The sequence below is a fragment of the Symphalangus syndactylus genome, chromosome 16, assembly GCF_028878055.3.
Source record: "Symphalangus syndactylus isolate Jambi chromosome 16, NHGRI_mSymSyn1-v2.1_pri, whole genome shotgun sequence".
NCBI lineage: Eukaryota > Metazoa > Chordata > Mammalia > Primates > Hylobatidae > Symphalangus > Symphalangus syndactylus.
In genome coordinates this window covers 21,730,979-21,803,067 of record NC_072438.2, presented here as the reverse complement: position 1 = coordinate 21,803,067, position 72,089 = coordinate 21,730,979, and the positions used below count along the sequence as shown (strand labels likewise).

General features: G+C 41.5%; 1 pseudogene; it reads right to left on the bottom strand.

The window, feature by feature from the left end:
* Positions 1–14,532: 14,532 nt before the first annotated feature.
* Positions 14,533–55,726, bottom strand: LOC129464605 (splicing factor C9orf78-like; annotated as a pseudogene).
* Positions 55,727–72,089: the final 16,363 nt, after the last annotated feature.

Below are 72,089 nucleotides of genomic sequence, written 5' to 3'. Positions count from 1 at the left end.
GCTGGACAACCAGAGTTTGAAAATGGACAGGAACAAAAGATGGCAGACCTCATCATTGCCATCAGAAGTCTGGTAAGAGCCCTGCTGCCCAGGAATCCACATGAGCTTAGCAAGGTAGATTTAGAGATCAGCGAAGGTAGAATATTGAGTTTAGACCTGTTTCCAGCTTCATCTCCTTTGACTCAGGTTGGAACAAAAAATGAGAGCTACCACTGATATAAGCCCTTGTGTTCTCTAAAACCCAGAGGACAATGCTCTAGTAGTGGAGGCAGAAGTTCTGAGTTCTAGGAGCGTCTTGATCACTAATTAGTTGGCTTGGGAATCACTTAACCTCCTTCCAAGTTCTACATTTGCCAGTGGGAGGTAGTCATCCCCAACCTGTTCCTGCACAGGGCTGCTGTGAGAAGCAAGTAGAAAAGGATATAAGTGGTCTCAAAACTCTTATATCCCTGTGAAATGCTAAGAAGCCTTTTCATGACCATTAATTTTTAATTATTACTGGAAGGTGACATAGCACATGTAGAAAGCAGTGATATATGTCCAAAGATATATAACTCTAGAGTCAAACACTGGCTCCACCTCTTATCACCTTTGTGCCTTTGAAAAGCCTTGTTGACTGTCTCAGCCACAGTTTTTGCATTTTTTACATGGGAATAATGTTGTCTATCCCAAAAATTGGTGTAAAAATCAGAGGAGATATCATATGCAATGCAGAATTCCTGGAACTCAAAGAAATGGTAGCTAGGAATAATCACAATAAGCACTAGTAATAATAAGAGTCATGGATCACACCTCCTCTTCCCCCCACTAACCTTCTTATCATCTATAAAAATCATGTATGATTTGATAATCCCTCTTAAATTATTATTTGGAACTGATAATTAAAATTTTATTTACATTTGGTCACTGTTGTTGTTCAGCCATCTCTAGAAGTCTATTTAATTGAACTCATTTTAACCCCAGCCTAGAAAGCAAAAAGTCCTTTAAAAATCCCTGCCTTTCTATGTGTCATTTTCAGCAAGGAAGGGGTTAGTGGGGATTCTGAGCACTTGCTGAAGCACAAGGCATCCGACCTTGTCAGGAGCCCTCTGGTTTTGCCAGCACTCTGCTTTTTTTCTGCACACAGCCCTCAGTGGAAAAATACTGCCCAGACTCTGTGAATTATTAATCTCATCATGACATCAAATACCCACTAGATAAAAAGAACAAGTGGCCTACAATAAGGATCTTAGGGAAAACCAGAAGCTGAAGATAGTTGACCACAATCAGAATTTTTCCTGCTCCCCTCTGGGGTAGGAGACAATCGCATTCATTCTCAGCACCCCATACACAGAACTCTCAAGAGGCATCAGTTTAAAATGCTTCTGTTTGGAGAGGCTCAGGGAGCTGATAGAGAAGAAAAGCCTTTAAATTACTCTCAGCTTTCAGTTGATGATGCCACACTAACTTTAAATAAGTTTGTGTTCTGAGTTCATGAGAACTGGAGTACAAGAAGGAGTTCAAGGTCTTTCAGTTTTCTGTTTTCCCTCATGGACCAGGCAAGGAATCTGGCTAGATCAAAATCTACTGGAGGGTAGGAAATTATTGACACATGGAAAATTCCAGGAGTAAAAGATCCATAGAAAATACATCTGTCATATTCCACATTACTTGGCAAGACTTTGAACCAAATTTTTAGTAAGGCTAACCTCTGAAAGAATAGATTTATTTTTAAGTCAGAGAGAGAAAATGACAGGATAGGAAGATCATTGCTCAAGAGATTCGAGCTCTGGAGCTTTGAGCTTTCACTCAAAAAGCACTTACTGAACACAAGTGTGCTGGAGTACACACACATACCAATCGGTGAAAAACCATCTACCATTTCTGCAATACCCAGTATCTGTCAGGCACTCTGCCAGGTGGTTTATTCACCATATCTAATTTACCCTCACTACAACCAAAGGATATATAGTTTTATGCCCCTTTTGCTTTTTTTTTTTTTGATGTTGATGGACACTGATAAAGTATGCATTTATTAAGGCCACAAGAGTTGAAATTCAAACCAGATTTATCTGGATTTCAATCCCTTAAGAAACATGTAATTGGCAGCAGAGCACAATGAGCAAACAGCTAATGCCAATGCAACACACATGTGGTAAGACAAAATCTGTAATAGCCGGAGAGTATCTGTAGCCAAAGCATGCAGAAAAGTAACAGGGTGAAAACTGGCTTGTCCAGGACAGAAGGGTTTCTCAGGGTGCAAAAATGCTAATGCTAATACCAGGGCATTCCAGGACAAACTGGGACAGTTAGTCACCCCACAGGTAAATGAGGGGCAGCTCCTGAAAGAGAATTTGTGTGAAGGTGAGACATTTGACCTTCATCCTAGGAAGAAAAAGATGACTGATCTGGACAGATGATTGTTCTAGAAGGCAGAAGATATTAGGGAGAGAACACTGGAAGCTGAGTGAATAGTGGATTAGTGAGAAGAGTGGCTAGGAGGCTTGGAATAAAGGAGAAAGACTGAAAAAGTAGACTAATGAAGCAAAATAAATTATACATTTCCCAAGTGAAATCTAATCAAGACAGAAGTTTGTATTTTACACTGACTAAATAGACTAAAATATTTTAGCATATAATGTATATCTACCTCGTATAAGTTGAATTGTGTCAACAATAAAAATATGTTGAGGTCCTAGTCCCCAGTATCTCAGATGTGACCATTTTTGGAAATTGGGCTGTTGCAGATGTAATTAGTTAAGATGAGCTCATGCCTAGTGCCCTTATAAGAAGACGGCCATGTGAAGACAGAGACACATGGGGAGATCTCCGTGTGACAACAAGAGCAGAGACTGGAGTTAAGCAGCTACAAACCCAGGAATGCCAACGATTGCCAGCAAACCACCAGAAGCTAGAAAGAGGCAAGGAAAAACTCTCCTACACGTTTCAGAGTGAGCTTGGCCCTGCCAATGCCATGATTTAGGACCTCTGGCCTTGAGCACCGTGAGACATTTAATTTTTGTTGTCTTAAGATGCCCACTTTATGGTACTTTGTTACAGCTGCCCTAGGAAACTAACGCACTAGCCAAACTCTATCCAAACTTGGTTTTATCACAGAGACAGGATGGAGCTAGGGAATAATAGGAACACTCTGCTGAGAAACCTCTAGGAAGTAGGCATCAAGCCGAGTGCTTTCTTAGGAGTTTATGGGTGGGCTGTCTCAATGGTCCTCTAGTAACCCAGGTCATCAGTAAGAAACGGAGACTCAGAAAGAGGCTGCAGCTCACCCACTGCTACCCAGCTAGGAAGTGGCGACCCAGGGCTTAGACTCATGTCTCTCTGACTTCAGAAACAGATTATTCATTTCTCCACTCTTGGATTTCCTAAAAGGAGAGGCAAGGCAGCCAAGGCAGAAGGCCAGATAAAACTGAAAAGCCTGGCAGAGCTCTGAGCAATTCACAAACATGAGAAAACACAACCCTGAGGGCTCTGGGGTTGGAGTGGTGAGAGGACAGGTGGAAGAAAGGCTTCTTACCCCACAGCTCTGAGTCACGCAAATATGATCCGCATCCATATCAGCAGGACTTGCTTCTCATCTTCCCTTTGGGCTCTACAGCTCAGAGGGAGGCAAAGATCAAGCAATGCTCAGGGAGAATTGAGAGTAAGGAAATCTTTTCAGAAGCCTCTAGGGCCTTTACTTTCCTAAAGTTAATTACTTTCTGGATGAACATCTGATAAGAAATATCATTTGCAAGCCCCACCTGCCGCGGATGTCTCCTGTTTTCAAAGTGGATATTCAAAGGATGTTAAAATCCTAATATATATCTTCATCTCCCATGGAAAACAGAACAGTGATTATTTTGAGCCTCGGGAAGTTGGGATCCAGTCAAGGAATTCAGCATTACCCTTATGCAATCTAGGAGATGGGGAACAGATCGGGTGAGAAATCTCAAAGGAAAACATGCCGCCTGCAAAATTAGCCTGAGTCATTGCTTCAAGTGAGAGGCTGTGTTTAAATCAGGAATAATTCTTTAAATTTCAACCCGTGACCCTGACAATGAGGTTGTTGTCTTTGGAAATGAACCAGTATGTCTTTGTCTGTGTGTGGCAGATGCACTTGCTGAAATATTCATATACGGTGGAAAGGCATAGGGTCGGCAGCCAGAAAACAAAGTTCTGGTCTCTCCTGTGTGACTTATGTAAGTCACATTCCTTTCTCAGTCTCAGTTTCCTCATCAATGAAATAAACTTTTTTATTCTGATGTGATTACCTCTTCCTGGCTACTCTTTCTCTGTTCCTCCCTCCCTCATCCCATTTCTCTTCCTTCTAAACTTCCCACTTCCTATTGCCATGATAATGAAAGAGTATAAATCCAGTTGATGCATGGGTTTGGACAAGACACTGGAAGGGTCTTTGCAATGCTACACGGAGCTCTAGGTAAGTAAATGAAGGAAAAGACAAGGAGGTTAAAATTGTGTTATTGCAAAAGGTATTCATTCATTTATCCAGTCATTCATTTCACTAGAAACCCATTATGTATCTCAGTCAAGCACTAGACCTTAAGGCTAAGAGAGTAAGAGTAAAATATCATTCCTGGCCACTAGGAACACACAGTCCTAGTAAGAAGGGAGAGAAATAAGTGGTTAATAATAATTGGATGTTATATACAAGAAAACACTCAAGGTACAGTGGAAGCAGGTATTAGAGGAACTTATCCAGTCATTTTACGTGGTAGAAAGCTCCCCAGAGGAGGAAGAGAGTAGGACAGAGAATATTCTAGAAAGAAGGAACCCAGGACACAATTAGAAGTTCAGGTAGTTAATTACATCTGCAATTCAAAGCTCTAAGGCATGTGGCAGAAGCAGCAAACAGCGTCAAATGACAGAGAGACTCATGGGGGTTGTTTTTGTGTGTGTGTTTGTTTTCAGTTTTTTGAGACAGGGTCTCACTGTGTCACTCAGGCTGGAGTGCAGTGGCACAAACATCGCTCACTGCAGCCTCAACCTCCTGGGCTCAAGGGATTCCCCCAGCCTCAGCCTCCAAAGTAGCTGGGACCACAGGCACACGCCACCACACCTGACTAAATTTTTTTCTTTTTTTAGAGATGGGGTCTCACTATGCTGCCCAGGCTGGTCTAAAATTTCTGGGCTCAATGAATCCTCCCTTCTCAGCCTCCAAAAGAGATGAGAGGGATAAGCCACTGCACATGGCTCATAGACCTTGTTAAGGAAAACAATTGACTTATCAGTCACGGTCTGCGTGAAGACGGCCATAACCTCTTTCCTGGTGCTGGCATATCTAACAGTGAGCCCATCACTCTCATATCCCCATGCCTGAAAGGCATCACTTGTAATAGTAACAAGAGCCATTGTGTGAAGCTCCAGAGAACTTGAACCAAAGGTTAAAAACTACAGAAAAGCAGAAACTTTTAATAGCCAGTGCTATTCAACTGGAAGTAACAATAAATTCTCCATGAATGATTGTTCTGCCACTCTCTGGAAAGATAGAATAGTTAGGTAATCTAAGCTTAATTTGTATTCACGGTAAACCTTAATCTACATTCACTTTTCCTCCCAGTGGACATCAGTTGAGTCATCTATAAAAGAGCAAACAAGACTAAATTGGTGTTATTTCTGAGAGTTTTCACCAAAAAATTTTTTTTCTTCTCCACTTACCCCACCATGGGTCAAATCTTGTGAAGCTTTCTCTCTACTAGACAAATTATACTCATCAAATAATAATTGTTTAACTTTGTATTTGAGTTGTACAAACCAAACAGTGCTGTGATTTAACTAGATATTTCTGAATATTGAAAACAGCTGGAAGTCGACTATTTGGGGACTCAAGATTGGAAACATCCAGAGAAAATAATCTCCAAGGCCTCCTGCAGCAATGACAGTCTGTGATGTCAGAGATTAGAAAGACAAAAAAAAAAAAAAAAGCGTAATTGTATCCTTGAAAGATTTTGAAGACATGCTCTGAGTAGAGAAAGGAAAGGTGAATGGAAATCTCAGGGAGAAGAAAAGGCCTTTGGAAGGGAGGTAGTCGAGAACAGTCTGGAATTAAAGGGACGCACAGAATAAAGTGGGTGAAGCTTGGAATGCACGAATGTGCAGGTCTGCCTTAGAAATAGACTTTGATTACGGACATGTGCTTTAGCACTGTCAGACACCTTTCGTTTTCTGTACATTCGATGAATGACCCTCAGCTTTAAAGCACTGTTGCAATAATTAAGTGAAATATTTTATGTAAAGCCATTAACTATGCCTTGTACACATTAGCTTTCCAAAAAATAGTAGTAATCATAAGAATGACAATGATGCTTTAATCAAGATGTTCAGATACCAGGAGCACTTTAATTTGTTTACTGTGCAAAAAGATGCCAGCCTTTATTGCTCTAGTGACAGTTAGATGCCTTTAGAAGCAGCCTAGGGATAGTGTGTCATTGTCATTGTAGATAATAAAAGCAGAATTGAGAGGAGAATTAATGAGGAAAGCAGACAAATCCAAAATGCTAGGCCATCATCCGTCTGGACTGCATCAATGCAGGGAATAAAGGGATGACGTAAGTGTTTATTTCTAACTCTCCCTCTCTCTCTCTCTCTCTGAGCATGCTGAGTGTTTTCAGTCTGGCTTTTGCTTTTAGAGCTCCCAACACACCTGGACTCCAAACAGCATTTTTTAAAAACCTGTTGTTGGCCTGGATTCCTAAAGCAACTGTGTGTATGATAATGTTTTTGGTACATGGGTAGCAAGGTAATAGTGATATTCACCCCAAGAACTAAGAAATTGTACCACAAAGAGTTAAACTAGAAAATTAGTACAGTTAGAATGAGATATGCAAAGTCACCTCCCAGAAACAGAGTGGGCCCTAGGCCAGCAGGATGAAGGCTAACCTCAATGAAGACATTAACGTATCCAGAGAAAAAATACTTTGGCCACAAGGAAGCTGACCAGCATGGAAACATAAAAAAGGGAACCACACAACCGCTGGGTACAGTGTGATCCAAGCCCTCTCCAAGGTCGTGCTAATGATCAAATACTCTGGAATCCATAGCAGCTGCCTATTACCTTGAGGACAAACCCCACACTCCTCACATGACCCATGAAACCCTATGTGATTGAGCCCCAATACATTTCATCCCCCACCTCTCTCCAACTCATGCAATTCCACTCTGGTCCTGGCCTTCTTTCTGTTTTTACAATGACTAGTCTCTTGGCCTGGGATTCTCTTTTCCCAAATTTTGAATGACTCCTTCCCTCATGTAATTGCTTAAATTTAATTCAGTCTTCCCTAGCCATCTTATCTAAAATCCATCCAACAGAGAGTCAGAGCCAGGCAATGTGTTTGTAACTTGTGAAACAGCTGGAGTTTTTTTTGAGATCTATGAAAAAGTTACACACACACACACACACACACACAGGCAAAAGCCAACAAATACCATGCCAGAAAAAGCTGGTTTAAAAAGCTGAAAGAGAGGTACACACTGCACAACATAAAGCTGGTGAAATATTTGGTCTCAGCAGATTGCAATGCTGCAGTAATATTTCCTGAACAAGGAAGAAAGTAATCCAGGAGAAGCTTATTTATTGGAGCAGGGTTTCATAGCCATGAATCTGGCTTACAAAGCAAGTGAATACTTTTAGAATACCAATCCGTTCTATCTTTTAAGTGTATTTAGTAAAATATTTAAATTGTTTTTCCCGTAACCCCTTCTATTCTGAGAACTTGATCGTAGCAACTGAGGTTTATGAAATCATAGATCTTTAAGGAAGGAAAGCAATAACACTGTTTCATTCTCATTTGGCAAAAGCATCCCAAATGGAAGATGGAGATATCAGACTGTCCCATGATGTCACTATACTCCCAAATCCATTAAACAGCCTTTGCTCTGATTTTATTCCCACCAGGCAAAGTTCTGATTATAATTTGGCTTTTTATGTAGGTCTGCTAGGAAAAGAAAGAACTAGAAATGTGAACCTACACTTTCCGTCTCCCTGTGTCAATTGTATGTCCTGCTGTTCATCAATATATAGCACAAATGACTATTAACTTGTGCTTTCATGTATGTGTGTGGCTTTAGACTGCAGCAAGAGGCTTCCTTGAGGGACCTGATGGGACTGGGAGGGAACAGTCTCTAGGTCTTTTTTTAAACTTTTGTTTTACTTTCAGGAGTACAAGTGCAGGTTTGTTACATAGGCAAACTTGTGTCATGGGGCTTTGTTGTACAGATTATTTTATCACCCAGATATTAAGCCTAGTACCCATTAGTTATTTTTCCTGATCCTCTGTTTCCTCCCACCCCCCCATCATTCAATAGACCCCAGTTTCTGTTTTTCCCCTCTATGTGTCCACGTGTTCTCATCATTAGCTCCCACTGGTAAGTGAGAACATGCAGTATTTGGTGTTCTGTTCCTGTGTTAGTTTGCTAAGGATCATGGCCTCTAGCACCATCCACGTCCCTGCAGAAGACATGTTCTCATTTTGTTATGGCTGGCTGCATAGTATTCCATGGTGTCTATGTACCACCTTTTCTTTATTCAGTCTATCATTGACAGGCATTTAGGTTGATTCCATCCATGTCTTTGTTATTGTGAACAGTGCTGCATCTGTAAAGAACTTAAACAAATTTACAAAAAACAAAAACAACCCCATAAAAAAATGGGCAAAAGTCTCTAGGTCTTTACATCAGAGAAAAATGGAAGGAGAGAATAGGATAAGAGCTTTCTGGTGGAGAAACATGAAGCATGTAGTGTGCGTGTGTGTTGCTGCTCCAGAATTTTCTTTGTTGAGCCAGAAGTGAGGGAATAAATGTGGCAGGGTTTCTAGAGGATCTCTTGAGACCTGATGAAAGAAAAGATCAGTCCATGTGCCAGCATGGTATCTTTACCGGAGTGAGGTTTTGGAGAAGAATGGCCCTCTGAGAGCCAGAGGCTTAGGAGCCAAAGTCCAGGACACATGTGGTCAAACTTGGCACAGGGGAACAAAGCTATCCTCCTTTAAAGGACCATGAGAGTCTGAACAGGGAACTGGATAAGTAAAACCATTCAGAGGGAGAAGCTTGAGTCAATTCTAATAATTTAAAGATCAAAAATGGGTGGTGACATAAGCCTCACGAGAACGTAGAGACCTTTACACCTGCTACAAAAGAACTGAAATCTCATGTACCATTCTCTGACCTCAGTCAGCATGCAGACAAACCAGGATCTGATTCTACCTGGTGCAAGACCAACACCGAGAGGTCATTTTGCTAACTGCTGCCCAGCCTCTGGGAATAACACTCAACCACTCTGAAGTCTCTTCTTTGAAACTTCAAACGAACTGAAGACCAGAGCCAGTCTTAGAACTTAACACAAATAAATACAGTTTCTAGGAGTATCTTCCAAAATGTGCTCCCTATTTCCTCTGAAAATGTTTTTGCTAAGGAAAAAAAAATCTAATGCAGAAAAGCACAAAACAAACAAAACAACTGTGATGCAGGTGTTATTGATCTCACTTTATAAGTGAGCAAACTAAGGCTCAGAAAACTGGAGGAAAGCATCCACCACCACTCAGCCAGTGGATGACAGATCTGAAACACAAACCTGAGTCCCTAAGTCTAAAGCTGTTTCAACAAGACCCAGTCACTTTGCAGTCATAAAAGAACTTGAAAATTATACAAAGGCATACTCCACTGACCACTTCACAAATAGACACCTACTGTGTGCAAGAAATCATGTTAGGTCCTGGTGATTAAAGTTCCACTTCTGAAGAGTATAGTTGTTCCTAGGTGGGGGTGAGCACCTGCTCAGGACTTTCTCATGGAAAGTGCTTATAGGTTCTTCTAGGAGAATGAGAAAGGCAGGAGGTGGAGGAAGGCTTCATCAAGAGAAGAATGTTTCCGCATTTCAGGCACAGGCATTGAAAGCAGGGAGAGAGAAAAAAAAAGGATGTAGAAGTTTGAACAGGCTGTGGGCAAGGTCAAAGAAGAGCAAACTGCTTATTCTACTTCAAGAATAAAGTACAAGTTATGAGAGGAACAGGTAAAATAAAATTACATACAACTTTAGAAATAAAAACAGAATGTTGAGTTCTTGAGACTTCCAGGAACATCCAGAAAGAAGACAGAATCTAACGACCAATAACTAAACTCTAAGAACTCTAAAATTCTAGAACCCTGGTTGTTTCCTCACTGTTGCTACTTTCACTATTTTCGTAGCTTTAAAATTCTTAAATCTAAAAAGACCTTGCAGGCTCGTCCTCAGCAGCATAAACACAGGGATCTGAATAGACTTCTAACTCGTGCGCAAAGAAAGTAAACTGGTGTGTGGCAGCCATTTTCAGGATCAGGAAGAAACAGAATCTCTGTGGCTGGTGATAAGAAACCGCAATGAGTACAGGAAGCAGATTTGGCTTGAGAGGGAGCCCTGGGGAGGAACAGATGATAGGCCCAGGGACTCCTGGTTAATAAAAATGACTCCTGCCAAGTCCACCTCCTAGGGTTCAAAGGAGATGCACGAGTGGAATCACTACCTGGTGAGTTCTGATGATGATCTTTCCTAGGCTGTGGACGAGGAACTTGGGAATCCTGCCATTAAACTCTTACCTCTGAATGTTCCTGCTTTGTTTTTTAATCCAACATTCCTAAAGCCTTTCATCTGCATTTCTGGACTCAGCCTATTGCTGCAGCAGATCCTCGTTGGCTGTTTAATGATAGTCTAATGAGGTCTCAGAGTGTCCTGAAGGAACGCTTCTGGCCAGCAGCTTTCCCTTTAAGGAGGGGGCCTTTGAATCTAGGTCTGCATTAAGTATGAATCAAGCTTTCCGTCTGTGTCTGGTGCACACATGAGTGAAATCCACCTTCGTATCACTCGTTCCTGGAGGGGATTTTCTCTCTGTATTACACCTGCAGAACGCCATCCTCTTTTCTCTGGCAAGCCTGGATACATGATTAATATTTTAAGCCTCCCAGGTTCCGCTTTCCCTAGTTTCAAAAGTGCCTGAATGTTGGACTTTTAAAAAATGTATTTATCTCCCCATCCAGGCTGCTGAGGAGAAATTGCAAGTAGAAGGCACAGCCAGGGGGGCCTAAACAAATCCGGGCAAATCTTTAAATTGCTTCTGCAGTCATTGGGGTTTTCTTTCATTAGCATCTTGGATGCTACTTCTCTCTTGCTGACCTTCGTTTTGGTGCGGAAGGCAGAACAGTTTTAAGAGGGCATTATATCTTTTCCTTTGGAAACAGAGACTTGAACTGTATGGCCAGTGTTAGCTCAGTTCAGAGAGAAATGTGTCTGGCTTCCCTTCCTCTCCTGGGCACCACCATCTTCCCAGCTTGGGTCCAGGAAGACTCTTCTGATTTTTCTCTCCTGAGCTCCCTCCTTCTGTTCAGGAGGCACTGCAGAAACATCCTCCACAAGGCTTCTGGCATTCCCCTCACGAAGGGCTGCAGGCACCTTGTTATCTCCCCATCCGCAGTATCCTTACAGCAAGGCTCCTTTGCCCAAGAAGCAGAAAAAGCCTTAGATATGAGGGCAGGAAGGGCTGGCTACACACCCCCGAATCTACAATCTGACTGCTTATGTTCAAATTCAGTTCTGACACTAATTCTTAACTAATTCCAGTCCTAGGAGACTTGGGCAAGTCCCCTAATTACTTTAAGTTTCAATTTCTTTACCTGTAAAACCAGGGATGGTAATAATAGTCAATGAATAATAAAGAGTCAATAAATAATAAATGAAAGTAAAAATAGGACTCACATGTGCAAACATGTATAATATATTACAAAGATCTACTGTATGCATTTATTACACAGATGACTGGAGTTTAGGAACCCTGGTCTGCAAAGATCCTAAGTTCCCATCTACTTCGAAATCCCTAAGCATAATCCCTATAATAGATAAATATTGAACAATCATGTCTCTGTTGGGTAGTAAAGACACAAGAAAGAATGAGGAGCAGCACTTGCTTTTGTGGTATTCATGACTAGTGAGTCACACAGACCCACAACCACAAGAGAAGCCCTGATCACTGACTTTCACTTAGCCCAGTAGCCAGGACAATGAAAGGGCTTTCTTCATTGGGTAAAGCATACTGACGCCTCAGAAATGTTAAATGTTTGCAGCTGGTAGATTCCTCTCTATTATACCATGTGTTTCTGCCCCCAAAAGACTTTGGTTGAACATCGCTTGTCCTGATTAGATTGAATCAGAGATCTCTATGTACTGACAATGCATCATGACGTGTTGGAATGGTGAATGCAGGTGTAAAGTATGAGGGGTGCCTGCTTCAAAGAACAGTGCTGCAGAGCAGAACAATTACAGGCTTAAGAGTGGAGAGCCCAGTGCAAGGGATGGTCCTTCTTGGTTCTATGGATTTGGGCAATGCACTTGACTTATTTGAGTGCCTGTCTCCACTTGTAAAGATAGAGATAATTCTGTCTGCCTGTTGACAGTAATGTGGGAAATAAATTAGATGATGTACGTGAAAATATTTTTTGGATTATAAATTTTTTTCTGGCTGTTTTGTTTTTTTAATCTTGAAATGAGAAGAGGAGATGATGCTAATGTCTAGTTTTTTTAGGGGGGTGTGTTGGCTCATGCCTGTAATCCCAACACTTTTTTTTTTTATTATACTTTAAGTTCTAGGGTACAGGTGCACAACAAGCAGGTTTGTTACATATGTATACATGTGCCATGTTGGTGTGCTGCACCCATTAACTCGTCATTTACATTAGGTATATCTCCTAATGCTATCCCTCCCCTCTACCCCCACCCCACAACAGGCCCTGGTGTGTGATGTTCCCTACCCTGTGTCCAAGTGTTCTCATTGTTCAGTTCCCACCTATGAGTGAGTGAGAACATGTGGTGTTTGGTTTTCTGTCCTTGTGATAGTTTGCTCAGAATGATGGTTTCCAGCTTTATCCATGTCCCTACAAAGGACATGAACTCATCCTTTCTTATGGCTGCATAGTATTCCACGGTGTATATGTGCCACATTTTCTTAATCCAGTCTATCATTGATGGACATTTGGGTTGGTTCCAAGTCTTTGCTATTGTGAATAGTGCTGCAATAAACATACGGGTGCATGTGTCTTTATAGCAGCATGATTTATATTCCTTTGGGTACATGCCCAGTAATGGGATGGCTGGGTCAAATGGTATTTCCAGTTCTAGATCCTTGAGGAATCACCACACTGTCTTCCACAATGGTTGAGCTAGTTTACAGTCCCACCAACAGTGTAAAAGTGTTCCTATTTCTCTACATTCTCTCTAGCATCTGTTGTTTCCTGACTTTTTAATGATCGCCATTCTAACTGGTGTGATGGTATAAATCTTCTTATAATGTCAATTTCACAGTCTAGCATAAAGAAGAGGCTACATACTATTCACAATAGGAAAGTTGTGGAATCATCCTAAATGCCCATCAATGGTAGACTAAATAAAGAAAATGTGGTATGTATACACCATTGAATACTATGCAGCCATAAAAAAAGAATGAGATCACGTTCTTTGCAGCAACATGTATGCAGCTAAAGACCATTATCCTTAGCAAACTAATGCAAGATCAGAAAACCAAATCCTGCATGTTCTGACTTAAAAGTGAGAGATAAACAATAAGAATATTTGGACACAAAAATGAGAACAATAGACTCTTGGGCCTACTTGAGGGTGGACAGGGCAGGAGGGAGAGAATCAGAAAAAATACCTATAGGGCACTATGCTTAGCACCTGGATGATGAAATAATCAGCACAACAAAATTCCATGACATGAGTTTACCCATATAACAAACCTGCACATGTACCCCTAAAACTGAAATAGAAGTTAAAAGAAAAAAATAGAAGAGGCTACAGAAAATTCATGGAAGGCACAAGGAAAAGATATGAGAGAGGAAAAGAAGAAAGAAAGAGACAAGATACACAGGTGGTATTTCTTAAACTATAAAGTAGGAAAATATCTGTAAAGGGCTAAGAGGCTATAGGAATTCAGAGTAAGAAGAAATCATATAGAAGTAATACAACGAGGTTCGCATTTGATATTTTTCTTGTTTTTGCTTTGTTCTTTTTAATGAAAAGCAACAGGTAATTTTCTGAAAGTCAGAAAACACCAGTATCCTTGTGATCTCATCCTAGATTTTTCTGTCAACTGGATCCACTCTAATTAATAAAGAATGCATTTCTGACCCCATTCCAAATATGTGAAATTAGAAGACATGATTGCGTATATAATAATAAAAGCACAATCTAAAGGATATTATCACACTAGGAATACAGAGTTGTTTCTTCTTGACCTGGAGCAAATATTAAGAGAAAGTCAATGTATTTACAAACAAGATTTAATAATGTTCACAAAAATAGAGTTTGACCCCAAATGAGACATTATGCATTGCTTTATTTCAAAAAGTTACCAGTTCAGTGCTTAAAAAATCCAACAGGTAAGCAGCAGGCCTAATAGAGTCTGTTTCTGGAACTCTCTGCTAGCAACTGAACATTCTCAGTCCAGGAAGCTATTTTTCATGGGAGGAATGGAGAGAGGGAGAGGAAGGCAATAGTTACATCCCATTCTGCACAGCTCAGTACTGCCTGTTCATCTTCTTGACCTTTTTATAACGATAGTCATCAGCGGCCTTCTGCTTATCAGGATGCTTGTGGTTAGGAGGGGACATCTCAGCCTCTGCCTTCTCTGTGTCGCCTAGCTTCTCTGTGTCGCCTACCCTCAAGAGTCTGGTTTTGGGTTCTTCTGTGTTTCTCTGTATGGGAACATTGAGCTCCTCATGATAAAATCTGTTCTGCTGCACATAATTCACAGCCATGTTGGTAGGCATGAAGGATAGCTTACTGTCTTTTTTCTTATTCTGCTACTCTGCCAGCAGATGGACCTTGGCATCCTCTGAAGAAATGATAGTTTTTATCTAGCATTGATGCCAAGGTCCAACTCAGAAATGCCACTCAGCATCTGGTTGGCAAACATCTTCTTGTTCTTCTTTGCTGAGGAAATGTGGATGTTTTCTGGAAGTTCATAAAGACAATCCTCTGCATTCCTTGGCTTGACTTTCTGTTCCTCGTGTTCCACGATCCCTTTCCTCTTCTTTAGCTCTGTCTCAGTGTACTTCATCATGTCTGCATCCTCATCCCTTCAGTTTGTTTCTGCAGAAAATGATGTCCCCAAGTGAAAGTCTTCCTCTTTACTGATTTTATCTTTGCTCTTTTCCTTCAGTTTCTTCATATCCACATCACCTGTCTTCATCTGAAAGGGATTTGAGTGGTCTCTTCTTGTAACTTCTTTCCCAACAGCAGGGCCACAGCACCCGTTGAATCTCTTCCTTATATTATGTACTTCTCTGGTCTATTCCAGTTTTAATTGAACCTCCTCTGTGTCATCTTCATCTTCCTCTGACTCTCAGTCATCCCAGTGCCAACAGAAAGTCTTCCTGGTGACCAGCATGGTGGCACCAGCCCTGTGGTCCAGCCACAGTGCCACTGTGCCTTGAGGTTTGCATTTAAGTATGAATTTTTGATAAAACAACTTCTAGTAGCTCTAAGTGAGGTAGACTTGTGAGGCTGATAATAAAGATAAGAAAAACAGTTTAAAAACAGCTGCAATGATGAAAAATAATAAACAGGCAATGTCAACCAGAATGGACAAAATATAGTGGCGCAAGACTAAAGAAGAACACATTCCAAGATATGGGGAGGGAGGGAGGTGATACAATCTGTATATTTATCCCACCCAAATCTCATGTTGAATTGTAATCCCCAATGCTGGAGGTAGGGCCTGGTGGGAGTTGTTTGGATCATGGGGGCAGATCTCTCATGGCTTGGTGCTATCTTTTTGATAGTGAGTTCTTTCAAGATCTGGTCATTTAAAAGTGTGTGGCAACCCCTCCCACAACTTTGCTAGCTTCTTAATTTTGCCATGAGACATGCCTGCTCCTCCTTTGCCTTCCACCATGATTGCAAGCCTCCTGAGGCCTCCCCAGAAGCCAATCAAATGCCAGCATCATGCTTCCTGTACAGCCTACAGAATTGTGAGCCAATTAAATCTCTTTTCTTTATAAATTACCCAGTCTCAGACATTTCTTCATAGCAATGCAAGAACAGCCTAACACAGCTGGTTTTAGGGATAATTTTCAGGTTCCCCCTGGGGCAACTGGCTGGTTGAGGGCATCATTCGACTATGGCAGGGAATATTTGAGGGAACGAAGATTTGGAGAAAAAGGAGTAAATTCAGTTGTGAATATGTTGAGTTGAAGTTTAAATAGGGAAGCAGATAAAGACAGCTGCAGATAGCTGGATACAGAAATATGAAGCTGAAAAACATAAACATGGAATTTGATGCTGAAGAAATAACAGATCAACCCCCCTGTAAGTGTGTAAGGTAAGAATAATAAAAGTGGGCTCAAGATAGATCCATGAGGAGCACCAATATTTTTACATGTCTCTATGAAGCTGTCAGAAAAGGTAGACAATTCATGTGCAATTGCCAATGATAGTTTAAAGCACCAAATTCTGAGTCAGGCTCACTGGCCTCCCTTCCCAGATCCACCACTTAACACTCTGGGCAAGTCCATTCAATTCCCTGAGCCTCAGTTTTTCTGTGTGTAAAATGGGAATACAATAGGACACATTTGCTGTGAAAACTCAATGGAATAATGTGGGTAGAGTGTTGAGCCCAATGCCTAATACATGCACATATAAATATTTAATAAGTATTAGATACTTTAAGTGATTTGGGGAAAAAAGGGCTTAATATGCTTGCGTTTTCAGATTTCTTCAATTCTCCAAATGTGAGTTGTTCCCCAGGCCACCAGTGTAGGGAAAGATCTTTAACAGGTTCTTTTGCATTTTCTCTTAGATGGATTGCTGAGCAGCCTCCAGGAATCCTTCACCTTTTCCCCTCTCTTGACAGCTTCCTGCTCTACCTTAGGGATCATTCCACATTCTCCTCACTAGGCAACAGTATAGTAATCAACCAAACAAATAAATAAAACAGTAAGATAATTTCAAATAGTTCTATAGACTGTTTATGTGCCTCCGAAATTCATACGTTAAAACATAATCCCAAATGTGGGTGGACATAATATAGATGTGATAGTATTTGGAGGTAGGTTTTAGAGGTAGATTAGCATCTATACTCACAAATGGGATTAGTGCCATTATAAAATAAGCCCCAAAGAACTCCCTTCCCCTTTCGCCATGTGAGGTCACAGCAAGGAGATAGCCGTCTGTGAATCAGAAGGATGCCCTGATGGAAATGGACCATCCCAGGCACCGAATCTGCACTCACCTTGATCTTGGACTTCACAGCCTTCCAAACTGTAAGCAATAAATTTCTGTTTTTTATAAACCACCCATTCTATGGTAGTTTGTAATAGCAGCCCAAATGAAGTAAAACAAATAGTGATAAAATAATGAAAAATAAACAGAAAGCAGTGATAGAATAAGTCCAAGGTGGATCTTTCCATCAGTGACACTGAACACAAACTTAGACCCTAAATATGTGAGTGAATGTGTGGAGAGGTATGGATGGATACTAGAGTTTCTTATTTGAGCAATTATTAAAGCCAGGCATGAGGCTGGATGTCTTCCTAGATTTGCATTTCTCATTTGCAACTTTCTTTTTCCCTCTTGAATTAAGCAAACCCAACAAAAGAAGTGCTCTCCACTCCCTTTCCAGTGAGCTACAAAGAAAACGATGCTTTGAATTAGATGATAGATTTTTCTGTTTCTGCCACTCTAGGCACCTCCACAGTTTAAGGCGTTTGATGAATGAGAATATAAGGTTCAAAGATTCTACCATGTAGAGCATGAACTAGTAGAATTTCTTTCCACTAAACTAAAATCCACAGTAGCACTGCCTACTTAGAAATAACATAACAACCTCTCAAATCTGCACAGGGATTGACAGTTTGGAAACTGCTTTTGGAAACTCGATTATATTTAAGACCCACAGCCACCATATGAAACAGTATTTTCTCCAATTTGTAGATGAGGAAACTGAGGCTCAGAGGTTACGTGACTTTCCAAATATGCTACTTAGTGTTGAAACTAATATTTGAAGCCATTGCCCATCTGTCTGTGGGCACTTTCCACCACTGTTATCCCAGGGCCCCTGAAATAGCCTTGGGTCAATTTATAACATTGGGTCTGTCTGAAATTGCTAGCATTGACTCTCAGTCAGCCATAACATGCTGCGTATGTTTACTGTGGTTTCCCTGGCCTAGGGGTAAAAAAAGACATCACTGTTTTTCTGGCTCACTCATCATGCTGAAAGACAAGACTTGACTGAAAGTGTGTCCCCTACCCTCTGGACAGTCTCAAGAAGGTTTCTAATGTGGACTTGCTCAGGCTGCCCCTACGCAATGCCTCTGCTGTCCTTGAAGATCCCTTGGACACTTCATTCTCATCTCTCATGCCCACGGCTGGTTCCATCTGCCCCTTCCCCTGTTGGCTCAGAGAATGAAACTGCTGCTAAAGGCCCTGGTATTTGTATTTGTACTATTTCTGTTAAGCATTTTATTCCTTGCCCACCTCAGGCCCCATGGTGTCAATGCAAGTTACTCTGGAGTGGAATGCTTCTTACATCACTTCATTTAGGCCTCCCATAAGTGTCTTGACATGGTCTTAAGTCTGAACATCTCTGCGTTACATATGAAGAAGCAGATGTAATCACCCAACAGGTTCTTCTTGACGACTGCACAGAACAAATCAATTCACTGTGACCGTTGTATTGCAGTAAAGAGTTTAATTAATGTGAGTCCAGCCACACGAAGCAACTAGAGTTTTAACTCAAATCAGTCTCCCTGAAGGCTCAGAGGTTAGGGTTTTTCAAGGATAGTTTGGTGGGCAGGGGTGTGGGGGATGGATGCTGCTGATTGGTTGGGGGTGCAATCATACAGGCATGGAAAACAGTCCTCCTGCACTGAGTCTGCTTCTGGGTTGGGAAGCCACAAGATAAGTTGAATCATGAGTCACAAATCTAGGTGGGGTCAGCAGTTGATATAATGCAAATGTCTGAAAAATAGCTCAAAGATCAATCTTAGGTTCCCCAACAGTGATGCTATTTATAGTAACGATTGGAGAAGTCACAAATCTTGTGACCTCTGGCCACATGACCCCTGGTCAGTAAGGGATTATGGAAACTATCACTACATTTTAGCAGGATTCGGGCTCCTCCCATAATCCCAATCTAGTAGCCTTTTATTAGTCTTACAGAGGTGGTTTTAGCCCCCAGAGAAAGAGGGGATCAGTTTTAAGGAGGGGCTGCTATTATCCTTGCTTCAAAGTTACATTATAAACTAAATTTCTCCTGTAGTTAGCTTGACCTGTGTCCAGCAATAAGTGAAGACAGCCAGGCTGTGAGGCTAGAGGCAAAATGGAGTCAGCCATGCGAGATTTCCCCCACTGTCATGATCTTTGCAAAGACAGTTTCACAGAGACTCAATGAAGTTAAGCCATTTGTTCAAATCCAAATAGGTAGTAAATGGGGGATTTAAACCCAGGTCTGTCTGATCAGCAAGTCCATGTGCTTAACCTCAATACTCCATAGGATATTGTGATTTATAAAAAGGAGTATGTATTTGGTCTTCATCCAGTTCCTGGTACAGAGCTCCTAAAACCCTTGGAATTTCCTAAGTGAGCTGAGCAGTAAAGGTGAGAGTAGAGTCAACTGTTATTTATTACAAACTCCTTTCACACACACCTGAGCTTATGTGAATATGGTGATTATTGGAAACCCAGAGACAACTACAGGATGGGGTCTGGTTGCCAGGAGAACCAACCACATAATTACAGGGTTGGAACTTCCAGCCCCACCCTCTGACCTCTGGAGAGGGAAGATGGGTTGAAGGTTGAATTGATCACTAATAGCCAATGGTTTAATAAATTATGCCTGTGTAATGCATTCTCCAAAAAACCCACAAGAAAGAGACAAAAGAAAGAGGTTCACAGAACTTCCATTTAGTGACCACGTGGAGGTGCAGGAGGGTAGCCTTGCTCTGAGAGGGCACAGAAACTCCACACACCTTCCGTACCCCTTGCCCTACACATCCCCTCATCTGGCTGTTCCTGAGTTGTATTTTTTGGTAATAAACTGGTAATCCAATATGTTGTGTTTTCATGAGTTCTGTGAGCTGTTCTAGCAAATGACTGAACACAAGGAGGGCATCATGGGAACCTCTGATTGGGAGCTCTAGGGGTTAAGAGAAACCTTCCCCTTTGCTCTCTGAAGATTCACTAAAAGTCAATGGATTGTAAATTAAAAATAGAATCCTAAGCCCCCCACCAACTGAACAGACACCCTTTTGGCCAAGGGGACTCCAAAGAAATGTTAAAAAATTGAGTTACTGGCCATAAAGAGAAAGGAGGTTGGACATGTGTCATTGTACCTCTTCCTTTTTGGAGTTTAGACATAATAACTGACCAGCATTGATGTTAAAATAGAGATGATAAGGCTGACAAAAAGACTATTTGTAGCAATAAGATACCAAATTATAAACAAGACCTAAGGCCACACAAGGTAAGGGTTAAGTCACACCCACAGGCCATCACCCTTGCTACATAAATCCTTATCTTAAGACATTCCTTTCTGCTGATTCCAAGTTTTAGACAGAGCCTTATTCCTTTAACCAACTGCAAATCAAAGAATCTCTGAACCTATAAGGTGTAAGCCCCCACTTCAAGACATCCCATCTTCTTGGTTGAACCAATATATATCCTCCACATATTGATTTATATATTTTCCTATAACTCTTACCTTCCTAAAAGGTATAAAACCAAACTGTAATCCAACAGCCTTGGACACACTTTCTCAGTACTCCCTGAGCCTGAGGACCCTGCTTCCCAGGCCTGTGGTCATTCTTATTGTTTCAGAATTAACATTTAAAAAATATTTTTACAGAGTTTGTGTTTTCCATTAACATTACAAAGGCAGATTATTAGGATAAATGGCATACACATTTATTAACATGCAGGGAGAAGAATCACAGAATGATTACCCCAACCCCGCAATTGGTTACAGAGGCTTATCTACCATCTTGAGGTTACAGAAAGAATGGAGGCTTGAAGCATGGCCAAAAACAGGTTATGGTGGTAAATTGAGTAATAATAACAATACAGGTTATGGGAAGGAGAAAAGAGAGGCCTGGCTAGCAAAGGTGGTTTTGTTATGTAGGTGAAACCTCACAGGTAGCAGCCCTCAAAGAGAATAGTTGGTAAATGTGTCTTTGAGACCTTTAAAAGTGTCAGGCTCTCGGCTAATGTCTTCTGGACCTGGAAAAGGGAGGACCTCAAAGAAAGCCTGGCAGCATCAATGCAGATATTTTCTCCAGATGCTAATCCCCCCTACGAAAGACAGCTCTTTCAGAGATCCCTCTGGTTGCATATTCTCTGAACAGCCATCTCAAAATATGTCAAAGCAGTATATTTTGGGGTGCAATATTTTAGTTTCATTCATAGCCAAGTTAAACAGGAGCTGTGGATAACCTGGGGCTCCACTACTTGAGACTGGCATCTGAAATGGAGTGCAGTGTTGTGAAGCTTACCCCTTTTGGTGGAATCTGATGCTATCTAGAGATAGCATCAGAATTGAGTTAAATTAGGACACAATCAGTGCCCATTGAGAAGAAGAGAATTCCTTACTGTGGGTGAGAAAAAACCTACACATTTTGGTGACCAGAAGTAAAATGTAATGAGTAAAGAAAGAATGTTTGTTTTCTTTTTCACTCCCCTATTCCCCTAAGGGAAAGCACTCAGTTTCAGGGAAGGGACACAAGCACACAAGTTTTATCGAGCCACAGCAACTCTGCTGCCTAATACGATGCTGCACTCAGAATTGTCCCTTGATCATCCTCACAGACTCATGTCAAAATGCCTGAGATCAAGAGGTTGCAGGTAAACAGCTGAAGAAAAGAAGCAAACAGTGCTCAGTCATCAACACATGAGGGAGCTGTCTTACACACACACACACAATTACACACAAACACACGGTGTCTATGGGATATTTGGAGTGTAAGACAACGGCATTTTAGTAACCTGCCTCACTCTGCTCAACTGATCTGAGAGTGTGTCTAGAGGACCAGTGTACCTTCAGCCCGTAGCACAGCATGTGATACAGAGTAGGCACTCAAAATACTATTTTCAGTGAATAAATAGAAGACTGGAGTGTCTAGATATTACTGTCTTATTATTGAAGCTTTTGAACTAATTTTTTAATCACTCATTTTCTAAAAAGGAGCAGTGAGTTTTAAAGATGAGAGCCAAGTTGAATGTATGACTGAGTTCAAACAGGACCTTTCACAAGCTATTTGGTTTTCTGAATTTCAATTTACCAAACTGCAGTAAAGAGCTGGTCCCAGAACAGTGCTCACCCAGAACAGCGAGCACAGGATACATACTCATTCTTTCTCCTTCTTTATTGGTAACTTCGATCCTCAGTGACCTCTTTTTATCTGACCCTTTAAGGTGCAAACAACAGGAAATAATCTTAGGAGTCAGGACACGTGATCTTAGCACTAAATCTCTGGGCAGTCAGTTAAATCATTCAGGACAGCCACCTCTCACATACCTAATCAATAAAATAAGACAGGAATAGGCATCTTAGCAGGTATTTGTAAAAAGGAAATTAGACTCTACCTTCAGCAGAACACATAACAAATCCCACTTTTTTCAGTCTTGCTGTGGGGGTATCCTGTGCATTGTGGAATCTTTAGAACCATCCTGCGCCCCTCCTTTCTCTGTGTTAAACAAAAGATATTTTACATCCTCTATCCCTACCCTTCACTTACAAGCAAATGTATACCCTACTTAGAATAAGAATTAAAAACAAAACACACTCCTGGGTACAAATTTGAGTCCTCACCACATTTTCATCCCTTGCCATCTGAAGAGAGGCAGGAATCCTTCTCCCTCCTACTCTCATACCAGCCAAGGCCACAGGCTCTTTTCATAGCCTCTGGAGGCTACTCCTTAGTAAGGACCATACTGCCTCCCTAACCCTTCCTTACTGCTATTTAAAACCTTGTCACAGCCGGCATGGTGGTTCACGCCTGTAATTCCAGCACTTTGGGAGGCTGAGGTGGGTGGATCCTTTGAGCTCAGAGTTTGAGACCAGCCCGGCCAAAATGGCGAAACCCCATCTCTACTAAAAACACAAAAATTAGCTGAGCATGGTGGCATGCGCCTGTATTCCCAGCTACTTGGGAGGCTGAGGCACAAGAATCACTTGAACCCAGGAGGCAGAGGTTGCAGTGAGCTGAGATCATGTCACTGCTCTCCAGCCTGGGCAACAGAGTGAGACCTTGTCTCAAAAAAATAAATAAATAAAACCTGGTCGCTCATCCCCTGGGAAAGCAGAGCACATCCATTCTTACTCTGCAAATCTGTAGATTTCTGGTCTCCAAATTCTACTTAATCTTTTGAGAACATCAAGCTTTTTGTCAAAATTGTGGGGACTTGATCCAACAGTTCAATTTCTGGGTACATATCCAAGATAATTGGAAGTAGGATCTGAAGAGATATTTGTATACCTATGTTCCCATGTTTCTAACAGTGTTATTCACAATGGCCAAAAGGTGGAAGCAACCCACATGTCCACTGATGGATGAATGGATTAACCAAATGTGGCATATTCATGCAATGTGGTTTTATTCCACCTCAAATAAGAAGAAAATTCTGACACGCGCTAAAAAATGTATGAAACTTGAGGACATTACACTAAGTGAAATAAGTCAGTCACAAAAAAACAAATACTGTGTGATTACACTTATAAGAGGTACATAGAGTGGTCAAATTCATAGAGACCTGATGGTTACCAGGGCTAAGGAAAATGAGGAATGGGGAATTAGTGTTTAATAAATACAGAGTTTCACTTTTGCAAGATGAAAAAATTCTGGAGATTGGTTGCACAACAATGGAAATATACTTAATTCTAGTCAACTGTACACTAAAAAAGGGTCAAGATGGTACATTTTCTATTATATGTACTTTACCACAGGCAAGAATAAAGTTAAAATAAAAAACAAAAATGGAGGATCCTATATCCTCTCTCCATCTCTGCAGCATAGATTCCACAACCTACTCAATAGTTTTGTGTCTGCATTTTGTTTGCACTCACTCTTGTTTCTTAAAGTTATAGGAGAACCTTTCTTCCTCTCTGCATGATCCTTCCTTGGCCATTGCAATAGGAATGTTCATCCTCTCCTTGTCCTTTCCACTTCTCGCGAGGAGATGAGGCTTGTCTTACTGGGACAGGACAACACATCTCTTTCTTTCTTCTTTCCCTCTCCCTTTCTGGAGCCCAAACTCTGTGTCTTCTCTAATTCCCACCTTTTTCTTCATCAGGGTCACATGTGAGCTGTCTTCTGCATCCTGCCCCCATGGCATATGCTTTTTCCAGGTCCTGCATTGGGTAACATGGTCCATTTCAGCCATGGTGCCAAGCTCAACTGTCCAACTGCAGCTTTGCTGGCAATAAAACTGGCTTCCTTAGAATTATTATCTGGTTCCTGGGGCTATTTTTTACTTGGTTCAGAACCCATGGAGGATCAGTCATGATTAGTTATTGCCCTCTCTACCCAAAGGTCCAGAAACAAAGCACTCTTTTTGGTTTTGTATCAACCTTGAAAAACATGAGAAGCAATGGCCTAAATTAATACCCAAATAATATAGTGTGTTCCACCCATTATTCAACAATTATACTGGTAGTTGTTCACTCTCTTAATATGTTTTTTATTTTTTATCTTTTTTTTAAGACAGAATCTCACTCTGTCACTCAGGCTAGAATGCAGTGGTGTGATCTTGGCTCACTGTATCCTCCATCTCCCGGGTTCAAGCAATTCTCCTGCCTCAGCCTCCTGAACAGCTGTGATTACAGGCACCTGCCACCATGCCTGGCTAATTTTTGTATTTTTACTAGAGACAGAGTTTCACCTTGTTGGCCAGGCTGTTCTCAAACTCCTGGCCTCAAGTGATCCACCTGCCTTGGCCTCCCAAAGTGCTGGGATTACAGGCATGAGCCACCATGCCTGGTTTATCTTAGCATGACTTGAAGTTGTCACTTCACTGAGAAGATCTTAGGTTCCCCTTTACAGCTCCAAGCTCTGTGTCAGGTGCAGAGTAAAGCTCATGTCTGTTCATTGATTGATTGATGGTTATTAGAACACAAAAGAGAAAATAATTCTCTAAGGACTGCCCTTTTTGGTCACTTTTACATGGGCGTGGGCAGATGTCACCCTTAGTAGTTGGCAGCATGATAGAGCAAAAAGAATTGGAAACTGGGAATAAGAAATGTCTCATCTAACTGATTTAGATGAATCATTCATTTAAATTTGGTGAATTTAGGCATCAAGTTGTGCGGCAAATTGCTCACCCTTCTGAATCTCCATTTCCTTGTCTATAAAATTAGGGTCTTTGCATTGATGTCTAAACTCCCTTCTATTTTAAACATACTCTTAATTGTATGACTCAGTTGTACTTTCAGCTCTGTATTTAAGAGATTAAAGCAGAAAAAACCCTCCCTTCCCCTCCCAGTGCCTCTGGCCTTCAGAAGTGTCCAGCAAGCATTTTCCTTTTTGCAGGCATATGGAGGATCCAGCAGGCTGTTGAACCATGATATCAAATGCCAGTCAGATGATCCCCCACTGGGTTTTTAAATCAACATGGAATGGTTCTGACCCAGTGTGAGAGCAGCTGAAATTGACAATCCAAGGGTGTCTGTGGGAGGTAGCCCAAGGAGCACTCTTGATAATCAAAAGGAACAAAGATGTTCCTTTCATCAAACTATCAAAAACAAATCTAAGCCATGGGTTGTTTTTGGAGGAACACCATCCCTCCCTCCTTATTCATCCCCGCATTCCACAGTTCTTCCCTCCCTGGCTCAGCAGCTTGCCACAGGGGGAGTAAGCCGCCGTGGGTTATGAGCTGTCAGCCTCCGCATTTAAATATTACTCACCCAGCTCAGTTCAAGGTACAGGTCAGCCAATAGTATTAAGTTAACTACATTGGGAAATACATTATCTTTTGGGTCACAGGGGTACAATTCAGTGAACAGCAACAGGATTTCCTGGTTGATAAATGGTTCCACAAGAGGTTATAGCTTGCCTGCCCTAGAAATAATAGCAATAATCCCCTACATTCACATTCCACTCTGGAATCTATAGAGGATTTTCACATCCATTATCTCTTAGGACTTTCTCGAGGGAGTCAGCCCAGCTCAGGAGAGAGGCCAGAGCACAGACATCAGCTCTCATGCCTGCTTCCCAGTACACCATGCTATGACTGGGAAGTTCTGTTGCCTCTTGGTGCCTCAGTTCACAAACTATAATCAGGAAATGCCAATAACATCTGCCTTGCAGAGGAACCAAGGAGATCAAATGAGGTGATGTTTGTGCATATTAAAAAATGATGTCATGGAAAAGAATCTATTAGAAGTGCTCTATAGAAGCAAAATTAAAAATCATAAAAATAAGCTTTAATTTACCTGCTAAAACCTTATAAAACTACAAAACCAGTAGAGCTAAAAATCACTTAAAGATATTTCTCTTTATTTTTTATTTTGTTTGGCATTCATTTATTGGGTACCTTTGCACAATACCTGTTAAAGCTAATCTCTGCCATCTAGGAACTTGGGAAATTAAGATACATATAGATGTAACTGCAGCTATGATTTAAGATAGAGGCTAGAAATCAGCAAGCAAGGTCAGTCTAGTAAAAGTTACAATGACTGCAACTTATATTATGCCATTAAAGGAATCCTGAGGAATGAAATTATGCTGGACTGTGGCACTGACACAAAAGAGCTATCAATTATCAATGTCCCATTATATGGCAGCTACTAGAAGTACCTCTGTAATCCTGGCCATCACCCTGAAAGGTATTATTATTATTATCACCATCATCCCCATATTATAGAAGGGATAATTGAGACTAAGGAAAGTGAACTATCATGTCAGCATATAAAACATCTAAGCCTGGGCTCACAACGTTGTCTGTCTGAAGCCAGCGCCTTTGTCTCCTGTCCTGCACTATGCAATTTGCTTACTTAGAAATCAAAGAGGAAACCCCTGATATAAGTTTTTAAATTTTTTTGTTGGGCCCTGAAAGACCCAGAGAAAAAGATTATGAAGTAAGCCATTTCAGGAGGAGGTCACAGCATGAATAAATTATGAAAAAATATCTTTGGAGATATTGAGGTGTTCAGTCTGCCTAAAGAGGTGTTTGGTAATGGGCTATTTGTTACCAGAAATTCTAACCACCTGTTGAGTTCAGATCTCCTGAAGACCAACTGAACAGATGACTTCCAATGATTCCTTCCTCAAAAAATGCCCAGGCCCTTGCCTCTGTAACCCTCCCTGTAATCAATACAATCACTGTTGCTTCCACTTGTCCCCATCTGCTCCAGACCAATCCCCAGTGCAAGTTCCATATTTACAATAAGTACTTGATTGTTTACTAAATGGTGAATGACACTGTCCTATGCTACACTAGCCTGCTGGTTTGGTTTGATTTCCATCTCCACTTCTAGGGTAGAAATAGGAAGCTCAAATGCCAATATTGGCAGACCCCCCCCACACCATGACACCCCGCTGAAAATGTCAAATAGAGTATTGTGCTTCCAGGCTAACATATACTGGGGACAAGCTGATTTTTTCTTTTTTTTTTTTTTTGACATTGACATTTCTTTCCTTTTTTATGTCGACATTGATTCCCAAAAGATAACTTAGTATGTAACATCCATGTTTGATAGGGTGCAATCATGGAACATTCAACAGAGAAGGACAAATCAGGTAATGCATGACAAGGACAAGTGGGACAGAGGCTCCAACAAATAGTAGATACAGTTGGTCCTTGAACAACATGGAGGCTAGGGGCACTGACTCCAAAATCCTGCACAGTCCAGAATCCACATGCAAATTCTGTCTCCCCAAAGACTTAAATACTAATAGCCTTCTATTAACCAGGAGCCTTGTCAATAACATAAACAGTCCATTAACACATATTTTGTATGTTATATGTATTAATATACTGTATCCTTATAATAAAGTAAACTAGAGAAAGGAAAATGTTATTAACAAAATCATAAAGAAAAAATGTTTACTATTTACTAAGTGGAAGTGGATCATCATAAAGGTCTTCATCCTCATCGTCTCCATGTTGAGTAGTCTGAAGAGGAGGAAGAGGAGCGGTTGGTCTTTGCTGTCTCGGGGTGGCAGAGGCAGAAGAAAATCTGCCTGTACCTCGACCCACACAGCTCAAATCTGTGTTGCTCAAGGGTCAATTGTATAGGCAATACCTATACTTCCTTTCCTACTACTACAAAAAAAAAAAAAAAGCCCTATCAATAAGAGGAGTCAATGGCATCCATTTGTATCAGTTTAGAGTATCCTGGCTATAAAACAGGTGAAACAGACTCTGCCTAACTTAACGGAAACATTCCTGGAGTTCAGCAAATTAAAGAAAGATTTGGATAACCAGGCTTTGGACAATACATGAATCAGAGATACTCTGAGCATTGGTTCATTCATTTGCTTGTCCATTCCACAAGTATTTTTGAGTGCCTGCATTACCTGGAATTGCTCTAGGTACTAAAAATGTACCACATCCAGTGGTGATGAATGTGGTTGCAAAAACTAATGAGCACATAACTGCTGTATGCTCAAATTCCAGTGCCTGCCATCACTGTAAGGCTCTGCTCAAGTTTCCGTTCTCATGAAAGAGTCTGAACAAATTAACCTGGATTAGTGCCTACTTCCTTGGCTAGTGTTGGCAGGGCCTGGCGAAGTTCTTGCAGAGAACCTGGATGAACACTCCCGCCATGAACACATCCAGAAACAATGAGGAAAAGGTACTTAACGAGAGGAAAATTGTGATGCTTTTACCAAAAAAAAAAGCGGGGGAAAGGGATGCTGAGAAAATAAAAATAATTCTTGTCTACTCTTCTATCTGAGAAGATAGCATAAGATCAGACATGTGAAGATGTTGGCATAGTCCCTAGCACAAAGTAAGCACTTGATGAATAAATAACAAAAATGATTAAAAATTCATCTGCTATGTGATGAGACATCAGAGCATGTGAAGTAATTAATTAGGCTATTGACTATTGCTTTACCTACAAAAATAAATAGTCAACATGTCAGCACTAAGATGTCAGCTTTAAATTATTTATGAAATTTGGAAAAGCATTAATAAAAGTATCTGAAGTGAGGAAAGTGTTGGTCCTGCTTTTCCTGGTGCTGGTCAGACTTCAATTTAATTGAACATATAATTAAGCACATATTATATATCAAATCCTCGGAGCAGTGTACACAGATTTTAAGAGGACTCAGCAAACAGGAAACTATGATCACAGCCTGGGTGACAGAGAGAGAGACTCTATCTCAGAAAAAAAAGAGAGAGAGAAAATGGATAGTGGTAATAGTTGTACAACGCTGTGAATATTATTAATGCTACTGAATTGCACATTTAAAAATGATTAAAATGGTAAATATTACATATATTTTACAATAAAAAAAATCAAAGAAAAAAGTAAAAACAATCTGAAAACTATGACATATGTGAAATGGTTGAAAAGATGAGAGCATTTGGCCTGAGGTCACAGTACTTACTATGTATGTCTAATTATATGCAATTCTAGTTGAGGAACAGCCTTCCTCCTGGAAAGGAGAGAAAGTTTCAGGCCAATATCTTGTGACTTGTGAAAGCAAAGATTTGAAGCAAGGGCAGGAGAGTAACTTAGGTAGGGCAAGGACAAAGGTGTATGCATGCACACTCTGTTGCCTGGTGTACGTGTGAGAAAAACAAAATCTCTAGAATGCTTGCCATTGCTGCTTGCAATATCCAACACACCTTTGATTTATCCCAAAAGTACTGTAAATGAAGCTCAAATGAGTTCTAGTTTTAAATGGCTATTCAAAGAAGGAAACTTTTGAGAAGTGGGAAAAAAATCTGAAATAAATATCATAAAACGGAGGTTCAAACCCTCCTTCTGTCACTTGGCCAATTGTGTAACCTTGACAGTCAATGAATGTTATCCCTAGCATTCCACATCTTCCACTATTTCTGAGCTTCCAAATATGTTTCTATTTTTTATTGCTGTGAAACAAACCACCCCAATCTCCCGGATATAGAGTAATAATCTTTTATTATCATCTCCTTGTTAGAGGGTTTACTGGGCTCAGCTATGTGGTTCTCACTCAGGGTGTCTCAGGCAGCAGTGTCTGTGCCTGAAGTCATTAGGAAGGCTGGTTCACATGTCTCTTGGTTTATGCAGGCTATTGGCTAAGACCACGCTAGCAAGTGTAGCCAGAACACATACTGGATCCTTTCCATGCATCTTGGGCTTCCTCACAGCATGGCAGTTGGTTTCTAAGAGTGAGCATTGCAAGAGAGTGAGGCAGAGACTACATAGCCTTTTATGACCTAATGTTGAAAATCTTGATGGGTCACTGCCACAACATTCTATGTATTATGGAGTCACTAAGGTCAGCCCATATTCAAGGGGAGGAGAATTGGACTCCATCACTTGATGAGAGAAATGCCAATGAATTTGCAGACCTGTTTTAAAACCACTACAGTCCATCCTCTAGCTGCACACGTTTACATTCCTTCCACATAAAAATTATCTTCCTATGCTTTGAAGACATCTCCCACCACCAAGAAGTTTCATTTACTATTACTACAGGCTCAGGCTTTAAGTTCAAGATCTAATCACCACATTTTTATAAAATGGAAATGATGCTTTCCTCAACTACATCACACGACTATATCAAGGATCATGTTAAGTACAGGTGAGTATATATATATATACACACATATATATATATACACACAGATATACATATACATGAAAAAATTTATACACAAACATAAAATCATGAAGGCTTTTTAAAAATAGGAACTGTTAATTATACATAAAGCATCTCCATTTGTGCAATTTTTATGTCTTCTTCTAGGTAATTAATTTTATGGAAATATACAATCCTCCTCCTGACTGCACCTCTCCCACACACACACTACCTTCCTAGTACTCTCGGGAATATTGGGCAAACATTCTCACCACAAAATTATATTAAGAAGTTGAATAAACATTAAATATTGTATGATACATGCATCACACAGGGAACGTTGTTTATGGATGCTGAGATTTTCTAGGCAACCTCAGAATGCTAATATGTTTAACATCAACTATTGCCTCCTTGTTCTGAGATGGCATCTAAGATATGGAAATGTGTCTTTTTCTGAATTTACTCTCAAGTACTTCTGGGATTTCACTATTTTTCTGAGTTTGGGCAGTAGCTAGGAAAACATCTATGAGACAAAGATGGCTGGTTACTTCCCCAGTATCTCTTCTCCCAGATGATAAATATTTTTGCTAAGCATGGGGCCATTCAGCCAAAGAGTTGGTTTCTTAATTTCTCTTGAAACTAGGTGTAGACACGTGTCAATGTTCTGCTCAATCATATGGAGTAGAAGTGCTGAGTTGTAACTTCTGAGTCAGGCCCTTGGCATACAATAAGCCTAGCTTCCCTTTCTCTTCTTGACTTCCTATTGGCTGGAATGTGGACTTGATAGTGGAAGCTCCCACTCTCTGTGTTAGACCACTATGTATATTAAACCACTGTATTAGACCACAAGGTGAAAAATGCATGTTGACGTTGGCAGAGCAATAAGAACTTCCATATCAGCCTGACATGATATACTTGGCTGCTTACATACTCAGTTACCTAAGAGAGAAAAAGCTTTTATCTGGCGTGACTGTGTTGTAGTAGGCAAAGGGAATGTTAATTGGTGAACCCTTTCCGATTCTGGTCCACAGTCATCTCTCAGAGATGCCCAGCACTGGCCCAACCTCCATTCCTTCTGTCCTCCAGGAAGTCATGGGCTACCCAGGGACTGTTTCCTGTGTGCCTTGCATTCCACCTGACCCACATCTGTCACCAAACTGCTCAGATTCATCAGAGGGAAGGAGACTAAAAACTAGCTTGGTTGATTAACATGTTGCTTCTAGTGTTCTCATGTCTCAAACAGTTCTTCCAAGAACCTATTGACAGGAACAACACTGAAACTATTTACAATTGAAAATTTCCAGGCAATGAGCAATCGAAATGGGCCCCACCAAAAGCAACTACCTCTTCCACTGCCCTCAGTAGGAGCCCAGCCATCAGTGCACACCTGCTGATTGCTACAGAGAGTCCCTCCTGCCTCCTGCTTCCTGCTTAGCTCTCCAGCACGCATTCCCCTTCACAGAACAACACTGTAGTAGAAACTTTCTATCAACAGGAACAAAAAAGAGACATTACAATTAGATAATGGATTTTGTCCTTAATTTAAAATCATAGCACCTTAGGGAAGACTGCAAGACAGAATCTCTCTTCTGGGTTTTTGTATACACCTATGGAGTTCCTGGACTCATTTTAGCATTTGTGTATACTCAGATTTGTTGCAGACCACTGACGATAGGCCTTGCAGTCCTGGTTTTAAATTCTGGCTTGGTATACCACAAAACAACACACTGTGGCCACAGGCAATCATGCAATTAACAAAATACTTCAACACTCAAGTGGGGATATGGCATTTGCACAAATGAGGCACATTGATTTGCCAAGCAGTAACTGTAACAGCAAAGCAGAGAGACCAGCCTGGTAAGAAATAGCTATTTCAGCCTCAATGACATGATAGCTATTCTGAGCACCTCTATTTAATCAAACTAAAAATTCACTGAGTGCTTATCCCACACCAGACACAGACTCTACAGGTGAAAGGAAGACAAAGATTACTATGATAAAGTCCCAACTCTCAAGTGAACAGATTGATAAACAAAAGACTCCGCAATTCTGTAGAATTTTCAAATGTCTGGAAAGTGTTATAGGAACACGGATGAGGCAGCAATTCCCTCTGCCTGGCATCAGACAGCCTAGAAAGATTTAAAAAGGCAACACTTGAGTCAGGTCATAAAAAGTGAACCAGTACTCACCAGGTAGACAAAGAAGGAAGAGTGCAGCAGGTAGACAGGCATGAAGGCTATGTAGACAGGAAAAGGCACGGCGTCTGCGGGACGGCAGCAACCAGGGATGAAGCTGCAAGGTGTCGTTCTCAAACACCAGCGCATAAAGAACCCCTGAGGGGCTTATAAGAACTACTGTGCCAGCACCCACCAATATTACATCAAAATTTCTGGAGATGGAGATGAGCTTCAGGACTTTGTAAAAACTCCTCCAGGAGCACTAATATGCAGCCAAGGTTAAAACCAAGATGAGTCTGTGTGTGTGTGTGTGTGTGTGTGTGTGTGTGTAGTGAACACCTAGGTCTGCTCTCTTAACAAATGTCAACTACATGATACAGTATTATTAACTATAACCACCATGCTGTCCATTAGATCTCCAGAACTTTCTCATCTGATAACTGAAACTTTGTACCCTTTGACTGTCTCTCTATTCCCCCTTCTCACACACCCTGGCAAATACCATTCTACTCTTTGCTTTTAGGAGTTCAATGTTTTTAGATTCCCCATAGAAGAGAGTTTACATTTGTCTTTCTGTTTCTGGTTTATTTCACTTAGCATAATTTCATGTAGCTTCGTGCTTGTTGTCCCAGGAGGAAACGATGTGAGGCGATAGATATGTTAATTAGCTTGACTGTGGTATACATTTCACAATGTATACATATATCTTTGTACATTACACTGTACGTCTTAAATATCTATACTTTTATTTGTCAATTATATCTTCATAGAGCTGAGGAAATAATAAAAAATAAAAACCAAGATCAAGAAGGGCTCCAAATGTTGCCCTGAATAATGATGCGGTCTTCTGGGACACGGGAATCCTAGGCAGTCCTGGCCCCGTCATCTGCAGGTTTTAGGTGATAAATATCTATGTAAGGTTATGTAATGTCATGCTGTCTGGGGGCAGCAGATGGGTGACCAAGAAATTCATTTCTTGGAGAAAATCCAGGTATCAGAGTTATCGACAGAGCCAAGTTCCCCTCATCCCAGTCCCGTGAAACTGTCCTAATTCTAAAACAGTAAAGTTCATACACTTTAGACTGGCCTCAAATATAAAAGAAAGAAAAAGGAGGAGCGGGGAGGGAGCAGAAGAGAGGGACACCCTGTGATGACTGGTAACTTGACAGGAAACCCACTTCACTTTTTTTTTTTTATATATAGCATATGACACAGCAGAAAGTATCTCAGTATTTATGTGCTGGGACTGATTCTCAGGCAACGATGGTGGGCAGGTCTCTTGGGCTATATATCCTGCTACTGACAGAGCAAAGAAAGGAAGCTAGATATGCTGTCCACTGGGCTCAAGCTTCTTTTTATTTGGAAAGCCATTTTCACCCCACACCCACGCCCTGGTCACAACCTGCAGCCACTCGGTCTGGCCTCATCTCAGGTCATTTGTGTTGTTATTTATATAAGGGAATACCTGAGGCTGGATAATTTATAGGAAAGGAGGTTTATTTGGCTCACAGTTTTGCAACATATACAAAAAGTATGGTGCCAGCATCTGCTTCCAGCTGGGCCTCAGGCTGCTTCCACTCGTGGTGGCAGGTGAAGGGGAGCTGGTGTGTGCAGAGAGCATATGGCCAGAGAGGAAGCCAGAGACAGAGAAAGGGGAGGGAGGTGCCCGGCTCTTCCAAGCAACCGGTGCTCATGGGAACTAACAGAATAAGAACTCGCTCATTATCATTAGGATGGCACCAAGATGTTCATGAGGAATCTGTCTCTCGTGACCCAAACACTTCCTATTAGGCTCCACCTTTAGCTCTGGGGATTCAATTTCAACCTGAGATTTGGAGGAGTCAGATATCCAAGCCACACCCTTTGGTCTTTGAACAGTAAGCTGTCCCCCATCAGTCCTTCTTGCTGTCCCTCACATCAGGGTTGCAGAGAAAAACTACGGAAAGTTGGGAGTGCAGGAGGTCATCACTGTAATTTACTGGAAGGACTCACAGAACTCAGCAAAGCTGTGAGACTCGGTTATGGCTTATTATAGAGAAAAGATTACAGATTAAATTTAGCAACAGGAAAAGGTGCATACAGGAAGGTCTGGGAGAGTTCCAGGTGCAAGAATCTGGTTGTTGTCTCCTAGCAAAGTTATATGGACAACACACACTCCTTCCAGCAATGATACATGGCAACATGCACAGAGGATTGAAAACAAAGGGAGCTTGCTTGAACATTGGTGTCTAGGTCGATTCCATAGACCTGACTGCTTGCCCACATGGCTGACCTTAGCCTTCAGTCCCTCCAGAGATCCAGCCGATACAGTGTGGCCCAAGGTCTCCATGATAAATCACATTATTGGCATAGAAATGGGCCAGGCATGGTGGCTCACGCCTGTAATCTCAGCACTTGTGAGGCCGAGGCGGATGGATCACCTGAGGTCAGGAGTTCGAGAGCAGCCTGACCAACAGAGTGAAACCCCCTCTGTACTAAAAGTACAAAAATTAGCCGGGCATGGTGGCTCATGCCTGTAGTCCCAGCTACTTGGGAGGCTGAGGCAGGAGAATCACTTGAACCCAGGAGGGAAAAGTTGCAGTGAGCCGAGATCACACCACTGCACTCCAGCCTAAGCAACAGAGCAAGACTCCATCTCAAAAAAAAAAAAAAAAAAAAAAGATATTCCAGGTGCTTAGAGGTGATCTCCCAGGAAACAGTCAAGGCCCAAACCTTTCACTGCTCAAGGTTAGTCCTTTACTGTTCAGAACTGGTCGCATCTTGAAGTTCAGTAGAGCAGGGCTGACATCCTTCTGCTCCCGCTTCCTGGCTGAGTGGCCTTGGGAAGATTCTTCAGGCTCTCTGAGCCTACTTTGCTTTACTTGCAACATGGAGATAATATCTTAGCTGACTGTTCAGAGCAAGGATGAAGCAAGGATGTGATAAACTGCAAAAGCAGTGAAAATTAGTTACATCCTGACTCAACCCAAAATGAACCAGAGGTTATTCTCGGGGGAAGATCATAGATTTGCAATACCTGGGGCATGTGCATTTGCAGAGAAAAATATCATTTCTATAGGGACACATCATCATTTCACTCAGCAGGCATTTCTGGGGTGCCTACGTGAGCCATATCCTGAAGAGGCAGGAATGAGAAAGGTACATTTCTGAGCAAGTTGCTGTGATTTGGAAAGTGGTGGATGTAAGGATATTGGTTAGCCTGCAGATTAGCTCTGTCCCAGTGAGATGAGAAGCAATCTGCCTGTCCCAACTTCCCAAATGCCCAGAGTCAGCTTCTCTCACTAGGCACATCTCGTGGTTGGGCTCCGTGTGCTGGAACACTCTATAACTGCGGCCCCCAACATTTTTGGCACCAGGAACCAGTTTCATGGAAGACGATTTTCCCATGGACTGTGGAGAGGGGCAGTTCAGGATGAAACAGTTCCACTCAGAACATTAGGCACTAGATTCTCATAAGGAACTCACAACCAAGATCCCTCACATGCTCAGTTCAGAGTACTATTCATGCTCCTATGAGAATCTAATGCCACCACTGATCTGACAGGTGGCAGAGCACAGGCAGTAATGCTCACTCACCACCCCCCCGCTCACCTTCTGGTGTGTGGCCCTGGTTCCTAACAGGCCATTGACCAGTACTAGTCTGTGGACTGGGGGTTGGGGACAACTGCTCTATAAGATACAATTGCCGGCCGGGCACCGTGGCTCACGCCTGTAATCCTAGCACTTTGGGAGGCCGAGGAGGGCAGATCACGAGGTCAGGAGATTGAGACCATCCTGGCTAACACAGTGATACCCCATCTCTACTAAAAAAAAAAATACAAAAAAATTAGCTGGGCATGGTGGCACATGCCTGTAGTCCCAGCTACTTGAGAGGCTGAGGCAGAAGAATCGCTTGAATCTGGAAGGTGGAGGTTGCAGAGAGCCGAGTTCACACCACTGCACTCAGGCCTGGGAGACAGAGCAAGACTGTCTCAAAACAAACAAACAAACAAAAAATACAATTGCTAGATATAATTGCTTTTTCTCCCCTCAACTACAACTTTAAAAAAATACCCTTAACAATGTAACAGCACACACACACACATACACACACTTCTCATATTCTTAGAATATTGCTTTAATTTTATATACAACACCTGGCATCGGACAGCTTGGAGGAGGTGTTTTAAATATACTGTGCTCCCTTGCAGATGTTTTGAAAGCTAGTGGATTACAAAATATTAAATTGGAAAATTTTCCTTCTATGTTGTATTTTTTTTTTTGACTCAAAAATCTCTAGTCTCCAGGTCTTAAGTCCTGTGATATAGTTTGGATGTGTGTCCCTGCCCAAATCACATACTGAAATGGAATCCCTAATGTTGGAAGTGGGAAGTGATTGGGTCACGAGGGGAGGCGGTTTCTCATGAATGCTTTAGCACCGTCTGCCTTGGTACTGTCCTCATGATAGTGAGTTCTCATGAGATCTAGTCATTTAGAAGTGTTTAGCATCTCCCCACTCTCTCTCTTGCTCCTGCTTTCACTGTCACGTGCCTGCTCCCTCCTTGCCTTCCTTTACAACTGGAAACTTCCTGAGGCCTCCCAGACGCAGAAGCCACTATACCTTCTGTACAGCCTGCAGAACCATGAGCCAACTCAACTTCCTTTCTTATAAATTACCTAGTCTCAGGTATTTCTTTAAAGCAATGCAAGAACAGACTAGTACAGCCTGTATAGTTTGGTGTCACTCACTCATCAATTCAACAAAATTTTATTGAGTACCTACTGTGTGATATCAGTATTGTAAGCAATAGCAGGGGGAAAAAAATGTTTAAAATCCCTGCCTTTGTGTCAGTTACATTCTGGTGGACTCTGACAGAATATTGGCTTTGGAAAGTTATGAGCTAAGCACAAGTTACTTAACAACTGTGAGACCCTGAGAACCTGACCAAATCCATCTGAGCCTCTTTCATCATTTTGAAACAGACCTAAAAATACCAACCTCCTAGGGTTATTGTGAAAATAAACTAAGCAACCATAATAAAGCACCTAGAACAATTTTGGCTTATAGAAGCTGCTGAATGTCTATTAGGTTTCCTTTCCCTTCTACCATTTATTTCCAGGACCCCATGCTATCCTGGTTATAAAGCCAAGGGAAGAGAAGGCATTATTAGGTGCAGATTAATTAGAAGGAAGACATGCTTGTTACTGGACAAACTCAGGTAAAACTTAGGTCTGGTGTCTTGACCTGCTTACCTACTATTTCATCCTTACTCACTCAAACAAAGAAGACACAGAGGTAGAAGGAAAGACTCCAGGGCATGGTCAGGAGACCTGATTTTAATTCTAGCTCCTCAAACAATAGCTATATATCTTTGTGGAATTCACTTTACAGTCTCAATTCCCTGACCTGCAAGACGAGGGACAGTACTAGATCCATGTTCTCAAGCAAGGCTACCCACTAGAAGCCTCTGGGGAGTTCTCACAACCTACAGAGTCCTAGAAAATTACACCAGAATCCTTGGAGGAATTCTGTAAAAGCTGCCCTGCTATGAAGCCAGGACTGAGAACTTCTGGGCTGCCCTTCAGCTCTAATAACCAGGACTACTGGGCTGGCAAACTCATATTAGTTTTAAGACAATTACCAGGTTTCTAGATTCTACTCATGTATTATCTTATTGAATCCTCAAAACAACCTCAAAATATAGGTATCATGATCCTCAGGATACAGGTTAGAAAAAGAGAGATTCTTTAACTTGCTTCAAGTCACATCCAGTAAGTTCTAGAGCTGAGATCTAAACATGAGTGTCTAGGATAGATGCTCAAACTAAGGAAGTGTTACCCCTCCACACGTCTCCATTCTGTGTTGCTCTCAGGTCAGCTTCTGTAACATCGAAGTCTGTTAGACACACAAATAAGCAGGCACAGTATGTAGCCAGAAGCCTAGAAGTGGGAGGGAGCCCAGTACAGCCAGCCAGCAGCAGCAATCCCAGCCCGGAGGGCACGGTGTCACTGTGCTTCAGGATGCACTGTCCTCTGTGCATTCCATCTGTGAAGGACACTTACTGCCTCTCCTGCACCTCTCCTTAGTGACTCCAAATTCATCTGGCTTTTTGGTCTTAGTGCAGGATTTCTTAACATCAGCACCACTGAAATTTGGGACTGGGTTATTCTTTGTTGTGGTGCTGTCCTGTGCACTGTGAAGGGTGAGGAGCATCCCTAGCTTTTATCTACTGGAGAGATTCAAGTTGCACACCCATCCTCGTCCCTGTGTCTTAACCATCAACAATGTCTCCAATAGTTTCCAAAAGTCCCTTAGGAGGGGTAAAATCACCCAGGGTAAGAACAACTGCCCAGGGTTCCCACATCCCTGATGGGTGCTTCCCCTACTTCCTGACAAAATTTGATTTTACTCTGATGGTTCAGCCCTCCCTTCTCAGCATCCGCTGCCTCATATGATTTTCCGTCTCAGCATTGTCCTCAGGAGGCTGGCCTCTTGACCTCCAAGAAATAAGCTGTGCTCAGTCAAGGGAATAGTCACTCGGGGAGGAGTGTGTTCCTCTGCCTGGGGCCAGCCCTACATTTTAACTGGTGCCCTCTGTCTATTGCTGGTGGGTAGGAACTCCGGCCAGCCCCACTCTCAGAGAATCTCAGACATACCATGGGTCACTTTCCTTTAATACTTGGCATTCCTCAGCCAAACTCCCTACATTTTGGCTGCGAAGTTTCTCAGACTTTAACTTCTCATTTTTTATTTATTTATTTATTTATTTATTTATTATACTTTAGGTTTTAGGGTACATGTGCACAATGTGCAGGTTTGTTACATATGTATCCATGTGCCATGTTGATTTCCTGCACCCATTAACTCGTCATTTAGCATTAGGTATATCTCCTAATGCTGTCCCTCCCCTCTCCCCCCACCCCACAACAGTCCCCGGAATGTGATGTTCCCCTTCCTGTGTCCATGAGTTCTCATTGTTCAATTCCCACCTATGAGTGAGAACATGCGGTGTTTGGTTTTTTGTCCTTGCGATAGTTTACTGAGAATGATGTTTTCCAGTTTCATCCATGTCCCTACAAAGGACACTAACTCATCATTTTTTATGGCTGCATAGTATTCCATGGTGTATATGTGCCACATTTTCTTAATCCAGTCTATCGTTGTTGGACATTTGGGTTGGTTCCAACTCTTTGCTATTGTGAATAGTGCCGCAATAAACATACGTGTGCATGTGTCTTTACAGCAGCATGATTTATAGACCTTTGGGTATATACCCAGTAATGGGATGGCTGGGTCAAATGGTATTTCTAGTTCTAGATCCCTGAGGAATCGCCACACTGACTTCCACAATGGTTGAACTAGTTTGCAGTCCCATCAACAGTGTAAAAATGTTCCTATTTCTCCACATCCTCTCCAGCACCTGTTGTTTCCTGCTTTTTTAATGATGGCCATTCTAACTGGTGTGAGATGGTATCTCACTGTGGTTTTGATTTGCATTTCTCTGATGGCCAGTGATGATGAGCATTTCTTCATGTGTAACAGAGATATAGATCAATGGAACAGAACAGAGCCCTCAGAAATGATGCCGCATATCTACAACTATCTGATCTTTGACAAACCTGACAAAAACAAGAAATGGGGAAAGGATTCCCTATTTAATAAATGGTGCTGGGAAAACTGGCTAGCCATATGTAGAAAGCTGAAACTGGATGCCTTCCTTACACCTTATACAAAAATTAATTCAAGATGGATTAAAGACTTAAATGTTAGACCTAAAACCATTAAAATCCTACAAGAAAACCTAGGCAATACCATTCAGGCCATAGGCGTGGGCAAGGACTTCATGTCTAAAACACCAAAAGCAATGGCAACAAAAGCCAAAATTGACAAATGGGATCTAATTAAACTAAAGAGCTTCTGCACAGCAAAAGAAACTACCACCAGAGTGAACAGGCAACCTACAGAATGGGAGAAAATTTTTGCAACCTACTCATCTGACAAAGGGCTAATATCCAGAATCTACAATGAACTCAAACAAATTTACAAGAAAAAAACAAACAACCCCATCAAAAAGTGGGCAAAGGACATGAACAGACACTTCTCAAAAGAAGACATTTATGCAGCCAAAAAACACATGAAGAAATGCTCAACTTCTCATTTTTAAGAAGGCACCCAGCAGGTAGACACTTCACGTATTCCTATTGCATCTGTCAGGGCTTTTTAAAAATCAGCATAAGGGCCAAATAATGGGCTTAACTCTGTAAAGTATCATGCAAATGGCTCATTGACACATCTCCCAGACAAGTAGAGCTGGTAGCCAAACTCCAGCAGAGCGTGAAAAGGAAAGTCCCAGGACTCAGGTTCCAGGACTGCAGGCCACATTCACCCTTGGCAATCAAGCTACTCCCTAAGCCCATCCCCCTCCTTTCTACCCAGTTCCTTCATCTAGAAGATAAAGAAGGCAAAGTAACATTTCAGCCCTGACTCTCTCAGGATGTGACTGTTGGTAAGACCCTATGCTGGATGTAATGACGCAGGCCATCCATTTTTCGGTCGTTGGCACTCATGCATCTACGTTGGTCATGTGGCGTTTGGTGATAGGAAGACTCCACTTTGCAATCACACAGAACTTGATTTCACTTTTGCTGTGTGTCCCCAGCAAATGTCTTAACTTATCAAGACTTTCATTTCTCCTCTATATACTGAAATATTATTACATCTGAGGTGTTCTTAGGTGCCACTGAAAAGATTAAATAAGTTAATGCATGCAAGGTGTCTAGAAGTTTCTCATTGATTGATAGTTGCTAGGAGTGGAAGTGATGGTGCTGGGGTTAGAACAATATAGAAATAATGTGTGTGAGTTTCTTTACCCCTTGGACAGAGTCTACCCTAGATACCTGAATCTTTTTTGACCCTGGAGAAATAGGCCAGCCTAGAAGGAGATTTACCTATTAGGTCTCCTTGTTGCAATTAGAGTTTTCCTTTTGAGTGAGCCTTAAGCATTGGGCTTTTTGTTTCTTCTTGCCTGAGAAGACCTTACTAAATCACAGGAATTTCCCAAGAAGAAAGTACTTCAGACAGTACCCAGAGAGTCCATCCAAAAGGCCCCCACAATGATCCTACAACTGTCTTCGAAAATGTATCTCTTTCTCTCTCTCACACACACACATACATATATATGTGAGAATATATATATTCATAAATATGTGAGAATATATATGAATATATGTGTGTATATGTATATATGTGAACATATGTGTGTATATATGTGTTTATACATACACATGTACATATGTATGTGTACATATGTATACACATACATGTATATATACACACATGTGTGTATATGTATGTGTATACATATATGTATATATACGTATACATATATGTATATGTATATGTGTATACATATATGTATCTGTACACGTATATATGTGTATACACACACACAAACACACACACAGAGTCAAGTCAATCAATAAATATGTCTACTTCTTTCTGGCTCCTAGAAAGGATTTCTGCCTCTGCTTTGGGGTGGGGGTGGAGATAGTTGTTCTATTCTCTTTGAATACCATCAACAAATACCATCATTGTTTTGTCTAAAAGCAAGACATAAATCATTAATTGACAACCTACTACTGTCAGTGATTTAACTGCTCAGTGGGTTCACCTTGCCCGCTGCCTAGACGGAGTTGATTTATCAAGACAGGGGAATTGCAAAGGTGAAAGAGTAATTCACGCAGAGCCGGCTGTGCGGGAGATCAGAGTTTTATTATTACTCAAATCGTCTCCCCGAGCATTCAAGAATCATAGTTTTTAATGATAACTTGGCAGGTAGGGGCTCAGGAAGTGGGGAGTGCTGATTGGTCAGGTTGGAGATGGGATCACAGGGGGTCGAAGTTAGGTTTTCTTGCTGTCTTCTGTTTCTGGGTGGGATGGCAGAACTGGTTGAGCCAGATTACTAGTCTGGATGGTGTTAGCTGATCCATCAAGTGCAGGGTCTGCAAAATACCTCAAGAACTGATCTTGGGTTTTACAACAGTGATGTTATCCCGGAGAGCAATTTGGGGAGGTTCAGACTCTTGGAGCCAGAGGCTGCATGACCCGTAAATTGTAATTTCTAATCTTGTAGCTAATTTGTTAGTCTTGAAAAGGCAGATTGGACCCCAAGCAAGAAGGGGGGTCTTTTTGGGAAAGGGCTGTTACCAATTTTGTTTCAGAGTCAAACCATGAACTGAATTCCTTCCCAAAGTTAGTTCGGCCTACACGTAGGAATAAATAAGGACAACTTAAAGGTTAGAGGCAAGATAGAGTCAGTTAGGTCTGACTTCTTTCACTGTCATAATTTCCTCAGTCATAATTTTGCAAAGATGGTTTCAGTGCTGGTCAGTCTACATTATTTACAGTATATTGCATAATTCACATGAAAACCATGTGCAGTAAGGATTATCATTATTCTCATCCCTTTTCCATATTAAAGCAACTAAAGCTCAGGGCAACAAAGCAAATACTCCCAAGGGGGGGATGTCAAAATGTTTATTCCAATCTCAGGCCCTAATTTAAAATCCACTATTTTTTACATGGCATTGCATTGCTTCTCAGTCTTCTTTCTCTCAAATCTCTTTCACATTGTATTAACAGGGTTTGAAAGTGGAGAGCCCTGCATAGTGCCACAGGATGGACTTTGCTACATGTTAGATAGAGAGTTTGATACTAAGAATTGTGACACTTGCCCCAGAATAATTAGGGCTTTTATAAGACATTGCAGGCACAAAGTTCACAAAAGAAAAACTAGAATAGGTTAATTCATAAGCAGATGATTTCTATTTTCTTACCAAAATATTTCATTCCTTTGGTTGTACATCTCTCTTTTCCTCCCTTTTCAAGACTTGATTGGCATTAAGTTACAAGTGGTATCAGATACCTGACTCAGACTGGTTGAAGTGAAAAGAGAATTTTTTGGCTCATATGACTAGGAAGCTCAGGAATGGATAGGTCCTAGAATATGTCTTTCTCTTCATGTTTCAACCCTGCTTGGTTTCATCTACTCAAAGATTTCCCTCAGAAGCCTGCCTGCATATCTGAACCCACATCTTCCTAGTTCTTCAATGCCAATGGAAAAAGAATCCTACTGCCAAAGTTCATGTGTTAATTCCAAGAAAGACACTGGCTAAGCCTGCATAGGTTGTATATGAACACCTGTAAGCCAATCACTCTACCTAGATGGATGGGATGCTCTGCCCAGTTAAGGTCACATGCCCTCTGTTGAGCTAGGAGTAAGGACAGACAATTAAGTCTATACTCTACCAAGACTGCATGGATGCAGGGAGGGATTCCCCAAAGGAATCAGAAGAAAAAGTGTTGGAAAGCATGCTGGATACACACACACACACACACAAATGGAACTAACACTGTCTTCTATCATAATAAAATAGGACAACTTCAAGATCTTTACATCTTATCTAAGCCTCCTAAAACTCTCAAAGGTATTGCCACTGGTGAGACATAGAAATGCTTTCTATGCAGTTCAGAGTTGTCCTGATGGCTTTCTGAAACCACTGTGCCCCTTTGCTACTTTCCCTGCCTCTACCAATCCTCCCAGCATTTGAAAACCTGGGAACACACAGTCTCATCCCTAATTCCCACAGTCCATAAGCAAGATGCCGCCAGGTATTTAATCCCTTACTATGTCTGCCCCATCCTGTGGCCCAGTGTCGTCTATAGGATATGGATTTTATGAGATTCTGCTGCTTACTCATGAAGATTCTATGGAAGGCTTTCTTGACAGTGAGACATCATAAAGCCTGAATCCTTTGTTCAAAATAAGTTGAGCTGATTCTGAATGATAAACTGCAAATATTGGAGAAACATTGCTGTATAAATCTCATTCCTTTAGAGTTGGTTCTGGTGGAGATATACTAGTGAAAGTCATTTTAGTATGCATCCTGATGAACGGGACACGGGAATTGAAGTGAGGTGACGAAGAAGAAAGTCCAATGATTATGGAGACCACTAAGGAGAGTTGGTCACCCTGCTTCAAGTAAGAAATGATGATTGTTAAAATTGTACGAAAGAACCATACAGCTCATTTCTATGAACCCAGAAAGAGCAGTATTTAAACTCAAGCTTTCCCGGTACTTTAAATCTGCCATTATGGAATATGATACCCAAGTAACATGAAAGGTGACGTGAAGGAGAGGTTTAGTTATATAGTTACACTTGATTTGCTCAACTTTTTTTTTCAAAACACATATTGGAAGTGCCACTGCTGCATATAGAGTCCCAGCAACTGAAGAGAGTCTCAGAACCAGTTACAGAACATTGAATAGTACACTGTCCTCTTTTTTGCTTTGACTACCAGGAGGCCAAATTTTGTCCTCAATTCTTAAACTTTACATACAATTGTTTTTACATTTATTATCCCAATCTTCACCACAAACATAAGTTAAGTGCTACTACACAGAATTTACAGATGCAGAACTGAGACTCAGAGGGATGAAGGTCAGATAGGGGCAGACCCACAGCTGGAATCTTGTCTGGTAGGCTCCAATTTCACTCCTATATCAGTGCCTCTCTTCTGAAATTTCCATTCTGAACCCCACTTGAATGTGATCTCTTCCCTAAACTCCCCAGATCGCAGGCTTGTTGTATTAGGCTACCACAGTGATGAATATCAATGGGCTACCACATTGTGCCAAGGCTTTTAAGAGTTTTTGAGCATCACTAACGTACTGACCTTTTCAAGCACTAAGCAACTATTCAAATGTTATAAGATCTCCTTCAAGACAATTCTGTTTCCCACACATTTATTCCACCTGGATAGATAAGCTGAACATGGGTTTTCTGGAACATGGGTTTTATGTTATTAATGTTGCAGATGCAAAAATATCTCCAAAATTAATGCTAGGGAGAGGTGAAATAAATGACTCTTTGGACACTGTGCCAGCTGGATGCTCATTATTATACTAATGTTGCCCATGCAAAGCCTTCAGTGACATCCTCCAATATATGCAAATATGCATTGGAAAAAATGAAAATGTATGTAAATGACGCAGAGGTTACATTGGCCTATTAACATCACAAATCCCCATTTACAGTCTACTTTTAACTTAAGTGATCTTTCTAATAGGAGAACCACTTATGAAGTTAATCTGGAACGAAATCACAGCGTGTCAATTAAAAGGGTGTGACAGTGAGACCACCATCAATTGGTACCTTTTAGCAGATGTCTTAATTAGGCTTCTCGGTGGCAGATTGACCAACCACACTCTGTGAAAGTCATTTTCAAGTTTGCATCTGAGGGCTCTCTTTTTCAAACTTTCTCTTTTTCTTCTTTATGTTTAAATCCTGCCTATTACAAGGTTTCCCTTTGTACATTTTTTCCCCAAAGATTTTATTCTTTTTCTTTTTTCTTCTTACTATAAGACCATGCCAGAGAGAATATTTCACCCCTAGGGGCTGGGGCACCGAAAGCCTTCATTTATTTGAAGTATTTGTGTTATCTTAAACATTTATTTGAAATTTGCATTCTCCCTCTTAAAACAGCCAGGCTTATTTTACTATAAAATTTTGTTTAAAGTCATACACCATCTAGTAAAATTGAAGCCATGTTATTCTGTATTTTTGTCTATCTGTGGCTCATGATCTAAGTGGTAGGGGTAGGCCTTACATACTTAAGTTTGAAAAGCATGAATGGAATGAGAAGAGCTTCAGGACCATTCAAACTGAGCTCAAAACTTGATGCTGCTATTTATTAAGGGCGTGACTTGGGGCAAGTTATGCAGTCCTGACTGAATTCTTCAATGCTAGCAATCCTACTTTCCTACTTTCTTTTCATTCCATCACCTAGCTCAGGACCTGACACACAATTAATGCCCAGACTTTTTTTTTCAATAAATGCTGTCTCTATGCCTAAATAGTTTTTTCTTTCTAAAATGATGATAACATCTCAGCATCTACATCATAGTGTTTTGGTGAGTATTTTAAAGAAATATTTCCCCTTCTTTTAGAAAGAATAATTTCCCTGTAGAAGTAAATAACTATTTTGTGATTTAAAAATGCCTAAGCAAATTTAGATGCTACTAATTAAGACAAGTGTTTTATTGCTTTTCTTAGGAGAGAAAAAATAAAATGCCATATATAGAATGTAATTAGAAATTAAGAGTGAAGTATCTCCTGTTGTTATAGACCAGAGGTTAACATACATTTACTGAGGAGTGAGATAGCAAATATTTTCAGCTTTGTAGGCCATACTGTCTTTGTTGCAACTACTCATCCCTGGCATGTACTGCGAAAACAGTCATAGACAATGCTAACCAAATGGGTTAGCTAGCTATGTTCCAATAAAATTGTATTTACAAAAATACATGGCAGGTTGGGTTTGGAAAGCCATACAGAGTGTACAGACCCCTCTACAGACAATTTAAATGTTACATATTTAAATAGTTTGTTTCAGTTTTTAAAATAAAGATACCAGATGAAATTAATTTAAGTTTAAGAGGATAAATGTAAACCATAAAGCACAATCTGAAACACAAGTAGGTCATCTCTGAATGTTGAAGACAAGTAAGACAACATTCTTCAGACGTAAGACATGATATTTAGCCATGTAAGATGCAACATGTAGCCTGGCTTTCCTTTTTTTTTTTTCTTTTTTTTTGAGATGGAGTTTTACTCTTGTCACCCAGGCTGGGGTATAATGGCCCAGTCTCACTGCAACCTCCACCTCCTGGGTTCAAGCACTTCCTGCCTCAGCCTCCTGAGTAGCTGGGATTCCAGGCACCTGCCACCACCCCTGGCTAATTTTTGCATTTTTAGTACAGATGGGGTTTCACCATGTTTGCCAGGCTGGTCTTGAACTCCTGACCTCCGGTGATCCACCCACCTCGGCCTCTGAAAGTGCTGTGATTACAGGCATGAGACACCCCGCCCAGTCCCCTCTTTTTTATTTATTTATTCATTTATGTTTTGAGACAGGGTCTCACTGTCACTCAGGCTGGAGTGCAGTGGTGAAATCAAAACTCACGGCAGACTCAACCTCCCAGGTTCAAGTGATCCTCCCACCTCAGCCTCCCAAGTAGCTGGGAACACAGGTATGTGCCACCATGCCCAGATGGTTTTTGTTTTTGCTTTTTGTAAAGACAGAGTTTTGCTACAGAAGTGCTGGGAAGGGAGGGGTGTGGTCCCTTTAAATGTTATGGAAAGAGGTAGCAAAGTGCTGGGAAGAGGACTGCACGGTCCTGGTTAGGGTTCCACCTCAAGGCCTGTGCCCACAGGCCTAGGTGAGGACAGATATTTTTGTTTTCCTGCTTCAATGTTGCATTTCCACCCTGGCCTGCCACACCTCCATCCTGTGCTATAAAATCTCCAAGACCCAGCGGGGCATGGTGGCTCACGCCTGTAATCACAAAGTTTTGGGAGGCTTAGGTGGGCAGAACATGAGGTCAGGAGTTCTAGACCAGCCTGACCAACATGGTGAAACCCCATCTCTACTAAAAATAGAAAAATTAGCCGGGCATGGTGGTGTGTGCCTGTAATCTCAGCTACTCAGGAGACTGAGGCAGGAGAATCGCTTGAACCCGGGAGGTGGAGGTTGCAGTGAGCCGAGATTGCACCACTGCACTCCAGCCTAGGCGACAGAATGAGACTCCACCTCAAAAAAAAAAAAAAAAAAAAATCTCCAGGAGCACATCAGCAGAAAAACACACGAGTGGCTGGACGTCGAGAGGAATGCACCAACAGGCACTGGCATGTCGGCAGGCCACTGACAATCTGAACAATGCAAAGTTTGGCTGGGGCAGTCTGAAGAGAGCCTGGGCTACCGGGCGGCCTGACTCCAGGAGAAAACCATCTTCCTTCTGACTCCCCCATCTGCTGAGAGCTACTTCCACTCAATAAAACCTTGCACTCATTCTCCAAGACCACGTGTGATCCAATTCTTTTGGTACACCAAGACAAGAACCCCAGGATAGAGAAAGCCCTCTGTCCTTGCAATAAGCAGGGGTTTAATTGAGTTGACTAACACAAACTGCCTACAGATATCTAAACTGAAAGAGCACCCTGTAACACACGACCACTGGGGCTTCAGCTGTAAACATTCACCCCTAGACCCTGCCGTGGGGTCGGAGCCCCACAGCCTGCCTGTCTGTATGTTCCCCTAGAGGTTTGAGCAGTGGGACACTGAAGAAGTGAGCCACTGCCCCGTCACACACCCTGCGAGAGGGACAAGGGAACTTTTCCCATTTCAACTGGGGGATCATCTGGGATTTGAACCCAGGACCTCTCACTCCACATTAGGGACCATTTTTCCTCCAGATTCTGAGGGCCAAAGTAGTCCCAATGGTTCAGGATACACTCCAGAGGACTATAAGCTGGGGGTGATGAAGATAACTGGTTGCCCATTCTGAAAGTCAGGGACTAGAGGCATCTCTCATTCCCTTCCTTCTTTCAGCAAATACTCAGGATGTGATGGAGGGAAAAGGCAAGCATCCTCCCTTCACTCTCCACCTCTTGTCCCTGAGCCCTGATGACCTTGGCAGATGCTGGCCAGGGGTAACAATGCAGTATGTACTTGCAAAGCAGGGAAAACCTGGAGAACAGAAATTAAGTGCCCTCATCTATGCCTCCCTTTCTCCCTGCTGTTGGCAAACTTTGAATTCCCTGGGCCTGTTTATGCCATGAAGCATGACCTCCTTCCGTGGGGTGGGGTTCAGTCATGAGGAATTGGTCCTGCCCATTTACATTGTGCCCGTTGCCTTGCTTTGGATCCCTCAGACCTGGCTTTTCTTTCTAGGGCCTCAGCCTGAAGCTTGGAATCAAGTTTGGGACTGAAAAGGCATTTCAGAGGCTGTTTTATCCATTTAGTGCCTCAAATAAGCCCTGCTGAATTTGCAGTTATTAGCCAGCAGGGTCATTCCTCTGTTAACTTCCCCATCAGAAACAGAGTTGCAAGGGGGAGGCTTCTCACTTAGAAAAGGAAGAAAGGGAAAAACAGTTTAAGGAGGAAAAATGGGGAGATTCTGGGGGAAGGACTACCTGCATAGTGCAACTGGCTTCCTCTAATTCTTGTATCTTTCCCTTGGTTCAGACTGGGTTGAACTCCTTGGCCAGGGAAGAAAAGGTTCCATTGGCACAGCAGGTGAGAAGTGCCCATCCATTGGCCCTGTGGGGTTGCAGCTACCACCGTGGCTTTCTCCCACCACATCTCATGGCTGTTGGGCTCTGCCTTTGCCTGCTGTGGGCACACTCAGGCACCTGAACTGGGAGGGGAAAGGGTAAGGAGAGGTGCCCAGAGCCATGCGTGCCTATAGCTGTTGAGGTGGAGGCATACATGGCACCTCTAGGAAAAACTAATCTTATTTGCACCTTTGGCAGCTGAGCCAAAAGTTGAGTTTACTTAGTAAAATTGCCACAGCCTGTAGCAAAACTCTTAACATTATAAAGGAAGAAATAAGAGCCATTTCAAACCATGTGACCAGAAAGAAAACAGATGAAAGGAAAACAGAGCCTCTTACCTGCAGGAAAGAGAGAGAGGTGGCAGGGTTTTGGAAGAAAGGCAGATCTGACAGTTTCACAATCGCTCATACTAACCTCTGAGATCCCAGATGAGCCCCCAGTTGAAACGGAAAATGTTCCCTTGTGCCCCTCACAGGGTGTGTGACAAGGGGAGTGGCTCACTTCTTCAATGCCCCACTGCTCAAACCTCTAGGGGAGCACATAGATGGGCAGGCTGTGGGGCTCCAACCCCACAGCAATGTCTAGGGGTGAATGTTTACAGCTGAAAACCCAGTGTGCATGTGTTACACGGTGCTCTTTCAATTCAGCCGTCCATAGGCAGCTTGTGTTAGTCAGCTCAATTAGACCCCTGCCTTATTGCAAGGACAGAGGGCTTTCTGTATCCTGGGGTTCTTGCCTTGCTGTACTGAAAGAATTGGATCACACGTGGTCTTGGAGAATGAGTGCAAGGTTTTATTGAGTGGAAGTAGCTCTCAGCAGATGGGGAGCCAGAAGGGAGATGGTACGCCCCTAAAGTCAGTTCACTCAGTGGCCCGGGCTCTCCTCCAACTGCCCCAGCCAAACTCTGTGTCATTCTGCCAGTCAGTGACCTGCTGGCATGCCAGTGCCTGTTGGTGTGTTCCTCTCGACATCCAGCCATCTGTATGTTCCTCTGCTGATATGCTCCTCTCAACATCCAGCACTTCTGTGTCTGCCTGCTAGGGTCTTGTGGTTTTTATAGACACAGGATAGGGGCATGGCAGGCCAGGGTGGAAATGCAACATATGGGCAGGAAAACAAAAATACCTGTCCTCACCTAGGTTCATGAGCACAGGCCCAGAGGTGGAGCCCTAGCCAGAACCATGCCCTCCTCTACCCAGCACTTCCCTGCCCCGCTCTGTATTATTTAAAGGGACCACACCATTCCCTTCCCAGCACTTCTGAATCAGTTTCCCCATGTTGCCCAGGCTGCTTGAACTCCTGGGCTCAAATGATCCCTCCACCTCGGCCTCCCAAAGTGCTGGGGTTACAAGCATCAGCCACAACACACAGCCTAGCCTTCCCTATTTAAATAAACTTTATCTCAAAACACTTTGCACTGACTTCAGTGAGGACTAATGTGATGTTGCAGGGCTGTTTCTGCAGAGATTTGAAGCCTAGTATATCATAGGCTTCAGGGTATAGGACTGTTGTCTAATGGCAAGGAGAAACAGATCAGGCAAATGCTTGGCTCTCAGATGACCTTAGTTAAGTCATCAACCTATTGTCCGAAACAGAAGAATATAGGAATAATAGAATTAAAAATGTTTCTCTTGGGCCCTCAGAGAGCAAGGGTTGAAGTGCCATGTCAGGAGAAAACACAATAATCTTAATTATATACCCCAGGGGACAGTTTGGTGGAATAGAAAAAGCACAGATATTTGGAGACAAAAATCGAAATTCAAATCTCAGTTTTGTCACTTATTTTATGACGAAGAACGAAGTTCTTTAATCCTTCTAATTCTCAGTTTATTCATTCATCTGTAAAGTAAAGATGACAAAATCTGTCCTTAAAGTATGTGGTTGGTTGAGAGGTTTCAGTGAGCTGGACGCATGAGCTAATATATGTTCGTAGCACAGTCGATAATGCACAGTATGAGCTCCATAAATGTTCATTTCTTTACTTTCCCATCTACTTTCCCCAACTGCACATAAAATAAGACCTTTCGGCTGCTCTCAGCCAGACCATCCATTTCCCCTGCTAATAAATGAGAGTTTTATTGTTCCTTCTCAGATGTTGAATTATACTATTGGTATCACTGCTACTGTATCTTAATCCTTTTGCTAATGTACCATTTTACCTTGAATTGTTACATAGTGTCCTGCCCCTCCTACTCCTCTCCTGCCTTGCTGCAAAGTCATGAATCAATTCTTTTCAAATATTATTGTCCTAATAATAGCAGTCTCTTATAAGAACATCTAATTGCCCTCACTCATTATATTTCACTTTTTAAGTCACCTAGCTGTTCACAGTTGTTCCTTTCTTTTATCCAGTTGTATTTATCCATTTAAAAGCCTAGTGTTATATGTATTTGTGCGTAAGTATACTTTATACTTACACACACACACTCACACACACACATATCCTTTTTCCTAATTTCCTGAGACCTTTTTTTAGTAAATAAGTTATTATTTGGTAAATAAATAAATTATTAGCAAACAAGATTTGAGAGAAATGCATTAATGTAGTTAGAATGTTTAAGAAAATGCAAACTTTTCAGGCCTGGTGAAAAGCACGCTTTAGTAGCATCCGTCTGCATTCTTTTGACATTTAAAATTTCAATTGCTGCTAATCTATTCATTAGAGAAGATCAAATACGACTTGTTTTAGCAAGTTTTGACTTTTCTATTTCATTTTCAGCAAACCATAAAAGCTCAATGTCTAAGGATTTCACCTTCGAGGTTGATATCATATACAAGCATAAATTTGAGCTCACTGGGCTGAAGGTCTGATGTGCAAAAGAGAATCTCTCAGATGGAATACAAGATTAGTTGACTTAACACTGAATATTTGGAGACTAACGCAGGTGCTCAGAAATATGGGGGTGGGGTGTCAGAAGTCTACTGAATTCTTAGAAATAATTATTATTCCAAGCAGCACTAAGAGACTGGAGATGAGCTGATCTTAACAAAACAGCACTCTCTGGTCCTGCTGCCCCTAATCCCATTCTTCTCCCATGCATTCTTCTCACTGTGGCTAGAATTATCTTTATAAACTGCAAATCTGATCTTGCACAACATACTTCAATGGCTCTCCATTATAGACAGCAAGACATTCAAACTCTTTGGAATGATTTTTTAAATTTCCTTATCACTGTCTAATGAGGATATATCTCTACCCCCATTTCCTAATATTCCCTTACATATAGGGTTACTAGACTTAGTAAAGAAGAAAGAAAGAAAACCAGTTAATAATATTTTGTATGTCCCATGCAATATTTGGATGTACTTATACTAAAAAATTATATCTTGTTTATCTGAAATTTAAATTTAACTACATGTTCTGTATTTTATCTGGTAAGCCTACTTACATGGATATCACTATCCAACCAAACTGAACTGTTGTGGTAGTTTCTTAAATGTACTTTTCTACTTTTCTACCTTGCTTAATTATTTCTGCAAGAGCAGGACCATGTAAGCAATCTCAAATGTTTTGCACATTGTTGATATAGACAAGAAGTAGTTGTTGAAGGAAGAAAGGGAGGGAAGAAAGGGAGGCAGAAAGAATGGGGTAAGGGAAAAGAAAAATACTTTTAAATATCATGGAGGCTTATATTCTCCCTAAAGTAAAAACCTTCTATTTCCAAATTTCTCTGGAAATCCTTTCCTTGCCCCTCTCGATGGAGTTAAATGTTTCTTCATCTGAGCTTCCATAGCATCATAATATATGCCCCTAAAAGAATGTGTTATAGTTCTGCTATTATTATTTAGTCACCTTAATCTCCTACTAGACCAAATTTATCAATAGCAGGGAGTAATTTTTCTTTTTATTGTTTACTTTTTCCCACGGTGCCTGGGACATCGGAGGCATTCAATAAATGTCTGGTTAAATGCTTGGTTAAATGAAAATTGTACTAAAATAACTAATAAGATTGGTTAATTTTTAAAATAGATCCAGAAACATCTCAGGCTATTTTTTTTAAAGAACCAAGGATAATTGAGATACTTTGCCTAAAAAGATCCTTCAAAGTCAAAATGAAGGATTGCTAAAGACTTCTTGGTCCTATCCCGTGAGGAAGCAGTTGATTTTAGAGATTCAAGCCAAGCAGCCTGGCAAAGCTACCACTACGTTGAGGGATCCTCTGTAAGAGAATCCATTTAAGGCCACCAGACACAGCTTTTAGTGGATATATTCGTGTCAACAACATCCAGGTGTGCTTCATGGAATGCAGCCAAGGTGGCATGGAAGCTACCATCTGGAAACACAGCTCAATTTTCCCAAGAGAGGCTTCCTCTACAGACAAATCCTTCTTCTTGAGTTCCTGAGGCTTTTTCTTTCCTGGACACTTCTGGCACGTGAAGTCTGGAACCCATCTGGAGTCCCAAGTCCAGTGTCCTCTGACTCGACCAGCCTGAAGCTGAGGGATGAGTGAACTTCTTATATCCACATGTCTGTGAGATATATACATATAGCATATATATAGGTTTTTGTCCACAGCTCCTGACTCATAACCTCCATAGCCCTTGTTATAGACTTTTGTTACAATGTTGGGTGTTTTAAGACTCAGGGGCAGGCCTCAGGAAACACAATCTCTCTGACCTTCCCTTGCCTTTCTTTCACCTGCTCCAAATCTCTCCTACCTTTCTGATTGTGGGTCTTAAGGCCCACCCCAGAAAGGTTCCTGCCCTTTAGCATTGAAGAAAGAGTGCTGATGTCATGAAGTTTCAGTAAAAATCCAACAGGACTTGGTTGGGGAACTGCCAGATAGCTGACCACATGGAGGTTCCTAGAGGGTGGTGCACCCAGGGAGGGTATGGAAACTCCACACCCCTTCCCCCATACCTCGCCCTATTTATCTCTTCATCTGTGTCCTTTGCAATATCCTTTATAATAAACCAGTAAAGCAGGAATTTGTTTTCCCTGAGTTCTGTAAGCTACTCCAGCAAATTAACTGAACTCGAAGATGGGGTCCTGGGAACCCCACCTTGAGGCCAATCAGTCAGGAGTTCCATAGGCCTGGACTTGTTACTGGTATCTGGGGACACTGGAGATCAGTCTTGGAGACTGAAGCCTCAACCTGTGGAACCTGATACTATCTCCAGGTAGAATGCCTCCAGGGAGAATGCCACCCAGCTGGTGTCTGCTGCTTAGTGTGTGGGGAGAAATCCCCACACATTGGGTCACAAAAGTCTTCTTCTGTGTTGTTTATTGTGGTGGTGGTGGTGTGAGAGCAGAGGAAAAATTTGGTCTGAGAGTATTCCCAAAGCAATGTCTAATAAAGATAGCCCCACACAAGCCTACATGAGCACCTGCTAGAGTGACCCTGTTAACATGTGAATCCGATCTTATCAGTGTCTTTCTCAAGAGCCTCCTGTGGTCTCCATCTCACCCAGAATAAAAACCAAAGTCCTCAAAATGAACCCTAAAGACATACAGGACCTGTCACCCTGCTACCTCTGCAACATCCTCTTCTCGCATTCTTCCTGCCACAATAGCCTCTTGCTGCTGCAGAAACTCTCCTGCATGCTTACATCTCAGGTCTCTTAAACTGGCTGTTCCTGTGCCTGGAACATTTCTCCCCATGAAATCCACATGGCTGGCTCCCTTACCTCTATAGGGTCTTTCTTCAAATGCCATCTTGTCATTGAGGCCATCCCCTCATCCCTCCCTTTTTATTTTTCCTTATAGCAATTATTACCTTCTATCATACACATTCCATTATATATTTTATTTTGTCTTTCTCCTTTAGAATGTAAGCTCCATGAGGGTGCAACTTTTGTCAGCTATATTTACAGCTGAATCCCCAGAGCATAAGAGAATACCTGGTAATAAGTTCACATAACATTTTTTGAGCAAGTAAGCATCTGCGCTCATTGGTCAAATAATCATCAACAGCAAAAGCAGGGAGAAGTAAAAAAAAATAGCAGATATCAAAGTCCAAAGAAAAATCAGGACTGCTTGACTTTATTGTTCTTGGGTTGCCTCTCCAGAGCATCTTTGAGTTGCAATTTTCCTCCTCGATGGAATGGGAACACTTCCTTTTCTAGTTAATTATAGCTCTGCTTGTCCCAGCCCTTCAGAGCTGTAGGTATTAGCAATTCTGCAATCAAGATTCTGCAGTGCCTCTGAATTTTAGAGTGGGGTCTTCTCAGCAGGTGGAGTCTACATTTGGTCTGGCAGTCACTAGCAGAGTGACTAAATGGCTGATCTGAGTTGCTGGGAGCTATTAAGCCAAAGTCTTTCTCAATGGCCCCTTTGCACATACTCAGTTGTAGGATTTGGCATCTGTCACAATGAATAGACCTGAGGTCCATTGGAACTCAAGTCCTGAAAACCCACTTAACTGTGTCAAGTTCCTCTCTGCAGAAACTAAACCCTGCCCCTACAAATCCAGTTACTTGATGACTGCCATTCCAAAAGGGACCAAGATACCACTCTGTACCTGGGAAAGGATGGTATAGAGTCAGACGCGCTTCAGTTCAAATTTCAGCCCCTTCATTTCCCATCAGAGTTGTCCTGAACAAGTTCACTACCTCTGGGTCTCTGCTTTCTCAATTGTGAATGGAAGTATTGTTCAGATCGCGGGACAATTATGAGAATTTACAGAGACAATACAGGAAAATCTCTCAACATGACAGCAGCAGAGATAAGTCGTTCAGCAAATCTGAGGTCCCTTCTAACTTTTGGAAAATTCAAGCTACTCTACTCTGCCCCCTGGCTGACCCTTGGCCACCAAGCCCAACCTGGCTCTGTCCAAAGTTCAACATGCCACTGTGAACCCTGAGAATGAGCCTGCTGGTCACCCCACTTGGGAGCACACCCTGCAGCCTGCTGGGCTGCTATTTGATCCCATCAGAGCCCCGGACGTGGTTCTTGATACCTGTAGGCTTTAGCGAGAAATAAGGATAGGCTGTGTGAAATTGGGTTACAACCTTTAAAGTACTGCTTCAAATATGAGGCACTAGCTTTTTAATGTAAATTTTAAATCCTGCAGAAAAAGCCAAAAAGAATTTCCCATACATCAGGGACCCCTACATAATCACTGTGATATGCAGTTTTCCATACTTCATTCCCAATGACTTAGCCAGTTCAATATAAGCGTTCACATTTTTAAAACAGAGAAACTGTGGCCCAGATATTTTAACACCTGGGTTCATGAAGCAAACTTGCAATGAAGGAGAGTTTAAATCCAAATGGCTCTGATTCAATAGATCATGCTTTTTGAACTTCATCATGCTTCTCACAAAGATATGTTTAACAAACCAAAAATTATTCTAAGCCAATTCACCAAGTTGACCAAAATTAACCAAAAAACCCATCATATGAACTTTCTCTGTCAATAAAAAGTGACTTCTCTTTTAGTTTATTTTTATATGGACAGTTAAGGAAACAGTAGCCCATGAGAATGGAAACTCCTGGAATAAGGTGGCATGTCTCATTTATCTGTCTAACCACAGAGTTCTTTTCACACAACAGGTTATGAGAATTTTTGTTAAATGCACTCTTTATACCTAGAATTTTAAATTGTTTTCCATAATTGAAAATAATAAGGCTGGCTGGGCATGGTAGCTCATGCCTATAATCCCAGCAATTTGGGAGGCCTAGGTGGGAAGATTGCTTGAGCTCAGGAGTTCGAGACTACCCTGGGTCCGAACATTATGAGACCCTGTCTCCACAAGAAAAAAAAAAGAAAAAAATATAGCTGAATGAGTGGCACATGCCTATAGTCCCAGCTACTCTAAAGCCTAAAGTGGGAGGATTGCTTGGGTCTGGGAGGTTGAGGGCTGCAGTGAGCCATGATCACACCACTGCACTCTAGCCTGGGTGACAGAGTAAGACCCTGTCTCAAAAGGAAAAAAAAAAAGGAAAGCTTTTTATAATATATGAAAAAAGACCAAAAAACCCAACTTTTACTATCCAGGTAAATACTGTTAATATTTTAGAATACTTTCTTCTATCTGAATGAAGTGTATATTTTTCATTGCAATATTATGGTATGTTAAAATTAAATATAGCTATTTTTAATACTGTCCACTTACTTTTCATTAAGCAGAGCAAATTTCTTTCTGTAGAAAATTTTAAAAATAAAAAAAACACAAAGGATATGTAAGACACAATTTAACTTTATAAAAACAATGATCAATATAATCAATCATATATAATTATAATCTATCATATATAATAAAGTATATAACTAACGATAACCAGAAATAGCTACTTTTGCTTATGTCCTCCACTTTTTCTATGCATTTTAATGTGCTTGAAATAATGACATGCACACTGCTTTCAAGTGTAAAAAACTCAGACATGTTCATAACTCCTAGATGAAAGATAAAATGGAGTGGCTTAATGACAGATAATATCTGCCAGTGGGTGGTTTATTTCTTTCCAAAACCTTGGGCTTTTTCTGATTTTAATATAAATTTTAAAGATGCAGAAAATTATTATTCGAGTTCTGTGGCATTGAAAATGGTCATATGTCACTCTCTGCAGCTCCACTTTATAGAGAAGAAATGGATTGTTTTGCTATTAATTTTCTCAGTGGTGTTTTAAACATTTCAGTATTTTAGCAATCTTTATCAAGTACTTGAACAGAATAGTAGGAATTACTGTTTAAAATGGGCATCAATCATGGAAACAATTTCTTTCTTTTTTTTTTAATTTCACTTTAAGTTCCAGGATACATGTGCAGAGCCTGCAGGTTTGTCACACAGGTAAACGTGTGCCATGGTGGTTTGCTGCACCTATCAAACTGTCACCTAGGCATTAAGCCCCACATGCATCAGCCATTTGTAATCATGGACACAATTTTCACATCAAAGGTGGAATAAAGAATTCTGGAAACACATTCCCCTGAAAGTTGGAGGAAGAACAAAACCAATGAGGGTATCATATCAAGGCCAAGCTTTGCCCTTGGATAAACAACTGCACCATGACCGAAACCCTGAGAGTGGAGTCCAATTTGAGTAAAGGGAGATCCACCAGGCTCTTCAGGCCCTGCTTTTCCCATTCTTGGCCTCTTCATTTGTAATCAATTTTGGTAATGTAGAATATGTCCTCAGATACTTTCCCTCCTCCCACTCACCCCCAATCAGTAATCAGGAAATAAATTGTCTGAGTCTCAGTTTATCAGGGAATGACCTTTTCATACAAAAGACTACTTGGAGGAGAACAAAATTCTTGGTGCAAAATATTGCTTTTCCACTTAAAAATTCTGCAGACGCAATTCTATTCAAAGACACTTCGGCATTGAGTGCTGCAGAAGGAAATCCCAAAGCCTTCCCGATTTCTGTTCCTTTGTAAAAACCAGTCTGAGGGTTTAATTTTGTTTGTTTCATTTCGTGCCTGCATGTATCCTTGTAGGATTCCTTTGTCTTTATATTTTGGTCAAACTTTTCACCAGAGTAATTTTACAACAAAAAACGTATTCTGTAAACAGCCTAGCAAAAACTATTTAGAAATAGTGTGCAAAGATAAGAGTATTCACAGCACCAGTTTTATAGTTGAGAAATAAAAAGGAAACATTTACTGAGTTGGATAAATTACAGTGCATCTATACAAAAAATCCCTTTGACAATTTCAAATATTAACTAGAGCCTCATGTTCTAATAAGAAGAAACACCTACAATATATTGCTAAATGAAAGAAAAAGCTAGGTGCAGAAAGTTTACTGTGATGATCTTGTTGTTCAAAAAACTAGTGAATATTTGCAGGAGCTGGTATATGCAGTATATGAAGATCTGAAAGGCTTTTCAGCAAACTAATAACACCCTTACCTCTGGAGAACAGAAAAGGAGAAGCAAAGAGAAGCTTTTATTATTTACATTTTACCCATTTGAGGTATTTGAATATCTTATAATCTTTATAATTAAAAATAAAGAAAAATTACATGAAATTGCATATTGCAGTAATCTTTTTGGTTTTTTTGCTGCTTGTTTTGCTAACATTACTTGTAACTTAAAGAAACAATTTTAACATTTATACATTGGTTTTTATAAGTAGGAATTTTTTTGAAAGTATTTTTTATTTATCTTTTCTCTCTCAAGTAGAAAGACTTATAATTCTTAAGTTAAAGCTACTATCTCAGACTTTTTAAGCAAATATATGCTCTCTCATCGTTTTCATCTCTGTCCTATACTTTCTAGGAGAGTTCTAAAATTTGTCCCTCATAATACAATATAATTTTCCATAATCTCAATTAAGTTTTCCATTGCTTGTTAATGCTAATGTAATTCTGCTGTTGCACTTTCGGCTGCCTATAAATTCTTCCTTATCTCATCCCGTTCTTTTTACATGACATTTTGTTCTTTCTTTGAAACATTTGTCCTATTTCCAACAGAAATCCAAAAGAGATGAGATGCAAGGTTTGTCCTTGAATCTCAGGACTCCAAATAATTTCCTTAAAACAAAAATCTATTTCCTTCAGCAGATGGGTGTCAAGGATTTGATCTTGCTGGGAGCTTGCACAATAACTTTGGATAACCAGTGCTCAATATTTCTCCACTGTGATTGCTGTCCTTGTTGAGACTCATATTCTTCATGTTTTGTAGTTTTCTCATCCCCAAATAAAATAAAATGTATCAAAGTCTAGTGTTTACCAGAAGACCTCAAGGATGAATGTTCCTTGACCCTACTTCATTCTAGCCAAATCTTCTGTTTCAAGGTGTAACTGATATGGGAGGGAGGCAGAAAAGTGCTGGGTAGAGAAGGGTGGGGTCCCCAGTGAGGGCTCCACACAGGTAAACGTGTGCCATGGTGGTTTGCTGCACCTATCAACCCGTCACCTAGGCATTAAGCCCCACATGCATCAGCCATTTGTAATCATGGACACGATTTTCACATCAAAGGTGGAATAAAGGATTCTGGAAACACATTCCCCTGAAAGTTGGAGGAAGAGCAAAACCAATGAGGGTATCACATCAAGGCCAAGCTTTGGCCTTGGATACACAACTGCACCATGACTGAAATCCTGAGAGTGGAGTCCAATTTGAGTAAAGGGAGATCCACCAGGCTCTTCAGGCCCTGCCTTTCCCATTCTTGGCCTCTTCATTTGTAATCAATTTTGGCAATATAGAATATATCCTCAGATACTTTCCCTTCTCCCACTCACCCCCCGTCAGTAATCAAGAAATAAATTGTCTGAGTCTCACAAACCTAGGTGAGGACAGGCACTCCAGTTTTCAGATCCAAATGTTGCATTTTCCAAGACCTCTCTGGCCCACCATGCCCCCTATTCTGTGCCTATATAACCCCCAAGACCCTAGCAGGCATACACACAAGTGTGTGGATGTCAAGAGAAACACACAGGCAGAAGAACACACCAACAGACACTGGCAGCCATTGATGGTGGGATGACGTGGAATTTGGCTGAGGACAGTTGGAGGATAGCCCAGCCACAGAGCAGCCTGACCCAAGGGAAGACCACCTTCCCACTCTATCCCTCTCCTGCTCCCCAGCCATCTGCTGAGAGCTACTTCTACCACTCAATAAAACCTTGCACTCATTCTCCATGCCAACGTGTGATCTGATTTTTCCGGTACACTATTGCAAGAACCCCGGGATACAGAAAGCCCTATGTCCTTGTGATAAGGCAGAGGGTCTGATTGAGCTGATTAACACAAGTCGCCTGCAGATATCTAAGCTGAAAGAGCACACTGTAACACACTGGGGCTTCCAGATCTGTAAACACCCAACCCTAGACACTGCTGTGGGGTTGGAGTCCATGATCCCCACAATCTGCCCGTCTGCATACTCCCCCTAGAGGTTTGAGCTGCAGGCACCAAAGAAACGAGTCACTCCCCCCATCACACACCCTGCTAGTGGGATAAAGGAACTTTTCCCATTTCATAACTCACCAGCTGAATGCCCACAGCTCCTAGATCAGCTCCACATTCCAGCAGGCTTTACTAACCGTGGCTCTGGTAGACTAAAATAGAATTCTGTCCAACTTCTTCCTGGATTTCTGATAAGATAGACAGTTAATGAGTGGAAATAATCATCACGCAGTTATGCTATGCATAACTACCACAAAAACCCTCCTGCTCCTGCCTTCCAACCCCTGCCCTGTGGTCTTTGGAGCAGGATCTTCTCTGAGGCTGGAAAATAAATAACGGAAGAGGAGAGGAACACAATTCTGCCTCATAAAATGGAGAAAACGCACAGGACGAGGATGGCTAAAAGGGACCCTGATAGGGTTTGACTGTGTCCCCACCCAAATCTCATCTTGAATTGTAGCTCCATAGTTTCACATGTCATGGGGGGAACCCCGTGGGAGGTAATTGAATCACGGGGGCAGGTATTTCCTATGCTGTTCTTGTGACAGTGAATAAGTGTCATGAGATCTGATGGTTTTATAAAGGGAGTTCCCCTGTACACATTCTTTTGCCTGGTGCCATGTAAGATGTCCCTTTGCTCTTCCTTCATCTTCCACCATGATTGTGAGGCTTCCCCAGCCATGTGAAACTGTCAGTCCATTAAACCTCTTTCCTTTATAAATTACCCAGTCACAGGTATGTCATTATCAGCAGCATGAGAACAAACTAATACAGACCCAGACAAGAGGCACCACAAGGGCTACCCATGACTTTCTCAAATATGTTTGACACGGTTAGTACCATGTTTGAAATAAAATTAGGCCAATGTTAAAAAACAAATAAGAGCACACAAATAAAATCCAAATTTCTAGCTTCCTCTGAACTGTAAAAATATTTGGCAAGTCCATGTCTGCATTCTTAGAAGACAACAATTGTATGTGTCTTCATAGACCATGTGCCCTCTCAACTTCGCCTCTGTGCCTCCCTGGTCAACCCACTCATTTTCATTACCTTAGGCATTTCCATTTTCAACACTTGGCATAAACTTGAGTTTTCCATTGTATTAGTTTCCTAGGGTTGCCCATAATACCACAAAAATATATCCTCTCACAGTTCTGGAGGTCAGTCCAAAATAAAGTGCCAGCAGGGGCATGCTCTCTCTGAAGTCTCTACGACAGAGTCCTTCCTTGCCTCTTTGAGCTTTTGTTGGCTCCAGGCATTCTTTGGCTTTTGGCCCCACCACTCCAATTTCTGCCTCTGTCTTCACGTGGCCTGAAACATATTCTGTCTGTGAGTCACTGCATGTGTCTTTCTGTCCCTTATAAAGATGGTTTTGTTAGATTCAGGATCCAGCCTACCCAGTATGGTCTCATTTTAAACCTTAATCCATTGTATCTGCAGATAAGATATTTACAAAAAAAAAAAAAAAGGCACATACTAAAGTTCTGGGTGGTCATCAAGTTTCACCAGAGAATCCATTCAGGTATACACAATTGAGGGGACCCATCATCCAGGGGATCCCCATCCAGGAGATGAACAACGAAAATAATAGCCCTTCTTATCTCTTGCCAACAGAGTATTTCCTCAGTAACACACCCACACCCATAGAATGTTCTCTTCTTTTCAGTTTCATTGGCATTACTGTTGGCAAAAAGTCCTCCCAGATCCAGTCTTTAGGGGATTGTCAGTCCAAGTTTATGGCTGTGTTTTGAGTTTATATCCTCTTCTAAGCTTTTATAGGTATTTTACCTCACATTACAGAGAAGCTGTACCAGTGACTGTTAGCAGACACCATTTCAAACCAGCAGTCAGTCAATCAACTTTATAAGCTACAATTAGAAAACAAGGAAAGGATAGAGCTTTTATTCCCTCCAAGTAAAGTCCTCATTTACTCCACATTCTCCCCACTCTAAACTCCTCTACCCAAAACTATCGATCACATTGGTGACTTTAGAGTGATATGGGAAGAAAGATGAGGTTGCCATGTGAGTTTAGAGCAAGAGACTAGATAAGATTGAGTGAAGCATTGTAATATAGCTGCTAAGATCTTTTAATTCTGAGTTCTGAAGCCTTCATTTGTTAATGTTGATTAAATAATGAAAATAACTCCAGGTTAAGAAAATGTTAGTAATCAGCACCACACAATAGCTATTGTCAATTATTTGTATATTTAATGAAAAAAACGAATGGCTGCATATTCATTATTGTATTACGGTTAATATACCATACCAAATGTGGAAGAATGAAAGTCTTTGAAAACAAGAAAAATGTTTTACTTCTAGGAATATTGGAGAAAAAAATGAAAGAAATAACAAATACCTTAAAATTTCCAGAGCTCAGCTGTGGAAACTGAGGTCTAGATAGGCAAAATTACTTTCCCTAAGTCATCCAACTAATTGGCAATAAAATTGGAACTATAAACAGGAACTATAACCCTGCCTTCAAGATCACTGTTCTTGCTAGAAATAACACAGTTAAATTATTTTGAGCAAGTTGAGAACATAACATTTTCTATATTAATTCCATCTACTCGTATATTACTTTGCAGTTTCCAAGTGCTTTGTTAACATTTTTACAAAAGACATTATGTCATTTGATCCCCACAATGATTCTCCTGTATGTGAACAGAAGGTATTACGGTTCCATCCTATAGTTAAGGAAATGAAAGATCAAAATTTCCAGTCTGAAACATTTATTCAGTGAACACCATTCACCTACTCTGCAATAAATTCCCAAAGGCAAAGATGGCTCAGAGCCCTAAGGGTTGTACAGTCTGAAGAAGGAGAAAGAAGTGGCTTGGCAATATCATTGCAATAGAGGAGGGTCCAAGGTCCTAAGAAAGTGAAGAAGAAGCAGGTAATGAAAGCGCAAAAGTTCGAGAAGGACTTTTATAATGTATGAGCTGTGGCCGGGCACGGTGGCTCACGCTTGTAATCCCAGCACTTTGGGAGGCCGAGGCGGGCAGATCACGAGGTCAGGAGATCGAGACCACGGTGAAACCCCGTCTCTACTAAAAATACAAAAAATTAGCCGGGCGTGGTGGCGGGCGCCTGTAGTCCCAGCTACTCGGAGAGGCTGAGGCAGGAGAATGGCGTGAACCCGGGAGGCGGAGCTTGCAGTGAGCCGAGATCGCGCCACTGCACTCCAGCCTGGGCGACAGAGCGAGACTCCGTCTCAAAATAAATAAATAAATAAAAATAAAAATAAAAATATAATTATGAGCTGATACTAAGGAGAAGATATTTACCAGATGAAATATTGAAGAAAACATATTCAGGTAAAAATAGGACATTAGAGCAGGTGGAGGACAGAGGGGTACAACAGAGCACTGCCTTTCAGCATGGCTTCTGGGCAGAGTGTGAGCTAGGAAGAGCCACAGAGATAAGAGATTAGGTTATGGAGGCCCTTCTATGCTAGGGTCAAGTGTTTGAACTTTATCCACCAGGCAAGCAGGCTGGCGAAGGTTTTTAAACAAGAGTGTGACATGATCAAATTTGTCTTTCAGAGAAATGAGTCTGTATAAAGCATTGAAGTAATGTCTTTAAGTTCAAATACCTCCCAGGCTCAGGCAGGTAACAAAAAAGAAGGGTTTAAAACAATAGTAAGGAGGAGAAATTGTGATGAACTGGACAAAAATATGATGCCCGAGCTTAAAAAAAAAAAAAAAACCAAAACGGCAAGATTTACCCAGTTGTTGCTCGATGTGGACCAGTGAGGGCAGATCATTCAATTTTTTAGCATAAACAGGAAATATGGATTTTTATGTAAAATCTTCAGATTTTTCAATTTTTAAATCTTATTCCAAAGAGTGTTATGGACATTAAAAAAATAAGTAAAATGTATCTGTAGACTGTAAACCAAACCATCATTTTGTCACTGGACCTGTATACAGTACAAGAGTCTGGAGGCAGCGCAACCAGTTAGGAATCTATTTCACAACTATAAACCTACAATAGCGCCAGTGAAGACAGAGAAGAAGGGAGATGACTGACAGTCAGAATACAGAGTTGAGAGGAGACCCACCAGATGGTAGATGAGCAATGTGACCAGATGTTTGGACTCTGGTCTGTGATTTATTCCTTGGTGTCATTGTTGTGACTATGAATTAGGCTTTCCATCTTTATTTTCAACATAGAAAGGGGTAGCAAAGAGTAGGTTCTGAAAAACCAGCTTCCAACGCCCTCCAAAACGGACTTCCTCTGAGCCCTCCAAGCCCACACTGGTTCACAGCATTGCCAGTCGGCATCCAGAGCCAGGTTGAGAAGGAAGATGAATGTTCCCTGTTCCTCTGCTTCAGTCTCTGAAATGATCAGAGTCTCTGATGTATTCAGTTAATGTTCTCTGCCATAAAAAACAGAAATGGTTGGTCTCCTTTCCCTAACTAGGCTGTCGCTTTGATAAGTACTTTTCACCAGTAAATGTCCTTGATTACTCCTGAACCATATTCTCTCCTATAAAAGGCACTCAAAGACTGCTTTGGCTCTGAGTTTTAGTGATTTTGAGAAGTGCTACAAGATTGCTCCTCCCTTCACAGAGCCAGTGAAGTTCACCTCAAATGTCACCTCCTTTCTGCAATTTGCTCTAAGACTTTATCCATTTAAGACCCAGCTCACATGCCCTCTCTTCCATGAAGCCTTTTCTGACCACACCAGCAACCCCCTGTAACCCCAGACTGGGCCAGGGTGCCTTGACTGTGCACGTCATCATCATCTGTTGCCATTTAACTACTCTCCTCTCCTGAAAACCTTATAGGCACACAGTAGTCACAGTGGTCTTCTTAAATAGAAGTCAGATCTATTACTGCCCACTTAAATTCCCCACTCTGTGGAGTCAGAATAAAATCTAAACTCCTCTAGATGATTTACAAAACCCTGGGCTGTCTGGTCCTGCCTACATCTGCAATTCTTTTCCTTTTTTGATTACATTCAAATTATGCTGGACTTCTGAGGGACCCTCAGATACCACCACAGGGTCTTTGCATTTGCTGTTCTCTCCACTTACGAAGCTTCTGCAAGGTTTTTCACATAGCTGGATCTTTCTCATCCTCCGGTCTTAGGTTAAACATCATCTCCTCAGAGAGATCATCCATCCCTGATCATGTAAATCTCACTCTCCCAGGTTATCCTCTCTTGGCAACTGGATTACTTGCTCCATACTTACGGCGGCTACAGAAAATGCTTTGCAGCCTTCCAAATGCCAAAGCGTAATTGTCCAAAGGCTTTTGCTGTTGCGCTCTGTAATCCATCCATTCACATGCTCCAAAGCCATACTTCCCATGAGATACTCCCACCCAATGGCTAAGTAGGGCAGGACAAAAAGTCGACCTGTTCCTGGAAGATATGGGACTCCTTTGACGGGCAACTTTGGCTTGGGGACCCACAATCGTCTTCACTGAAACTTCCATTGACTGCACAGCTGTCCAAGACTTCTCCCATGCAACCTTCCTACTTTCCCTCCCTGCACCATGGAGTCAGACCAGCACTGAAGTCTGGTGGCTCCTCCAGGCTCCTTCAGCATCTTCCACATGTTCCCTCACCAACCTGTATCTTACTTCTGATCTCCCAGAACCCAAACTAGCACACTGGAACTTTTCCAAATCTCTGTCTATTTTAATTTGTTTATTAGGTCCCCCAGTAAAATGCTACCTATTTGAAAGAAAGGCTCTTATTAGACTCGCTTGCTGCCATGTCCACTGCACCTAGCACCGTCTTGGCATAGAGTAGGTGCTCATAAATATTTGTCCAATTAAGTAATCTTCTTCTAGAACCTTGTGCATAGGTCTATTGCCACATGGACACGTCATCGTGAAATTATCTATTCACCCTCTTTCATCTCTCACTAGACTTCAGAATTCCTTGAAAATATTCTGCACATGGGGTTTGGTCCCAGCATATAGCCTAGAGCCTGAGGCACAGTAATAGCTCAAGTAATGTTTGTTAAATTGACATGCCACTTGCTCCTTCTTCACTCACTTCCTCACACCCCAAACTCCACACACCCAGGCAAATAAGCTGTGTCCTTACATGTCTTCCATAATGTAGTCTGCTTTACCCCAGGCAGTTCCTCCTCCTGTGTCCTATATCTCCGTGACTGTCTTCACTATTCTCCCAGTTTCCATTTTTATTCTCCATCACCAGCCTTCTATCTCCCCACAGAATTCTAGTCCATTCACTCACCAAGTCCTCTCTTCTCACCTCCTAAATAAGTGCTCATTTAACGCACTTTTACTTTTCTCCAATTCTACTGCCCCTACTCTGATCTAAGCTCCCCTTGATTAATACAAAATATCCTCTTGATAGGTTCCTCTTCCTCTTTGTTTGCATCCTTCCTATATATTCGCCACCCAGCAGCCAGATGCCCTTTCTAAAAGGCAAATCTGATCAGGTCTCACAGTGCTGAAAGCCCTTCAAGTCTCAATGGTCTGTTGAGGAGGCCTTTCAGGGCTTGAACAAATCCACCCACTCCTGCTTCGTGCCCATCCTCACTGCACACACATCTCCCCTTATCTTCCAGTCAAACACAGCAGTCTGCAATGCACCAAATCTACTCTGTCTTTCTTGAAGAATTGTCTTCCCCTCGCTCACCCCCACCTTCATCATGCTAATTCCTGTTGATGTCATTTCTTCCAAGAAGTCTTCTGCAGACAGGCCCAGTTTTGATAAAGTGGTTTTTCTTTGAATTCCTATGGGAATCCAAACTACTTCCCTTATGGTACTTATTACACTGGTTTGTTTAGTGGTCTGGCCCCTAATGTGTGACCTTCATTTCCAAAACAAAGATTTGATAAGTCGCCACATTGCATCCAATGCTTTAAAAATTTCCCTTTTTCCTGCAAATATGGGTGTTCCCAGCCACCTTGCAAGATTAATCCTTCCACACCTGCAAGATCTTACAACTCTCAGCTGTAAGCAGAGCCTCACCCATGTGCTGCCTCAACTATCTCTCCTGCTCTTCCTTCTGGTCAACTCATCTCCATCCTTAACTACTCATCTCTCTTCCATGAAGTCTTCAGCTCTCTTTTTCTCTTCTATTTAGAATTGATCACCTCTTCTTCCCCTATGGCCCCATGTTATCTGTTCACATTTCCATCATTTACTTCATCATGTTTTTTGTTGTATAATTTTCTGTCTGCCACTGGTCTATAAACTTTTCAAGGTTAGAGACAAGGTCTCATTCAGCGTTTTTTTTTTTATCAGTGCCTGCTATACACAGGGAAGGTGTTCAGTACATATTCACTGAATCAACAAATGAATAAACAACTCCATCCATTCTTCAGGGCTCCGCAATTTTTACCTCTCCAATTATTCTCCCTTTTGTGAACTACAATAGATCAGATTGCCTTATTTTCTGAGCTCTATACAGACAGCACTATAAAATCTTTCTTATTAGGTTCTAAACATCTAAAGAGCAGGAACAAAACCTCACAGCCTCTCTGTCTCTACCGCCATGCCTTGCACAATATTCTTTTGCTGATTGATTGTTACTGTTCAATCTACTATTCACTTTTGATTTCTTTAAAAAAGAAAACCTTCTCAGAAATCAAACAACTAAAATCACAAAATGTCCTTTTCTAAAAATAACACATTCCCAAAACACTTGAGGCAGAGCTGTGCTTTTTCTCCTCTCCCGTTAATGAGAGAAAGATGCTGCTTCCTCCGTTTTCATTTTGTCTGCGTCATGTCTGTGTTGCCTAGAGATTTGTAGCTGTTGTTTCAAGAAAGATCAAATGACAACAGGAGATAGACGGTCTTCTTGATTAAAAAGTGGCACTCAGATACATCAGCTTCCTCCAAATTCAAGAAGGAGAAGCTTGTTTCACAGCTAGTGCCTGCTTCAGGGTCACGCCTCCCTGGGGTCAGCTGAGGCTTGCCGTCCGCTTTCCAGGTCTGCCCAAGCAAGACCTGTACTGTAATAATATGTAAAGTAAAATTTAAGCCTCAAGAGAGGGGTTAGAAATTGCCACTGATTGACTCAGGACCATCCTTTGAGAGACAATGAAAGAACTGGCATAGCATGGTTAGACTAACTTGCATTCTGAAAAGTCCTAGTCCTGAAAGTGACTGTGTGACCTGGGAAAGTTCCTTAGCCTCTCTAAGCTTCAATGTCATCATTTGGAGAATACAGCTGATGAAAACACACCTGTTGGAGTTGCTGATGTGATGGAATGAGATGATACAAAGTGTTTGGCATCACCTGTCACTTAGTGTTTATTAATGGTCATCATTATCATGAAGTAGCCAGAACCCCGCATATTGTAATAGCTATCAGTTGTTGAATACTTACTCTGTGCTGTGTACTAGGCTCATTTTTTCTATGTCAGTTTTCTTACCTATACATCTTATAACAACTCTCAAGCAGATATTATCCTAGCTGGTGACTCTGAGAACAACTGGCTGCATTCCCTGTCCCTGTGCTCAGCCTATGCATGGGAAATATTTGGGACTTGGTAAATACATTTTGGAATGATGTTGAATGAGTTCACAATTGACATAGTTGTCTAGGGTCTGCCAAACCATGGACTGCTTCCCCTATCTAGCATAGAGTGCACTTGTTATGCTTAGAATTATGTCCCCTAAAGAGTTATGTTTGACCATTACCTGTGAATGTGACCTTATTTGGAAATAAAGTCTTTGTAGATGTAATAAAGTTAAGAGGAGGTCATACTGGATTAGGGGCTACCCCTAATCTTATAAGAACCATAGCAGGTGTTCTTATAAGAAGGTGAACATTTAGACACAAATGAACAGAGGCACACGGAGAGAACTCCACATGGTAATGGAGGCAGAGACTGAAGTAGCACGTGCAGGAGCCAGGAGATGCCAAGGATAGGTGGCAACAACCAGAAGCCAGAAGAGAGGCACGGAGGGACCCTTCTTTAGAGTTTCTGGAGGAGCAAGATCCTGCTGATACTTTGATTTGGGGCTTCTGGCCTTCATAACTGTAACAGAGTACATTTCTGTTTTTTTAATCACTCAGTTTATGATAATTTGTTAAGTAAGCTCTCAAAAACGAATACAGCACTTTATTCCTTTCTCGGCACAGCAAAATGAAATTTCAGGGCACCCACAGAGAGGGTTTAACACCCCTTATTCTCTTTCAAAAGAGCTTAAAAAGCACCCAGTTATTATTTATACTACTCCCAGTTCTCTGTCTGAAGATGAGACTTTTCAGTCATGCCAATAGTTCTGGGTTTCAGAATTTAAGGGCACACCATGGAGAGATTGCTGGTGAGTTTAGCTAAAGCTCTGCAGCCCCACAGGGTTTCTGTTCCAAGTAACAGATGAGAGAAAAAGAGAGGCAGAAAATATGAGTACACCTCAATTCCCTCATGTAGAACACTAAGCAGCAGCTTTCTCCCTAAAATGTTTCTGTAAAAATATATATTTTAAAACATCATCAGTTAATCTCACGTGCTTCCCAGAAGGGAAAATCATCACGTGTAGTGTTAGAGAGTTTCAACACCTCTCCTCCCCACCAAAAAGGAGACTGTTCTCAGGGGCTTGCCTTCTGAGGGCCCTGTCCCCCTAGACAAGAAGCCTCATGATAGAGGAACAGCCCCTTTTTGTCCTTAAAAAATCTGGGGATGGGAGGGCTGGAGACAGAAAGGGTCCTCCCAGGATCTGAAAACTCAAAGGTTGTCTGCTCCTTTCTCTTTCTACCAAAGTCTTTGAAGACACAGAGAGAAGCTTTCCCTGACTTTCCCATCAGATAATATTCATTGAGGGTTAAATCCTCCAAACAAGTCCATTCATACAATGACTAGGTTTTAATCATGCCAGATGTGCTGCTCAAAACCACAAGCTTAAAAATGCTTTCAGTTTAATGGGACAGAATAAAATGAACAGAGTATTTTTCAAACCTGCCTAGTTCCGGGACAATTGCTGCCAATCAGCCTCACTCCTTGCAATCTCTTTGGACCCAGTATTGACCTTGGGTCTCTGAGGAACTATTTGCTGACTCTCTACACAGCCTGGTATGTATGTTTGCTTCCCAACAGGGCTACTTGAAAGCCCCCATTTGGCCGGAGTCCCCAAATTCCCTCTCATTAGCTCTTGGCCTTCATCCTACTAAGCATGAGATCTGCTGAGTAGAATGGCTGCTGTACGCATCCTGACTCTGGCAATGGGAGCTTCTGATTTTGCTGAAGAGAGGGAAAGGGTCTCAAGACAGCAGTTTGGTTCTCCAAA